Here is a 72,089-nt window from a genome sequence, read left to right on the forward strand (position 1 = left end):
ACAAGGAACAGAAGGAACAGCCTATTGGATCAAGGGCTCAAGCTACGGTTCACTTTAGATGAAAACAATGGACGAATAATGAGTTTCATGGTCTTCCTTAAACCAGCGATGTTCTTTGACCTTTGTTATTGCTGTAAGCGCTATTTCACAGTCTAATCAATACTGGTGTTCACCATAGTTGATCCCCCAAAACCTAGGGATCATATGGAGGCAGGCAGAAGCCATTGAAATCCACAAGCATGTGGACAACTTCAAAAGAAAGGAGGAAACCATGAAAATGAACAAAATCTGGCTACCAGTATTAAAAAACTAAAAAATCAAAACAGTAGATGGGAACCAACACTCTGAGGGCAGAGGAGCCCCAAGGACGGCTAATGACTGAACAAAGGATGCCCCTCAGGCAAGAGACAAAACCTTTTCAATGTTAATTAGGGTGATTAACTGAAACATTAATGCTGGCTTCCCAGTGACAAAGGACTCTTGCCACACCCTGGACTCTACACAGATATTTTTTTTTCCTTTCCTTGCCTAGTTTATCCATACCTCACAACCTCTGAGGATGCCTGCCATAGATGTGGGCGAAACGTCAGGAGAGAATACTTCTGGAACATGGCCACACAGCCCGAAAGACATACAACAACCCTGTGATCCCGGCCATGAAAGCCTTCGACAACACAATATTTGTTTTGTTAGCAATATTAAACTCTGTGAGGCAGAAGAGATATAAGCATGGATACTTACATTTGGGGACAAAAACAACATACATGCTGTCTGGGATTCTGAGAGCTGTAATTCCCCCCAAAATAACTTTTATAAGTTCTGGATAGAAGTACAGTATGACTCCTGCATCTGCAAGGGATATGTTTCAAGACCCTCCTTGGATACCTGAAAATACGTATCATAGTTAACCGATCAAGGGGAGGCTGTGTGGAAGAGTGACAAGATGCTGAGTGATGGAGGCAGCATGTAATGATTTAATTTTGAAGTACAGGTAACTGACTCCAGTGGCAACTGGTAACTGTGTTCTCAGTATGCAGTAAATACACTCTAAGTTGCAGTCTGAATTTTTCAAAGGGCTATCCAAAGTGCTGAACCTGAAACAGAGCAAGAAGACAAACAGACAGCAAACAATAACTTTGACCAAAGGATATACCAAGCCCCAACATTGCTTTCAGTCCAACCTACTCATGGCACTGTTTGAGACAAATAAAATTTATTTTAAATGTCAATATTTTATAGAACCTCAGAGTTGTGGAAACAATGTACATGAGCAAAATTTAAAGCATATGTGCTATTCCTTATCTGAGATCTGTGTGACTAGCACAGAAGATATCTTGTTGTTTGCTGTTTAGGATATTCTCAAAAGTCTGGGGCTGTATGTAGCCACAACCTCTAGCTGTTGCCCCTGGGCTCATAATATTGAAGTTACAGCATTTCTAGTGTAATGACAGAGCTCAGAAAACAATACAGGCCACGGGGAGATGTCAGCTTTGTCAAAATGGTGTTTGTCTGGTTCTCGGAAACAGATCAACATACAGCAGAATCTTTTATTCTTATTTTATAGCAATCGTACCACATGCATCTTAATTACAAGAGAGTTTTACATTTGGGCCTAGCTACAGAAAGGCTCTTTTCTGGTAGGTAGATCACCCAGAGAAGGGTCTCCAGTGATGGTCTTGGTTGCCAAGCAGTGCCAGCATAAGTCCTGGTTTCAGAGACAGCCATATTATTTTGCTGGTTGTGAAAAAAGAATTGTCATTTCCACTTCTCCAGAGAAGCAAACAGTGTTTGGCATCTGAATGGAAGACATGACCCCAAAACAGTCTCCATATCAAAAGGTACATAACTCACTGTTCTGAAAAGCCCTTCACTCATTCCTCATATTTCCATATTTACCTTCACAAACATACCTTTAATTCCTGCAGAATTTGGCTTATTTTTATCCTGAACGTGGGCAACTCTTAGATCTCAAGAGCTGCAGGTGAAACATCTGTGTACCATTTCAAGAGCGCCAGATGGGAATTTGCACCCAGGAGGTTTTTCTTTCAGAACGCCCATACACAAGGGAACCGACTCGATGCTTACTTATCTCATGGTTTATCTCTGACTACACTGATCTGCTTCAGAGCACAGCATGCTGACTGATGGAGACTTGAAACTTAGTTTTGTTTTTAAAAAATATTCCATCTTTAAGCACCAAGGCTAATCTACAGTGTTTTTAATTACTCTCTTTCACGCCTTCCAGCTGGCAGACTACTCTTGTATACCAGTGTTTGTGTTTAACTTGTGTTCCTGGAGACTTGTGGCAAATCTACATAAAGCTGCTTATCCCAGTGTCTCTGCAGGTCAGAAATCAGGTCTACTAATCATTATATGCGGCCCCCCTATTCCCACACCCACAACTTCCTACTGCTGCCAGCTATTAGTATTTATTTATTCCAGTGTTGCTTAGTATTATTCTGCCAAGTTCTACATTCCTTCTCTAACAGAGCTGGATTTTACAGGCACACAAACCTTGCTACCCTTTCTAAGTTTATATAAGAAATTGCCTCAATTCCTTCAGGGCACCAGATCCTGTCGGATCTTGGAAGCTTAACAGGGTCAACCCTGGTTGGGACTTGCATGGGAGAGAAGTGCAAGGTGGTGTAGACTATGTTTCAGAAGAAGGAACTGGCAGAATCACCTCTGAGGATTCCTCTCCTCCTTTTCCCCCATTTTCTCCTCAGAATTGGAACCCAAAACAGGTATGAAAACTATGAAAGGCACATACACAGAGGGATGTGGGCTACTGTGTATTGCTGGGTAAAAGGGGTAGGAAACCAAACACTTAACATGGTAGGAAGATTGATAGCAATAGCCAATATTTTCCCTAGTCACATGGGAGGAAGATGCTGTAACGCCCAGCACAGCCAACATTCATTATGATGTCTGAACAGAGGTTCTCTGTACACTTGTTATCTGAAACCCAGAGTCCCAAAAATCCAGAGCCTCGAAATCAGAAAATGAGGCTCGGAAAAATGACCTCTTGATATCTTGCTCAATCCCTGAGACTGGGCAGCAATACCTGACTTATCTTCTTGCCATCACCATGTAATAGACACAAGTTACCAGAAAATACAGTAATTGCCTTCTCAGCGAAGTCCTGGGCTCAATACGGAATGTAAATCAGCGAGTCTACAGACCATAGATTCTACCCAGAGGGGATCCAAGCCCATCATCACAGCCCTATTCCTCATTTTTCTTTCAAGGGAATCCCATTATCCCAGGACCACTCCTTTCAATAGTGATCATCGACCATTATCCCCAGCAACACCCAATTTCCCTCTCGAAAAGCCCCTGCCTGTGGAGTAGGAGGCAGACTTCAACACATATGGATAATAATAATAATAATAATAATAATAATAATAATAATAATAATAATAATAAACTCAGCCACTATCAGGACCTCAAGATTGAACTTCAAAGACTCTGGCAGAAATCAGTGCAGGTGGTCCCGGTGGAAATTGTAAATCGCCTAGAGCATCTTGGATGGAGGGCGATTAATAAGTAATTAAATGATGATGATGATGATGATGATGATCGGCACATTGGGTGCCGTGCCAAAAGATCTCAGCTGGCATTTGGAAACAATAGACATTGACAAAATCACGATCTGCCAATTGCAAAAGGCCAACCTACTGGGATCTGCCCGCATCATCCGAAAATGCATCACACAGTCCTAGACACTTGGGAAGTGTTCAACTTGTGATTTTGTGATACGAAATCCAGCATATCTATCTTGTTTGCTGTGTCATAATAAAATAATAATAATAATAATAATAATAATAATAATAATAATACTTTATTTATATTCCTCTCTATCTCCCCAGAGGGACTCAGGGTGGATTCCAAACATAAAAGGCAAACATTCAATGCCCGAACACAACAACAATACACCCATAATAATGAAAAATTGATAACCCAACATTGTTGTTTATTCGTTCAGTTGCTTCCGATTCTTTGTGACGTCATGGACCACCCACACCGGAGCTCCCTGTCAGCCTTCGCCACCACCAGCTCCTTCAAGGTCAGGCCAGTCACTTCAAGGATACCACCCATCCATCTTGTCCTTGGTCGGTTCCTTTTTCCTATTCCTTTTTCCAACATATAAAAACAAATTATGACTTAATAACCAAAATTAAATAAAAATCGCAACCTCTTATATCAGACATAAAACAAAACATCGAACAGAAGCATCAATTGGATTCAAGCTTCTTGCAATGAAAACTTTATTAAGTTTCCTGCCATACACTTTACTCCAAACATGGCCTGTAAACCATTACAGCAGTGAATGTACAGTAGAGTCTCACTTATCCAACACTCGCTTATCCAACGTTCTGGATTATCCAATGCATTTTTGTAGTCAATGTTTTCAATACATCGTGATATTTTGGTGCTAAATTCGTAAATAGAGTAATTACTACATAGCATTACTGTGTATTGAACTACTTTTTCTGTCCAATTTGTTGTATAACATAATGTTTTGGTGCTTAATTTGTAAAATCATGACCTAATTTGATATTTAATAGGCTTCTCCTTAATCTCTCCTTATTATCCAACATATTCGCTTATCCAACGTTCTGCCAGCTCATTTACGTTGGATAAGTGAGACTCTACTGTACTTTGAATCAATAAGATAGCAGATTGTAATTTGTACCAACCATAGCAATGTATATAAAATGCCAATGTCTTTAAGCAGAAAGCATGTCGGATCTGGGATTCGCCCCTGAAATCCTTCTTTGGTCAATGAAGTAATAAACCTCTGATTCTACCCTCATCTCTGCGCATCTTGATTAGAACTGATTGGAGCTGGCATGGTGGAAAAGGATCTCGGGGATTTTGGACAATACGTTCAATTTCTTTCTTCTACATGTAGGTCTCTCTTCAAGCCATTGTGAAACACACTTGGAGGCTGGAAGAAGCAGTTGCCCCCATTTCCCCTAGAACATGAGTTCTTACTCTTTTTTGTGCCCAGGGAAGCCTATGGACCTCTTTTGAAATAATGTTACTAAGCCCTGCCTCCAGAGGCTTGGGCCTGTGTGGGCTCAGCCATAGAGTGAAGGTTCCATCACCAGGGGCTTTGAGGAAAGAGCCAGCCTTTGTTTTCTTTGTTGCCTCTGACTCAGCTCCTGGAACTCACTCCTTGCAGAACTGAGGCCCTGGTCCTGTGACTCTGCGAAGCCAGGCCCAGCAAGAACACCTGCCTGCCTCCAGAGGCTGGGGCATAAGAGGACCACGCCTGTGGGGGTCTCAGCCTCCACCATCTTGCTCCCTGGGGGAGCAGGGAGGGTATATAAAGCGGGGTTGAAACTCTATGGAGAGGGAGATGGTGGTGGGGGAAGAGAAGGGATCTATGTTAATTGCTGTAATAACATGTTTCATCCATATGTCTATGTTTGATGTTTTTATAGTTTTAATCTACAGTTGTATGCAGAGGCGGTCCAACAACGAGGCGACGTAGGCACCCGCCGCTGGCGCACACCAACAGGGGGCGCTCTCAAGGCGCCCCCGTGTAAACACATCTTCCATCTTTTTTTGGCTGCACATTGCCCGGAAGGCGGGCCCAGGACAGCATGCATCGGCACACAGGGCATACGCTGGGCATATGCTGTCCTGGGCCCGCCCACCCTGCATGCCAATGCACGCTGTCCTGGGCCCGCCTTCCGGGCGACGTGCACGCTCTCACATCACTCAGAAGAGGGGCCCAGGAGAGCATGCGTCGGCACGCAGGGCGTATGCTCTCCTGGGCCCGCCTTCCGGGCACCGTGATAGCGTGCACCGGCACCATTGCCGCAGCAGCAGCCGCCGCTGCGGCAGCCTCTGGTTTATGTGTATGTGTGTGGGGAGGTTGGGCACCAAAATGGGGGGGGGGGGGCAAGTAGTAGGTTCACCTACTACTTGGAATTACCTCGGGCTGGTTCTGGTTGTATGTTTTTTGATTTAGATATGCGATATATTTTTATATACATGCGAGGCATTGAATTTTGCCATTTATTATGTTGTAAACCGCTTTGAGTCTCCCCAGGGGTGAGAAAAGCAGTATAGAATGGCCGTTAATAATAATAATAATGATAATCTCTGAATGATGCTAAATTTCAGCTGGGGAGGGAAGGGAAAAATAAAGCTGTACTTTTTTCGCATGAACATTCATGGACCCCCTGAGAATATCCACAGTTGTTATTTTATTTATTTATATCATTTATATACTGCCTTCCTTCCCTAGGGGACCCAAAGCAGTTTACAACATACTATACAAACAATGAACATAGTGTTAAAAATGGTCAAACCCATAGCATCTAAAATATCCCAAGTAAAAAACATATTGAAACATTGCAAGTAAAAACAGTTAAAATCACACAATCTGAAAGCGTTGATCCAAGGCCAGTCCAATGTGTTATGTGCCTTCAAGTTGTTTCCAACTTATGGCAATCCTGTTACAGGATTTTCTGGGGATGGGAGTATGCGAGCCATTCAAGGTTACCCACTGGGTTTCAATGGGTAAGTTGTCTTCAGAGTTGTAGACCAACATTGTAGATCAACATACAAACCACTATGTCATGCTAGCTTCAGGCCCCAGGTTAAAAACCCTGTAGAACAGTTGTTCTCAATCTGTGGATCCCCAGATGTTTTGGCCTTCAACTCCCAGAAATCCTAACCACTATTAAACATGCTGGGATTTCTGGGAGTTGTAGGTCAAAACACCAGGGTACCAACAGGTGAGAACCACTGCTGTAGAATATGTTCATGGAAAATGAAGCTAAAGAAGTATCATGATAAACCAATTTGCAAAGTTACTTTCCACTGGCTATCCTCAGATCCTGACTAAGACCCAAGGCAAGACAGAAATATTTTTCAGGTTGTGGAAACTCTGCACAAATCCAGGGTATAAACATCCAATTGAAAGAGAAAATAAAGCTTCTTTTGGAGAGACATGCAAAGACCCACCATGGTGTAGTACTTTGAGCATTGGATTACTAGATCAGGGATCAACCATGGAAACCACTGTGTGACATTGAGCAAGTCGAACACAACCTTTCAGGAATGCCGTTGCAACCCTCATCTGAACTAATCTTGCTAAAAAAAAACAAAAACATTTATAGCTGTACCTTAGGGTTGCCATAAATCAGAAACCATTTGAAGGTGCCCTACATCAAACCTGTAAGTTCTACTTTGGGGGTAACAGCAGTGTTTTCATTTGCAAAAATTATGACCGATGTGTTCAGTTCTTCTTTTTAAAAGGGGTTTTCTTGCCACATTTCAAGTTTTTTTTTCTTCCTCAAAGTCTAGGCTTTCAGCTTACACAGTTCTTTTACAATAAGAAAACCTTTTAAGAACCCACTGTTCTACCTTAAAAGTGTAAAGGAGAAATCCTATCAGTTGTTTAACTTTCAGCTATATCTCCTTGTAAAAAAGAAGGCTCAATCACAGAAGTGATGAAGAATGTAACAACAAGTTGGAAAAACCATTGTGTAAAGAAGTATTAGAAATCTTGGTATACAATATTGGGGATTGTAGTTAAACTTTACACAGCTCCTTAGTGAAACTAACATAAATCAGCAAGGAAGTCCAGCTATGAATGGCAACGCATGAGACTACTTGCAATTACATAATGAATTACTTGGAAAAAGTAGCTTGCTTCAAATCTTTGGCATTTCTTCTGTGAGTGTTGTATGCAGACAGCAAAAATGCATCTCTTGTGATAAATGAATTTATCAATCAAGTGTATACATCTTTCCTGTTGGTTCCTTCCTCCTACAGAGTTGTTTGCAGAAGTGTAATTCACAACTCAAGACCACATTATGGGTGTAAAATAGTTGACATCTGAAGAAACACTTTTGGCTTTTAGAATCCATATTTATAATCATTCGACAGCATGCAGAGAAACAGAAATGGAAAGCAAAACGAATGGTAGGCAGCATCTCAAATAATTCATAAGGAGGGGACTATACGGAAATTATTGGTTCCCATCTGTCCTCATGTGAAATATATGAGAAGAAAGGCTCTTCACTAAGATGGGCATATTGGCAGAGTCACTTTTAGACAGACACATTTTTGAAAGTGCTTTAGCTAATTTCAACGTACTCTAAGGGGAGAAAAAAATTGATTTTTTTGTGTGTGGAACTGAGGCATCCTCAGATTATTTATTTATTTATTTATTTATTTATTTATATACCACCTTTCTCACCCCAGGGGGACTCAAAACAGTTCACAGCATAATATATGGTAAAATTCAATGCCTCACATATGTAAACATCAAATATAAAACAACAATATATAACAATAGAATAAAAACCATTAAAACTATAAAACTGTGATAGCAACCAGAGATACAACATAAAACATTTAAGCTATTGCATTAGTACCGGATGTCTTTCCAGGCCCAATGCCTGCTTGAATAACCAGGTCTTGACATGTTTCCTAAATGCTTAGGAGGGAGGGAGCTGATCTGATCTCCTTGGGGAGGGAGTTCCACAGCCGAGAGGCCACCATTGAGAAGGCCCTGTCTCTCGTCCTCACTAGTTGCACCTGCGATGGCGGTGGGATCAAGAGTAGGACCTCCCCGGCTGATCTTAATGCTCTAACTGGCTCATAAAGGGAGATGCATTCGAATATATAAGCTGGACCTGAACTGTTTAGGGATTTATAGGCCAACTTTGAATTGTGTGTTCCCTGTATGCTGCTCCAATAAGAAACCTGGCTGCCGTCTGTTGGACTACTTGAAGCTTCTGAACAGTCTTCAAAGGCAACCCCACACAGAGTGTGTTGCAGTAGTCTATTCAAGATGTAACCAGAGCATGGATTACCATGGCCAAGTCTGACTTCCCAAAATATGGGCGCAAGTGGTGTGCAAGTTTTAATTGTGCGAAAGCTCCCCTGGCTGGCTCAGTGATGAGTCCAGGGGAACTTCCAAGCTGCTGACCTGTGTCTTCAAGGGGAGTGTAACCCCATCCAGCATAGGCTGTAACCCTATAACCTGTTCGGCCTTGCGATTGACCAGGAGTGCCTCTGGTCAGGTTCAATTTGTTTGCCCTCATCCAAACCGTCACAACCACCAAACACCAGTTCAGGACCTGAGGAGCCTCCTTAGCAGCAGGTGGAAAGGAGTAGTAGAGTTGAACGTCATCTGTGTACAGATGGCATCAAACTCCAAAACTCCAGATGATCTCTCCCAGAGGCTTCATATAGATGTTAAACAACATGGGGGATATTTAGGAGAGGACAATGGTAAACATTAGTGAAAAGAACTGTGTGCCATGCTCCTCAAGAGCTAGCTTTCAGCAATTGCTCAGTCTAGCAATGTTGAAATGTCCCTCCGGTCCTCAAATGTTAGGTGTCTAGGAATTTGAGTCATTGATAATCCTTCACATCTAGATCTTTTTCTGCTTTCTGTGTTTGTATTCCTTTGGTCATTTTCCATGCCTCCTTTTTTCTTTGGGTGTCTAGAATGTGTTTCTAATTATCAACTAATTATACACTGTAAAATTAATACAGTTGGACACCACATTCACTGCCATGGTTCAATACTATGGAGTATTGGGGCATCTGACAAATCTCGATGTGGGAAAGCTAGCAGGAAAAAAGGGATCATTTTGATCTTTGCCATTAAACTCGAAGACAGCTTTCATTGGCTTCTGTTCTTGGCTGGAAAATTGCCCTGTTGGCACATATTAGGCTGACAAAACAACAACAGCTATTGCCCAGCTGTCAGGTTGGTTCTGGATGAGTGGTCCATATTGAATTCGTTTGCCAGGCAGGTCATGCTTATACTGGATATGTATGAGCATATGAGTGTTGCATTGTTTACTTAATAACCAGCTCCCTTTAAAAAAGGGGAGGGTTCCCCTGCTAAATCTGTTTTTAACCAACAATTTCAACAGGAACCTTCCCGATGTTATTCTGCAACAAGGATCAAACAGGAGGAAGTCAGTGCCAATAATTGGATACTTGTGAGTTGATCTGAGTTCAAAGGGCCTTACTTCCAGGCAAGCACGGGCAGTCCCCAAGTTACATACATTCAACTTACAAATGACTCATAGATAAGAATGGGAGGGAGACCACAAGAAGGGAGAGAAATGTATTCCTTGGAAGGGAAATGCACTCCTGAAAGAGTTATCATGTTGAAAAGGAGTCTCCACCAAAGCTTTCTCATCAATCCTTGTTTCCACAGCAAGCCACATTTTTCAAAATCTAAAGATCACAGGGACAGGAAATTAGCTCAAATCTTCTGAACAGGGGCCCCAACAGCAAAACAAACATCATAGGTAGTGTTAACCTTTCCCTATGCTAGCCAAAGCTAATATATAAGCCTACTAGCTGTGCCCAGCCACGCATTGCTGTGGCATAGTCTGTTGGTTTTGAAAAAAAGGTAATGAGGAAGTGGTGGTATTTAATATATATTATATGCCTGTATATATGTACAGTATGCATAAGGTTGTGTATGAACTGCAACTCACATCATGCCTGATTAATGCCTACAAACTATCAGTACTTAAAGTCTGTATGTTGGGCAAGTTTGGTCTAGATGCAGCACTGTTGGGGTTCAGTGTGGTCTCTGGTTGTAGGGTACACTTGAACTCCCACTATGGTGAGTCAGTCATCTCAAACCCCTCTAGTAGTGTACTCCCCTGTTTTCAGAGTGTTGTTCTTTATTTACTGTCCTGGTTTTAGAGTTTTTTAATGTTGGGAGCCAGGTTTTGTTCATTTTCAATGGACGCAGCCAGGCAAGTGTGGTTTATATATCTGTGGAATAATTTCCAGTATGAGAGAAATAACTCTTTTCTGTTGGAGGCAAAATTGAATGCTTCAATTAGTCATCTTGATTAGCATTTAATGGCCTTGTAGTTTCAAAGCCTGACTGCTTCCTCCCTGGGGGAATCCTTTGTTGGGAGGTGTTAGCAGCCCCAATTGTTTCCTGTCTGGAAATCCCCTGTTTTCAGAGTGTTGTTCTTTAGTTACTGTCCTGATTTTAGAGATTACATTGTTCTGTATTATTATACTGCAGTAATTATTATATATTATATTTATAATCTTATATTATCTGCTTAGAACTGGATTATATGAGGCCCCTTCTACACAGCTGTATAAAATCTACACTGAACTGGATTATATGGCAGTGTGGACTCAAGATAATCCAGTTTAAAGCAGATACTGTGGATTATCTGCTTTGGAATTCTGGGTTATATAGCTGTGTGGAAGTGTCCTGAGTCTACACTGCCATATAATCCAGTTCAAATCAGATAATCTGTATTTTATAGGTAGTGTGGAAGAGGCCTAAGTAAACCCTGCCTATCCCCCGGGGGCCATTGTAGCTGAGGGGGTTGCTATGACACAAAGTGGGTAGAGCCTAAAGTGGGAGAGGCCTACCCTTCTGACTGGCAGCTGGGGGAAAATGGCTCTTCCTCATCCACCCCCCCCCCCCCCCCCACTTTCTAATTGGTGGTCTATGTGTTCCTGTGTGTGCAAGGAGGGAGAGAAGCCGCTCCAAGAAGAACAGCTCTCTCTACCTGCTCTTCTCCATGTGCTGGGTTCCCCCATTAGCTGTAAACAGAGTCGTCCCCCTCAGGGCAGGCATGGAGAGTAAAGGAAAAAGAGGGGAGTGTACCATTCAGGCTGAAAAGGGAGGGGGGAAGTGAAAAATAGATATAGGCCAATCTGCTTTGGGGGGTGGGTGTCAGTGAAGGACATACTTTGGATGTGTTGGTGCATTGTGGCCAAATTTGGGGGCATTTGGTCCAGTGGTTTTGTTGTTAACTCAGTCCTACAAGTATTTATATATATACAGATGAAACCTATCTTGATCTTAACTTGGGGACTGCCCGTAGGTAGGAACCACATCTTACAAATCATAATTTGTATTATGAGTTAATGTTTGGTGGACATCAGCCCACTTTATCAGATGTGTGAAATGTATTCAATATAACAAATGGATGAATATAATTTACTATTTACAAGATATATCACTATGCATTTATTATCTTATTTATTTTATCTTGGGTTTTTTTATCCCAGGCTATTAAATCATTTTTTTTGTTTCAATGTGATTATATGGTCTTCTGTATTTTTAGTGGCTCTGCCCTGCTTAGAATTAAATAAGCAGATCACTGACTTTGTATGTACAGTAAACCGACCTTCCAAATTTGGGGGCGGTATGGGTACAGAATCCCTGTGAAGATGGAAAAGCTGTGACTATAAATAAAGTCACAAATTCTATCTTTTTTTACTTGAATGAGCACTTCTATAGTCATTTGTAGGTCCTTCAAGACATTTTATGGTCAGTGTCCAAGACCCTACAAGTGCAGAGGCAGTAGTTAAATACAGGATTAAATCCATGAATGCTTTGCCTGCCAGTGTAGATTTTGGAGGAAGACTGGGATCAAAGTATATGAAGTAAATTTACAGATTTAGTGAGACAAATGATAAAAGCATCCTATCCCAAAATGTCTGGATTACACAAGCAATAAACACATAAAACTGGGTTTTTTTAATTTAAAAAAATGAACATCAGGCTTACTTATGACTAATCTAGGATCTAGTTTGACAGATGGAGCCCCGCATTACACTACACTCTTTTCCATTCTTAGAAACATAACAGCTGATAACTATCACTTCTTTTGGCAGAAGTACTCATTCAGTGCTATAAAACAAAGCCATTCTGAAGTGAGTAATTTCCACAAAAGTCTGTTTAAAACAACAAGAATGCTATAAACGAAATATTAGTCTGTCTGCATTTTAAAACATTAATTGAGATCTTGTGTCACAGTAATGCAGTCCAGAATCTGGAACTATACGACCATGCCTCCTCCCACATTTTAGCAGCTGGAGCCCACCAAGCCATGATTATTCATCTCTGGACTTCCTCCATAGGTTTGCACAGATGACAATATTATTATTCATCTGGCTACAGGGACACAGTTAAATTTCTCTCCATTGTCCCTTTTCTTCAAAAGCCAATCAATGATTGTGGAGGTTAAGCGGAGAAGAGATGATACAACTAAAGGGTGGGTTCTTGTTTTTAGTCAATAGATAATTCTGTAACTACCTTAAGTTACTATGGAAGTGTCAACCATTATTTTTAATACTTTGAAATGGCAGGTGTGCTTTTCATTATGTATGCATTGTATGCTTCCATTCAAAACTGGGCTTGTTGTCCCGGATTAGGGTCCATTCCCAGCATGCCGCCTCAATCAAAACATGCAGAGATGAGAACAGAATCAGAGATTGATTGTATTGCTTCATTGAACAAGAAAGAATGCCAGTGCAGGGAGAGAATCCTAGATCTGACATCCCTTCCATTTGCAGCCAGGCCCGTAGCCAGGATTTTGTTTCAGGAGGGGCTGGGATTTTGGTTCGGGGGGAGGGGGGGGGGGCTGAGTCTGAGCGGGAGAGAATCTACCGTAGCAAACCTTTTGTATTGTTATCCCAATACCCCCATGCATATGGGATATATTGAGCATGGTGATTATATAACGATATGAGTAAATATAACAGTTTAAATAAAAAATGTAAGGCCTTCTCGCGGACCACCCTAAGAATTTCGGGGGGGGGGGGGGCTGAAGCCCCTCAAGCCCCCCCCCCCCCCCGGCTATATGCCTGTTTGCAGTGATCAGTATTTTATGATCGTTCAAATAAAATGGATGGGCTCAAAGTTACAATCTGCTTTCTCATTGGTTTTGTGTACATTCCATCAGGATTTGTAAGTTACTCAACATTCATCATTCTTGTATTTTACAGCTGTGATTGGTGGGTTGTGTGTGGTGGGAGCATTAATAAAGCTTTATTGGATGGTAAAACATCAAACATCCAGGCGCCCCCTGGGCAACGTCCTTGCAGACGGCCAATTCTTTCACACTAGAAGCAACTTGCAGTTTATCAAGTTGCTCCTGACATGAAAAAATAACTGGAGAAAACCTGACTGTTGGTTTGCTAGTGTCCATTCCCCTCGTGAGGGCTTTCTGGGCGAGGAAATGTCTGTCGATCAATGACAATGGTGACAATGGCCCTTAGATAATGAGCTTTCCTTCCCCCCTCCCACACTGGGACAATGGGGAATTGGGCTATGGTGATGAGCTTTCAGATAATTTTAGATGAGATTTATTATGATCCTGAATAATAAATCAGGGTCAGCTGCTGGCTGACATTTCGATCAATTGTGCTCAGCCCGGATGGAGGAAGTGTTCATGTCTTACTGGTGACCTGTGCCAATTGTAGTGTTAGTGAAAGGGAGAAAAACCAGGTAAGACTTCCCAGCAGGGTGTTCCTATTTCTGATGTCAGGTGGGGGTATTGGGAGATCATCCATCTGAACCCCACTTTGAGAAACTCCGATGAGCTATAAGAGGCATGAATGGAGGGCGAAATGGAGAAACGTGCCAAGAGGAATGCACATCAAGCCAATCCTGACCAGGACTGCCTTCTACCTGGAAACCATTGCCATCACTGGAAGAACATGCGGGTCAAGAACAGAGCTCTACAGTCACCAACATATCCATCTCCAGGACACTACACTTGGAGGGCCATCATACTTGGGCAACTAGGGTTTGCCGAAAAGAAGAAGAGGAAGAGGAAGAGGAGGAGGAAGAGGAGGAGGAGGAGGAGGAGCTATAAAAATAGAGTGGGTCATAATGAAAAATGGAATCTTGCAGTTGCTTGTTATTGATGGTCGCATAGGAAGTGTGATTGTCTCTATTCTTGGTCAGCTAAACCATCACAAACTAGTGAGCAGAACTCGGAAAGTTTGCTCACAACTTTGTGATGTGCATGTTGAATCTGTCAAACTAGGGTTGTTTTTGGATTATTTGGATAGTATGTCCTTAAATTGTCAGGGAGACATCTCTGTCCACTAACAGCTCATTAAGTATCCATATGAACCTTCTCTGGAAATGAATCCCTTTGAATATAGAAGGATTTACTGCTGAGAAAACCTGGAAGGGACAAAGCTTCACACAATGCAAATAAAACTGCCTTTGAGGTATGAAATGTCTTGATATCATCCATGAGTGTTCTTTAGCCAAAAAACCCCACCCCTTTCCCTTACGTTCTTGCTTACAAACCTAGCAGGGAGTCTCCCTACAGCTTTTGAGGCACACAGATAATTATCGTGTGTCAGCCTAAGAAAGAACAGCCTGACGTGCAAAGCAACAGTAACTTAACATGTATCAGACTTTACCACACTTTGATCTCAGTTTAAAAGGTTTGAAAAATAAAGTTTTATGCATTTAAAGAACGGGTGTTGCCTTCTGACTGACTGAAAAGCACATAAAGGAGTTCATCAACCACTGCAACTCCTGAAAGATATTTTTAGGAATTCAAAACCTTGATTTAGGCCCTTATTGACCATAATCTTCTATGCACTATATAGCTAAGTAACCAGTGTAGGTCCACAGCAATCCTAAACTCACACTCCCAATTTCCACGTATTGGTCAGCAAACTCTGCTATTGGTGGATGCTGGTTCCCCTGTCACTCAGGAAGCATCTGGCTGATATTCCCATCTCTGATCAAGAATTATCTCTGTTTTGACAGACAGGGTCTCCTTAATGTGGAGATTGTTCACAAGAAGCTTTGTAAATGATACATATAACAAAGACATGGTCTCAAATAAGTAATGGCCAAAAAGACTTAAACATTCACAACTGCATTGTATTCATGATCTCTACACATTCTCTTATTTAAGAAATTCAGAGTGATCATGAACACCCTCTAATTCCCACTTACCAGCCAGCAGGTGCTGCAAACAGCAGAGCTCTATTTACCCATCAATTGAGAAGCAGCATTTCAATTGGTGGAAAAACAGAGCCTTTCTGGTTGCAACAACTTCTTTTCAGTTGATGAAAAAACAGAGCCCTGATTATCACAGCAGATGCTTGCTGATAAATGGGAATTAGAGGATGATCGTGATCTATATATATTTCCTAAATGCAAAATTCTGTAGCGATCATGAATACAAAGCAGTTATGAATATGTAACCTGTCAGAGGTGCGGCTTCAGCTGTGTCATCATACTCCAGTATCCATTCCATATACAAACCATCAGCTCTGCCTGTGGTGTCTCCTTGGGGATATGTTTGGATGTGGCTTCTGCTGACTCAGAGATTTTTCTCTATGGAAGCAGCTGCCATTATACTTCCAGTGGTTGCTAGGGAAAGACCTCTGGAAAGGCTATGAACTACTTGATGTTTTCCTCTTCTAGTTTCTTGTCTCTTTCTTTTTTGTATTGAAACTGTGAAATTCTGCAGTTTCTTCACACTAAGAGACCAGTATATTTCTAAAATCATGGCACAGCAGGAAAGGTGGGGCACTAATAGGCAGCTTGGTATAAAAAACTTCAAAACAGCAAAGCTGCGCTGCCGTGTCTGTATTTGTCTGAGCATATCGGCATCTGTTTCAAGCTTCACTGTGCACACAAAGGCAGAAAACCATCTACAGAATATAGCATTTCTCTTTCCTTCTTTCTTCATTTTGGTGAGCTGTTCTATATATGTTGCTCTTTGGAAAACTTGCTGAATGGTCTAGTGCTGTGCGTGTGTGTGTGCATGTGTGTGAGAGAGAGGGTGATGAGGAGTGACATCGGAAAGTATAGAACAGATTGAGAAGAGCAAACCCGGCTGCCATGTGATGAGTTGAATCACAGTATTTCTGAAAGGTATGGAGAGGACAGAAAACGGTTTGATAGGCTCACGCTTGCAACCCATATGCATTCAGGTGTCATAAACTATGGGTTTCATACAGAAGTACCATTTCACACTTTGTGTGTTATTAAGTCTCCTTTCAGCACCCTTAGAAACACCTAGATTATCTGAAACAAGGTCATATCTGCCTAGGCTGCTCTGTGCATATAAGTAGAGGAGAGCTTGACGACAACACCCAACAAACTTGTAAATATGGCTTGAGGATTATAGGATTATATGATGCTGTGTGCCTTAAAGTCATTTTTGACTTATCATGGTGTTTCTAATTCATCTATTACCTGAACATGCAAAAACACACTATACTTTGAAAAGCGACATAAATTCACAAGCTTTGTTACTCTAGGACTGCAACTTGTATAACAAAGCCACAAGACCTGAACCAATATCCTTTAGTCACTTATATCACATAATAATAATAATAACAATAACAACAACAACAACAACAACAATAATAATAATAATAATAATAATAATAATAATAATAATAAGTTTATTTGTATCCCGCCTCCATCTCCCCCGAAGGGGACTCGGGGCGGCTTACAGCAAAATCAAAATACAAACAATGATAAAATATAAAACATCAGGACAAAAACAAAAACCAATAAAAAATATACACAATAAGTTAAAAAACACAACGCAGAATTAAAACATCAGGTTAAAAACAATGAGGTTGCAATAGTGGATAAGCAAAGTGTACGGTGCACATTATGGGTAACAAATTCATAAATAGATAAAGTGCATTAGAATCATTTAAGGTCACATTAGGTACGGTAGGGAGGAGTCCTGAGTAATAAATTAACATTCTGTGGAAGTACAATTAGAAAAGAAGGGATTGGGGGGTATGTTTTACATCAATTTTCTTTCCTGGGTTTTAATATTCTAGAGGCTTATTGCCAGCTTTCCAGACTTGAAGGAAAAATCGTCAGCCGTTCACACATTTCAGCTGCTGTTGCTGATGCTGGTGCCAAAGGGAATCTAACACATTTTTTTTTAAAAAAAGAACGGGTTGAAAAACTGTTTGCTGGGATGCAGAATAGAAGTAAACACCCTCATGATTTCACTCTAGCTTCGCATCAAATGTGTTTCACTGCAGAATCATACATGGCAGCTCAAGTTTGAGAAATATATGCTGAAACCGGTATGTACATGCAAAGGAAAGTGGGGGGAAACACACTTATATTGTGTAACTTTGCTCACTAGATTGCATTGGATGGCACAGAATTCTCATTTAACATGCTTTTTCAGGATCTATCATTAGCCTGAGAGTCACTCATCTAAATCCTGAGATATTTCCACCCCACCATCTCCACCCCCAATCCCCAAATCCAAGCTCCTATACCTCCCATACTTCAGTGGTGTGCCCTCTAGTTGTCCCAAATTAGGAGGAATGGTCTTGATCAATCTTTTGTCACCCCATTTCAGCTACTTTCAAAATATCCTAAGCCATTATTTTGTGTCTGTATTTATTTCCTCAATATCAGCATTTTGATCAAAAACAAAACTCTGATCTGTGGATATCGAGAAAAGTCTGGCAAGCTCTGCAACAGAAAATGTTCCATGTCAGAAACCAGGCTCTTACCAGGATGAAGGCAAAAAACAGAAATTTCATTCAATCTGCAGAAGCGTCCCTTCTGCAGATTGAATTAAATTTCTGTTTTTTGCCTTCATCCTGGTAAGAGCCGGGAAACCAGCTTGAAAGCATATAATAAATAATAATAAAACTTTATTTATACCCCGCCACCATCTCCCCAATGGGGACTCGGGGCGGCTTACATGGGTCCATGCCCAAGACAATACAATAAACCATAACATAATACAATTAAATAATACATTACATAAAATAAACAGTACAACATAAGATCAAAACAGCAATATAACACGAGCGGGCCGCATGAATACTACATTTAAAAACTAGATTAAAAATTAAAACTCTGGGTGAGAAAGGGATCAGAATAAAACCTCGAGGGACGGGACATCAGATAGTGAACCAGTCTAGAGGATAAATATCGGGGGGGAGTAGCATAGAACATTTACTCTCCGAAAGCACACCAGAAGAGCCATGTTTTTAAATCTTTCCTGAAGGCTAAAAGGGTGGGGGCTTGCCTGATTATGGCTAAGAATCAAGGGAACTCAAAAAGATCTCGTTGTGGGTGTCTACTACAGACCTCAGAGTCAGGATGAAGGACTTGATGAAGCCTTCTGTCAACAGCTGACCAAACAGGCACAAAGAAGAGATATAGTAGTCATGGGCGATTTCAACTATCCCAATATCTGCTGGAAAACAAACTCAGCCAAGAGTACAAAGTCCAACAAATTCCTCACTTGCAGACAATTTTATGGTCCAGAAGGTAGAAGAGGCAACAAGGGGATCAGCTACTCTTGATCTAATCTTAACAAATGTGGAAGACCTGATCAATACAGTCGAAGTGGTCGGATCCTTAGGGGCAAGTGACCATGTGCTCCTGCAGTTTGCGATACAAAGGAAGGCTGAATCTAAGACAAGTCAAACACGCATTCTGGACTTTAAGAGAACATTTTCGCTTATCCAACGCTTTTATTTTTCAGTGATTGTTTTGGGGGGGCGGGTGCCAAAATTCTGTTCACCTACACTTGAAAAATACCTAGGCCCGGCTCTGTAAGGCACTGTACTCAGACAAAGCTTATCATTAATGTTATCCTTTTGGACTCCAAATCCTAGAATTCTGCAACTAATAGGGATAATGAAGACAGTTTTGAGAGCTGTAGCCCAAAATGCAGCCCTGAACCTGTCTTCTCCAGTGAATATTCCTACCAACCCTACTGTGCTACATTCATAGTTTTCTTTCCATCATTCCAACTCTTTATCTTTTTTATTGAATCTTTCTCATCCCTCTCTATCTGTACCGCCAATTCAATCTCTGTATCACTCACTGCCAAAAGATCCGCCCCCATCTCAGACCTTCTCCCATTTAACATAGAAGGAGAACCAATGTATGTCAACAAAAGGAGAATATCTACTTTGAATGTGACATTTCTGATATAAAATAAATGGTTGGAGATTTTCAGAACAGGATGATATAAATAAAACTACTCATTTGAGTCCACCCTTGCTGTTAAATAGATCCATGAGAGACCAATAAAACAAATGATATAATAAAGGTTAAATTGGATATTATTTAATCAGGTTCACATTTCTTAGCGAGGTAATTTGGGTTTCTTGTAAACATTGCTAATTAACCATCTGCAAGAACCTTGCTGGCATCATTTTGCTACCTCTCTCCTTCTGCTGCTGGATAAAACTAAATTAAGCAATCAGGCTATTCATGTTGATTGGAATGGCTATATTTATTACTGGAGGTATGGGAGCTTCAAATGATTTGAATAGTTTCCAAAGACAGGCTTGGAGAATCAATTGCTCTATAATTTTAAATGCAATTCATATTATTAGCTATACAGAGGACTTTTTTTTATATGTACAGAATCAACATTTTTGTGATGTCGAAGGCTTTCATGGCTGGAATCACAGGGTTGTTGTGATTTTTCCAGGCTGTATGGCCATGTTCCAAAAGCATTTTCTCCTGACATCTATGGCAGGCATCCCCAGAGGTTGTGAGGTATATTGGAAAAAACTAAGCAAGGAAGGTTTATATATCTGTGGAAGATCTGTCTACATTTTTGTTAGATAGGTGCTTGGAAAAGTTAATCCTGTAGTCCAACAATATTTAGATGACCACATCTTCAACATCTCCACCTTAAGGGAAATGGCCTGTGTGTAGTAGCTCTAGTTAGTTGTTAGTAATATTGTTTGAATAGATGCATGCTTTTCCTTTAGCCTTCTGTTTAAGTAATCCAAAACATTTCAAAGCTTTACATTTGGCTAACAGTGTCCAAAACAACAGGGTAAGCATCAAACGGGGCAGAGTATATTATGATGCTGGCAGTCTCACAGGGAAATGGCACAGAAGGAGGCAAGGCATTGAAATGAGCTTTCTTGGATAGAGATCTAAAATGACTTGATGTCATCCCTTTTATGGAATGTATTTGGTTCACTACTCGCCTCCTGAATGCCTGCGGCCAAGCCACTTAAGGTGAAACATTAAGCAGGATGCAGGGAGACTGAATAAAGAGAGTCACAAAGGAGCCTTACATGAGGCACTCCATAGGGGTAAATGTCAGCAAGTAACATGTCTCACAGTGATTTGCTAGCTGTAGTGGCTGAAAACATTAGATTTGAGCTCTTCAAAGTATATTTATATACTGCAACCACATGACCAAAATGAGTGAATTTGTAATTATGCCTATATTTTGAATTCTAAAAGTTTTAAAGTTAAAATATGTAGGTAAGGTAAAGGTTTTCCCCTGACATTAAGTCTAGTCATGTCCAACTCTGGGGGTTGATGCTCATCTCCATTTCTAAGCCAAAGAGCTGATGCTGTCTGTAGACACCTCCAAGGTCATGTGGCCGGCATGACTGCATGGAGTACTGTTACCTTCCCACCGGAGCAGAACCTATTGATCTACTCATGTTTGCATGTTTTCAAACTGCTAAGTTGACAGAAGCTGGTGCTTACAGCGGGAGCTCACCCCGTTCCCTGGATTCAAACCACCAACCTTTCAATCAGCAAGTTCAGCAGCTCAGCTATTTAACCCGCTGCAGTGTCTCCATACTCTTCTGAACAGAATGATGCAATTGTCTAATTCACCTAATTTTGTTCTTCAGAAGACACCACTCTTAACCTTGGTTGGTGGTTTCTCAACATACCATGAACTCAATCCAGAGAACTATGATAACATTTCATCTCCAGGATCAGTGTTAACCTGCCTCTGAATATCAGCCACCAGGAAACAACACTGAAAGAGGACTGTTGCCTCATGCATAACACCGTATTTCCCGCTGAGGACCCATACACACTGCTATATAAAATTCAGATTAAGCTACTTTGAATTGGATTGTATGGCAGTGTCAATTTATATCAGTGGTTCCCAACCTTCTTTTTGACCAGGGCCCACTTGACCAGGGCACACTTTGACCAGGGACCACTCCTCAACATTAGTACCAAAAGGGTTATGAATAGGTTTTTGGTCAATTTCAGATTCGGTCTGGTTATTGGGGGTGCTGATTCAGAAAATTGCATTAGAGAGACACCACATCAGCTCTAGTTTCTAATACAGAACATATAAACTATAAACTATATTTAATAATCTAAAGCTGATGTGGTCAATCCAATGCAATGGTCAGCTCTGCAGAAAGGAGCGGAAATAAAATAAATAAAATAAATAAATAAAGAGGAAGGAGGTTTGTAGACCGGGTTCCTGTTCTCGCAGCCAACTGGTTGAGAACCACTGATTTATATAATCCAGTTCAAAGCAGATAATCAGGGTGATATGTCGGTGCAGATCCAACCTGAGATAAAACAGAGTACTGGACTACACAGATCTTTTGCCCAGTGCAGAAAAGCTTCTTCTTATTTGTTTTAGCAAGCATAGTGGGTAGGGGTTACAAGGGCAGCCACACACAATATACTGATTGGCAGGGTACAGTAAATAATGTTTATTCTTTGAGTCGGTTGTGAGAAGATGCAGAGACAATGCTTACTTTCCTGCCTCCCTCTTTCCCATTTAGAAAGAAAAATGGTTCTTGCATCTGTTTTTTATACAGCCCATTTCATAGTTGGGCCTGCAGCCAACCAGAGCGCTGAAAGGTCCCTAACTTTGCAGTGAAGGAAAGAGAGTGGTTTGGGCACAACAAGCACCTAACATTTATAATTCATAGGAGTCGTCATTCATACCAAATAAAGTATTTAGAGCAGAGAAATGAGACACAGACCTAATAACAATTCATCTAAAAGACAACCTCCTCTCCTTCCATATGCTAACTCTCTTTTTCTTGCAAAGGCTATTTCACGGCAACTGTTTGGAGCAAAACATGTCATCCATGGCTTGAAAGGCAAGTGAAAACCTGAATTAGTATGTCAAAAACAACCTTGAAGAAACTGGCAGCTTTCCCAAATTATCTTAACAGAATTCTTTCTTCTTCTTTTTTTAAAATGAAAACAGAATCTCCTTGTCTTTGAACTCTAACATGCTAACTATTTATATTCTGACACTGGCAAAATCTGACTCCCTCGCTCCACTGAAGACTGGAAGTTGTTTTCCAGAGATTTGCATATTGTTTAAAAGCAGAAAGGCTGTTCTTGGTTGATATTTTCAACTTACCTTTGCTTCTGAACAAATAGGTTTGTATAGAAGATGTATTTTTTTTTTCATACATTTATATCCCGTCCTTCTCACTTCTGGGGTGACTCAGGGCGGCTTCACAACCAGCACCCATTAGATGCTAAACACAACAAATTATAAAATAATTACAGTTAAAACAAATAGTTAAAAACCTCAATTATAAAAACATCCATTTAAAATTACACAAGTTCAAAGTCATAATCCATTGTGACTGGCCCTTGTCAGTCACATCAGTCATTCTCATTGTTATCGTTGCATCTGCTGCTCGAATGCTTGGTCCCACAGCCATATATCTAAAGTTTTTTCCTAAAGGACAGGAGGGGGACACTGCCCTGATTTCATTAGGGAGGGAGTTCCACAGATTGGGGGCCACCACTGAGAAGGCCCTGTCTCTCATCCCCACCAATCCCACTTGTGAAGGTGGTGGGATCGAAAGTAGGGTCTCCCCTGACAATCTTAACCTCCAAGATGGATCATAGAGAGAGAATATGTTCGGACAAGTAATCTGGGCTGGAACCGTTTAGGGCGTTATAGGCTAAAGCCAGCACTTTGATTTGTGTACCAAACAAGACTTGTGTAGCTGGTGCTATTTGGAACACAATAGGGATGTTTTTTCCAGTCTCCTTCCATCAGTGAGTGAAATTATGACATTCAAAGCAGGGTCCCTTTCTCAATTCCTTGTCACAACATGTTTGTTGCTATGGGGAGCCATAAACACCATCCGCATTGAGCCCCAACAAACCTCAGCAACTCAACAAACCTCCTTCATCTTGAAAATAGCCAGGTGACTTCAATCTGAGGCACCATCTACATTGCCATATAAATTCAGTTTGGAACGGCATTATGTAGTCATTGTAGGTTCATATAATGCAGTTCAAGGCAGTTCTACTGCATTATATAGCAGTATAGATGGGGTCTGGTTCGGCTGATGATTGTTAAGGAGGGCTTAAGGGATTAGTTCAGGAGAATTACTTAATTATACATGCATGACTAAAAGTGCATCCACATTGCAGAATTACTGCAGTTTTACATTACTTGCACTGTTATGGGTCAATACTACAGAATTCTGGGAGTTTTACCTTTTGCCTTCTCTGGAAATGTCTGTTGGTGCCTCACCAAGCTACACATCCCAGTATTCCATAGCACTGAGCCATAGAGATTAAAGTGGTGTCAAACTGCAAGAATTCTACAGTCTAGATTCATTGTAAGTAGATGGTGAGTAGTCTTAAGAGTGTGTGCCCCTTAAGTTAAGAGTTATCTAGAGACATAGGAATGTATCTTGTACAAATTATTATTATCATTTTATCATTCAAGAACATTAGCAAAGAGATGATGGCACTCATTTGTTTACTATAATTAAAAAGCATGCCCTGGGTGACCCTGTTGTATTTTTATCTCATTAATTCAAACATATTGTCCAAGATCCCAACCGCTCCTTAAGGGAAAACATTCAATTAATTGAAATAATAGGGAAAGGGGAAGAGATTGAGAGACAGAGATGATGCTAGCCTGCATTAAAATCTATATGTAATGGCTCATAACAAAATGCTAAGCATCTTCTGTATTCCAAATTGACTATGGCAAATCTTTATCCTTTGTACCTTTTCCATTTAGTTTTGTTTCTTCAACTTTTAGATTGAATTAAATAGATGAACATGGTTTATAATCTAGGGATATTTGCAATTTAAGGTTTTGGTCCTTAAAGTAAATAGCTTATGGGCTAGGGAGATTTATTACCTGAATAAGCCAAGGGCCTAGGGAAAGAGAAGATTATTTAAAGAGGTGAGAAGGTCACACTGGAAAAGTAAAGGAACAACTCCAGTTCTGCCATATCCTAGGTTATTCAGTCACTAAATTAAAAAAATAATTTTGTCCCTTCAGTAAATGAGTTTTGTTCAGTGTGAAAAGCAAAACAGCTTGGTTTATTAGCATTGCAAATACCACAAAGCTACAATTCAAAGGCAGCCAGCCAGCCACAAAGCATAAATCATTAGAAATATTCAGATCATCATAAAAGGGTTTCATGGGGCTTTGCTTTTGGCCTGACCAGCACCTGAATTGAACTCTAGGATGTAAAACTTCGGGAGTTTTACAACTTTCCACAGCCACCATGTCTAATGGAGTTAGAATTGTAGCCCGATAAAGTAGGGCTGTTCTGTTGTTGTTGTTGCTGTTTTCATTTCAAGGAGTTGTGGGGCACAGCTCTGATTCTACAGTGGATATCAAGCACATCTGAAACAGTACAAAAGCCATAGGTAGCCACCACAACCTCAAGAAGTTTTAAATTGCTGGTGGGAAAATTAGTAATTGGTGCAGATATTAGTTTGTACAAAGGCAAGTCTCCAAATGCAAGTACTAGTTCACGTTTTAAGATTTTAGGCAGAAACTTTTTGTCATCAGAGACACATTTCCAATCCAAGTAACTCTGGAACTAGGGTTGCCAGGTCAGCAACATCCCACTCCCTGAAATTTCAAGGGAAAACTCTGAGATTGGGGTCACAGGGGAGGGTTGTGATGTCTTAAAGACAGACCAAAGGATTGGAACTACATATGGGTCAAATAATTGTGGAGATGGAGATAAGAATGCTTTAGATCAAAGTTTCTCAATCTGTGCTCCATGGGCACTTGGTGCTCTGTGAAACAATTCCAAATGTTCCACAAAAAGGTAAGATTTTTAAAAATTATTATTGTTGCTGTTATTGTTATTAAAAAATACATGGGGAGAAATCTCAATATAGTGATTTTTGCACCCATGAATGGTATGTTGAAAAGGATCGAGTAAAATAGAAAATATATTTAGCACCTTCCAGTGAAACACAAACTATAGACTCTATAGTTCGCTAGTTGGTTCCTGGGAACCAAGATATCGGAAGGATACACAATGCATAGAGACAATACATCCCACTGCCAGACAGACACGGAGGCTATACTCATTGTCTTCAATGAGTCCCTTTCTCAGTGAATGTCTCCGCTTTTCCACAAACCAGACACAATTAGAAGATTCAACAGCTTTCAATAATTGTTTGGAAAAGATTCTGGAAAAAGTTTCATTGCATATGAAACTGCTGTTTGTGGATATGCAATATTTACTCTGAATTCATTCTAAAATGTTTTGTCTAACAGTTTTGTCATGATTTTTCTTTTTTCTTTTTTTTTCTTTTGTGCATGTAGTTCAGTCTATAATGTGAAATTGGTGTAGAAAATAAAAATGCTGAATAATAAAGCTTAATGTCTTGCATGCTTAAATTCTGAAACTACCTTGCTTCATCAATATTATTGCCATTTTATTTATCAAATACAGTATGTATCTGCAAGATGAAATTTAGTGATACATCATAAACAACATTTCAAAGATGCTCTGTGACTGAAAAAGTTTGAGAACCCTTCTCTAGATAAATGGGTCTAGAATTTGGATAAAAATAGTAACCAGGTAATATGGCAACTCAAAGTCAATGGGGAAGGGAATCCGCAAAACCTATTTCAATGGCCAATCAAGGGATGAAGTAGACTCACATGCTGCTACAGCTGCTTGCTACCATTCCTACTAGGGCTTACAGAGCCCTATAGCATGCATTATTTTTCCTTGCCCTATATTGTTACTGGGACTCAGGAAAGATTCCCTCTTGGGCCACCTCCTAGCCCCAAGACCCATCACAACAAGAAGGTCCACACTGCACTGTAGAGCTCCATTCCTTGTCTTGTTCCAAATGGCACAATGTGTCAACTCTCATCTATCTTCAATTGTTTCTTGTTTTATGGTGTACTGACATTCCCAGAGGCGGTCCAACAATGAGGCGAATTAGGCAGTCGCCTGTGGCGCAAAACATACGGGGGCGCAGTTGAGACTGCTTAAATGTAATTTGATGTTTAATAGGGTTTCCCTTAATCCCTCCTTATTATCCAACATTTTCGCTTATCCAACGCTTTTATTTTTCAGTGATTGGTTTTGGGGGGGGGGGGGGCAAAATTCTGTTTGCTTACACTTGAAAAATACCTAGGGCTGGCTCTGGACATTCCACAAGTGCAACACACATAATAGGGAGACCTCTTTCCCACGGGGACTGGGTGTAAATGGGTACCCAGGCCTTAATGTTGCATTTCATATTCCATCGCCTCCCAATTTCCCTTCCTCTATCCTGCCACTTATCCTGAAAGTTAGTCCTTTCTCCTGAGACTGTAAGAGTATAGCACTCTCCCTGAGCCCCAAAGCAGCACTATCTGGAAATCTTTGCCAAAGAGGCTAGATTCAATCTGCCAGCAGGCAAAACAATTTTTATGAAATTAGGACTTTGAGATGTATTGCCAGTCTGTAGTTGATAAAAGTCCTTCTTACATTTTAAATTACATTAAGATGGTTGTCTGTTTTGTTCTGATGCAGATTTTTTCTAATTTTTATCTTTGTAAGTGGAAAGTTTAAGCATAAATACAAACAGAGAGAGACTCTGTGTGTATGTGTGCGTGAGTGTGCATCATAGATAGATAGATAGATAGAACAGATGTGACATCAATGCTTGGAAAAGTTTGTAGAGGAAGGACTATACTTGACTTTAATGACCTGCAAAAATTATCCCATGGCATTTGCATGATCAGGGATAGCATCAACTTACCGAGGTAGCAACCACTGCAGTGACACCTCCCTGTAGTTGTTCAACTGCAACAATTTGCTGATCCATCATCCCATGGCCATACTTCTGGTTGGAATTGTAATTCCACCATCCTGCAGTTCCACTACTTCATTTTCTTAAAAACTGAATTTTTGTAAAAGCAACTTTTCAATTCCAGTGAAATTTAGATTTTAAAAATTAAAATACTGAATTACTGTGGAAGGGAGTGGGGGGAGAGGGAGAGAGAGAGAGAGAACAATCCTGCCCCTTATGTCATTGCAATGTCTGCAGTGAGATATTGCTTATTGCATGAGGCTAGGAATAGGACTATTTGTGACCAGGTGCTAATGGCAGGTTTTTCTGTCAATAGCAGAGGGCACACTTATTGAAGGGAAGTGACATATTGGCAATGAATTATGTACAGTACCATGAGGCAGGAGCTATTATCAAAGGTAATGGTCCTGTTCCAGTGCTAGTTTTCTACCTTTGGATGTTTTGGATAAGTCAGAACATATTGAGGCATACACATAAAAAGAATAAAACATAACCATATATGCAATATTGATATAATCAAAGATGTTTTGGCCCATCATGCTACTGCCATGAATACTTTTTGAACTTTGAAAATGTTCTTTACTTCCTGTCGCACCTCAGGCTAAGTTCACCTTGCTAAGATACCCAGTCAACACACAATAGTCTTTTAAAGTCTTTATTAAAGCAAAGCAATATAGATGAAGCAAGCAGTCAATGATAAGTCCAAGTATAAAGGAAATGTCCAAAGGTAGCAGGAAATCAATAAAGCATAAATGTCCAATAGTTCAAGAGGCAAGGTCCATTGATTCAAAGGCAAAATAATAGCAATAATCCATGAGGCAGAGAGTTAGTCCAAGAAATCCAAAGCATAAGATCTTAATCCATAGAATCCAAAAAACATGAAGTTCAGAGCACAAAGTCTTAGTCCACAGGATCCAAAGTACAGGTTCCAAAGGCAAGAAGCAGGGTCCAAGAATGCAGGAAGTCCCAGGGCAAAGAGTAGTCCTCAGAAAACACAGCACAAGGATGAAGCGATGAAATTGCTCTGACAAAGATATAGTCCGAAACAGCTGCTTTTAAAAGCAACCTAAAAAGGTGTTCCTTTTGCCACAGCTTGAATCTTTCGGCAGTTGACTTTTGTGTGCCAAGCGCGCGCTTCTCCGGAGCTCAGAGCCCCGCCAAGACAAACGGTCTTGCCTAGACAGCTCAGGGTCATTGTTATCTCGCACCTGGTCTTCAGTTGCCCCGGCTCCGTCATTATTTGTTAGTTCTCCAGTTACCTCCTCTTTATCTCTCATAACTGCTGGATCCTCCTCAAAAACTCCCAAAGGAAAAGTGTCAGCTTGACCGGTATCTGACTCTTCTGGAGCCAACAGGTCATCTTGCTGAAAGTGAAACTGCATGTCTTTAACAGAAGGCTCAGACTGATGCAAAATCCCCAAACCAGAATCCTCTTCTGTTCCATCTTGGAAACCAAAATCCCCTTCAGTGTCATCATCTTGAACATGACCATGGCCAGCCTGTGGCTGGGATATAACACTTCCTTTTCAGTGTGACAGGCTGCTTTAGGCACATTCAGACAAAGAAGTAGACTCAGAGACCCAGCACTGGTTTTATAATAGCCATATCAATTATGCAGACATAGGGGAAACATTCACATTTACTCAGCATTCACTCCTCATGCATTCTTTCATCGAGCATACTCACCACCTTCTGCATTCAGGCCATCTTGGAAAGAGGTGGCAGATGCCAAGACTCTGTATTCCTCTGCAGATCTATCTACCACATTTTTCCAAGATGAAAGTGTCTCTATGTAGCAAATTTTCCTGTTGTTGTTGTTCTCTTGATTGATAACTTGTTGTTCAGCAAAAACTTACTGAAATTCCATCAGTTCCAGACAAATGTTGTTTTCTTCCTTAACATAACCATTGTTTTTGACTTCCTTTAAAGAATTATTATCTCTGGCCATGTAAACATGTCCTGTGTACCCCAGATGTTCCCACAAACTGCTGTTTAACAGTTTCCTCCATCAGCCCTATTCTTCACCCCCTTTGTTTCTCTATAATGCAGTTTTCCAGTTTCCAAATGCTCCTTGATGCTTCTTCTGTTGGCATTAATGATTTTAAAATAGTGTGGGTTCCATTGAGAGAAGTATTTTAAAAGTGTGCTGGTCTCCTTGAGAACAGGGATTCAAAGAAGATGGGCAGTTCCCATTGAGAAAAGTGTTTTAAAAGTGCTGGTCTCTTTGAAATGGGAGGAGACATCACCCACCTGTGTGATGGGAAATAAAGTGGATGATTCAGTAAAATAGAAGGAGGCGATCCTGTGTGATTGGTGTGAGTAAATTGCCACTCTCACTATATGATTATGTATATTTCAGCTTCACCCAAATAATCTAAGGAGCAGAATCTTTGCCCCTGTTAGAGAAGGCATCAGATGGAAATTCTTAGTTGACAGTACAGCCGCTGAATATTTACCATGGCCAAAAAATTCCTTTTTATTCAGAATGATAATTAATTTAGTTCTTGATATGTTGCCTTCATTAAATTCTCAGATGTATATCTATAATTTTTACTCTTTTAGGAGGAAACAATTGAGCCACTATTACTGATGGGTGGCTGATTTGAAGGAAAAACGAGTACCATAGCTGCAACTACCCAGAGGCCAAAACAAATGTCAGCACTGCAGAGATTTACATATTAGAGAATGCATGAAAATACACAGTTTGTTCCAAACTAGTTATTTTGGAGCCCAAACCAAGACTTGCTTTAAAGCCAAGACAATGTTCCAAAGTTCTCTGGAGGCGAGAGAAATTAGGCACTGAGGGCAAATCACTCCCTTTTGGAACCAACAAACAGGGCCGGCCAGAGATATTTTTTGATGTGAAGCGGGGGTGCTGAAAAGCGCCCCCGCCACCGGCGCCATGGCCCCGCCCAGCGTGCCCTGGCCCCGCCTCCCACGCTGCGTGGGAGGCGGGGCCAGGGCGAATAGTGAGGGGGCGGGGCCAGAGTTGGCCCCGCCCCCGCCCAGCGTGCCCTGGCCCCGCCTCCCACGCAGCGTGGGAGGCGGGGCCAAGGCACGCTGGGCGGGGGGGGAGCGGCGTCAGAGCTGGCCCCGCCTCCCACGCTACTCCCGCTCGCCCGTCTGGCCTTTTGTAGCAGGCCAGACTGCAGCGGAGGTCCCTGCAGGCCGCGATTGCGGCCTGCAGGGACCTCCGCTGCAGTCTGGCCAGCTAGGAAAGGCCAGACGGGCCAGGGCGCACTGGGCGGGAGGCGGGGCACCGTCAGGGCGGTGCCCCGCCTCCCGCCCAGCCTGACGGCGCCCCCCCGGGCCTGCGCCCGAGGCGGCGGCGTCAGGGGCCTCAATAGTGGGGCCGGCCCTGCCAACAAAATGTCCCTTCAAATTTTCTCAAATGACCACATTATCTTCCCAGTGGCACCAAGATTGGGTGGTTTCCCTACATTTATACAATTTTCCCTAGTGGCAGATAATTTAGTCCACTCTGCGGGGGTTTTCTGACACACACACAAATCCTTTAAAATCCATATTCTGCAATTCGCTTCTGGTGTGAGAGAATCAGGCATCTACAAAGATATTGCCCAGGGTACGCCTGGATGTGTCACAATCTCGTGGGGAGGAATGGATTGTGTAGAGCCAATCTTCAGAAATGGGGCTACAAAGTGGAGTCCACGACATGTGAGTGTGAGGAAGAGCAAACCACAGACAACTTACTTCAATGCGGTCTGAGCACTGCCACGTGCACAACGGAGGATCTTCTCACAGTGACTCCAAGTGGCCAGATTCTGGTCAAAGGACATTTAGTATAATGCCAAGTTTTAACTTTGTTTGTGTTTCTAAATACATTACAATTATATTTTATATATCCTGATACGATGAATAAATAGATAAATAAATAAATCCACATGCTCCTCACTCTGCCTAATCTTAGGACTATTCCTACCCACCCTCTACACACAGCTTCATAGAAAAGTGAATATTAAGAAAGGATTTGAAATAGAAACCAGTCACACGCCTTTCTTAGCAACATCACTTCATTCATACTATTAAGTGTTCCTTGCCAAAGCAATACCAAAGATAAATGTCTGCACATTTTAAATAATGCAGTCATGCTGTCAGTCTGTTTTCTCTTATACACTATCTTGTACATTATCTAATTTGATGACAGCTATTCATATAGCAGAGGATTTCTCAGGTGATATCAGCATATGGCAGAAGATAACATTGTCATAAAAAAGAGACTCGGCATAAATCTTGCCAGCTGCAGGAGAATGTCTGCAGTTTTATATTGTATGCCTATAAAACTGCAAGCATTCCTCCTGCAGCTGGCAAGATTTATGCTGAGTCTCTTTTTATTAGGATTTTATTAGGATATCTTTTCCACCCCTGTTAATACAAGTTTATCTAAACATTTGTTCTCATTTTCCCCCATCTGTACTGGAATACATTTTCCATCATCTCTTGTGATTATGTCAGCCAGCTTGTTATCGTGCCTTTATAGCTTTATAGCCTGATAAGAGTTGCAGTCCTACAGCATGTAGAGTGCCACATTTTTTCTATTCTTATTATAGTGATACACTCAGAGCTTGGAAGGGAGGCCTATAGGTAGCATGCTTTTTCCTTTTTTTTCCTTTTTTTTACCTTAAGCAGTTACTTTGGGGTCAGTGCATGAAAATCAAATATTTATGTGGTTTTTTAAAATCACAACGTCTGCTAGATTGTTGGTGTGGGATTATGCAACTAATAATTTCTGGTATTCAGTATTTCAGTTATATGGATTTATAACTTAGAATTACTGATTCATAAGAGATATGTGTGACGGCGCGAGTGGCGCCATCTATATGTTGAACTATAAGTTGCAAGATTTGAATTGTATCATGCCTGATTTTGCCCTTACCCTGTAAATGTAGTTGGATTGGTTATTTATATCTGTCAATCAATGTTGTTTGTACCTGTTATATTGCTCACTCAGCAAAACTGTTTGGCTCCACCTCTTCCTGGAGTAGGACTGTGTTTCCTCCTTTTCATTCCACCAGCAAGCTCTCTATCGGATGGACATGAGAGAGAGACTTGGCACTAAAAGCCCTTCAAAAGTTACCTCTCAGCACCAATTCTGAGGTTCTTACCCTTTGGACTCACACTTCATGTTCAGGGCCAACCTGAACAACATTGAGGAGTTTCAAGCGCCTTCACATCAGTCCTTTGGCAACAGAGGAAGACTCTTGTCTTCAGATATAGGTCATTGGACTGAGGCTGAGTTTGCTCCGGCATTCACAGCCAGAGAAAGAGGGATCTAGAAGGCTCCACGGACTTAAACAATCAAAGACTGTAATGTATATTTTCTTTTACCCCCTTTGTGAACAATAAACCCAGTTTTTGAGTTATCTACAGTGTTTTGGTCCTTGGGAGTTCCAGTTTCCCTAAAGGAGGGCAAGAAGCAATCCCCTGGGGAAAGATGTCACGTCCATGCCTCTTTCACTAAGAGTACAGCCCCAGGCGCGACGGCACAATATGTATGCAACCAGGACTTTATTGCATGAAGACGCTATCCTACAACAGTTGCCAATCACTAATACCAGCAATATACTGGGAGAAGCAGCTTTGCTATCATAACCGTGTTGTATCCATGTACCAATTTAGCAATCTGAGGCACCGTGGTGGCACAGAAGCCTAATGGGTTCACCAAATAAGGTAGTTGATGGGAGCATGGTGCAATTGGCTATTGACAGGTTCCCCATCAATAGCAGGAGGCAATTATAGGGAGCAGGCAGGCTAGTAATGGGAAACACACTGCATTCAATGCTGGTTTTCCTCCTTCATGTGATAAATGCCATCTTGTGCCATCATAAAAGCCAGTGGCTGGATTTCACAAAGAAGATCTGTTCAGCTTCCTGTCAAGAACATTAAAATGATGTTTCTGGCCTCCAAACAACAACAGATGAGGGTGTGAGAATCAGAAGCCGGAACCCTTTTACAAGTCTTTCAACAACTGTTGAACAATTTATGCTAGCTTTTTCCACTAGTTATAATTTCTTGGAGTGCAAGACTATATGCAGCTCTCTCCGTCAATTGCTCACTACTGTAACAGACCAGGGATGATGATCCTAACCTGTATATGCTAGTTGAAGAATGATGGATTGTTCGGCTTTTCCCCCAAACGAATAAAGCCTTTCTTTGCTTGTGGAAATCAGTAGACATTTATGCATCAAAAAGTTTGCTTTAGGCTCTTTGAAGTGCAGTACACAATTCTTACCCTTCTGTTGGTCTGTTTTGCTCAAGAAGAGCTGTCTAAACGGTAATTTACATTTCAGAAGATAAGATTGTCAGCTCTTTTGACTTGTAAATAGAAAACAGAAGGTTTCAAAAGAACGGGAGCTGGCATCCAACTTTATTAAAACTGTCTATGGGGGCTATTTTCCCTTCTCATGTGCTTTGGTTAGATAAGCCACATTTGAATATAAATCACCTCTACATCAAATAAATATTTGAAAGGTGTTTGCTTTGCCATGTCTACTTTTCTACATTATAGTGCAACCAATTAAACAATAATAAGCCCCACCAAAAGTGAAGGTTAGAACTTAGGCAAGGTGAATAAATGAATGAATGATTGTTGTTGTTATGTGTCATAAGCCATATCCAAATTTTGGGAGATGAAATGGATCAGGTCTATTTGGTGGTGAAGCAAATATGGTGTTGTGGTTTGAGCATTGAACTATGACTGGAGACCAGGGTTTGATTCCTCACTCAGCCATGGAAACCTCTGGGTGATCTTGGGCAAGCTGCACACTTTCAACCCCAGAACGTTAGGTGTAGCCCTAATTTGTCTCTCAAACCAGTCCCACTTTTCTAAAAAGAAAAGGATAACTGTCTTGAAAAGGTAATAAAAGCAGTACTAAAGTTTCCTGCAAGGATACACACTTTGTAAGAGCTTGGCATTCAAACATTTTGTGCATACAATTTCATTGGCCCACAATATCCCTGAGTTGCATCTTTCATGGTATATTAATAATTGGGTAATTATTCAAAACATTACATCACTCGTCTGGACACCAGTTCAATTGAGAAAATGACAGTTCTTGTCTTCCCAGACTCTCCTCCTTTATCTTTCCAGGTGTCGGTCACTAATTTGTGTCCATTCCCACAAAATATGCCATTGTCTACTCTAATTCTCATCTATTAGCTTAGAATGGAAAGTGCACAATACGCTGGATCAGTTTATAGCAATACACTGTGGGCCAAAGATACATATCACAATCAAACTATACAGACCCAAATTACACATTTCATTCTATGGCAAGTCCTATACAAGGATCTTGATACAGAAAACCCATGTTATAATCATAATGATTTGAAGGTACACAACAAGCTTCATTAGGTGGGGAGTATATTGGAACTAATTCTCCCACCTTTCGGTGCCAAAGGATCAAGTTTTATTTGTCCAGTCCTACTAGATATCCGTTTCGCAACCTCTGTTCTGGTTCTATCTTGTTTTAAATTTGTTTATGATGGCAACAAAATATCTTCCATTAGTCAGGTCTTTTAAGAAATTTCATTGACTTGTCTTAATGAGAAAAAGTATCATTTTTTTTAGTTTGCATAATCTTCGTAGCTCAAACCAATTATTGCCCTGGCATTCTCATTTTGTCTTAAAGGTATATCTCTATGTCATCATTTTCACATAAATAGAAAGAAACAGCACTAAAATAGCTTTTCTTAAATGTTTTATCAGGCATCTGGTCTTGCCAGCCAACACCTGTTTTCAAAATCCTGATGACACATCTCTCTCTCTCTCTCTCTCTCTCTCTCTCTCTCTCTCTCTCTCTCTCTCTCTCTCTCTCTGTTTTTTTTCTTTTTCTTTTTGCTCTATGCCTTTCTCTGTAGTCCTTAAGAAAATAAACCTAAAGGATTGAAAAGAGAAAAAACCAAAGTGTCAGGAAAGCCCAATGTGTGGATCTCTGGACTCGTGCATGCACCATGCGGGGTTTCAGGTGTCAATACCAGCACCAGTGATCAACATGGTGAGGCCCTGACAACAGCAGAGGCCCACTGACAGGGTTGCTTGCACTCTACAGTTTCTCTTTTCTCTTTCAAATTGCTCATTCGCCTATCTCTCTTCCTGACCCACAGAACAGTAGAGGTGGGTTAGAGGAGCAATTGATGTCACCACCTGCTTTCTTGTTTTTTTTAAAACAAACAAAAGACATACCTTCTGGAATTTTTCTACACAGAGAGAAGAGGAGCAGGGCATCATTCCTAACATTTTCCACAAAGATCCACTCATCCACCGATTTTTAGGATTACATTTTTTTTTCATCTCCTACTGGGAGGAGGATGGGGGACAGAGCTTGCGGGGGGGGGGGGGGGGGGAACAGATGCAGCTGTCATTTTCAGCCAGTGCAGAAAGTCCAAACTATAACTGACCGAGAAAGAGCATGTGGTGCAGCTCCCATGCCTTACTCTTTTATCCCACAAAGTCTCATTTTACTTTGAAAAAGTCAATGAAATATTAACGAAATTTGACATTTTTTTCTGGAATCCCAAGGGGACTGTTTTGTTATGTTTCAATTCAGAGGGGCTCAAATTTGAATTGTAAGTAGTCAGTAAGTTTTGCACACCCCTAATAGTTACGCTCCTACATTGCACCTTAATATTTAGTTTGAATGAGTAGCAGGCAGTAGCTAAAATACTCCTGGACTATTTCTTAATGCTTTCTAGTCTCCCTGTTCTCCTTGATATTTATGTGAACATATGTTTATTATTAATGTAGAAAGGAATGAGGAGTTAATACAGGGGTAACTCAAATGAAAGAGATAATCAGATACAAATGCATATAACAGAGTATTTTCATCAGTTTGTAAAATCAAAACATGTTTCAAAGGTGGGTAATAGGTTTCAGAGACAGTGTTGCTAGTGTATTCACATTACAAGTGCCAGATTAAATACACTCTGCATTTGCCAATGGTGAATTCTGCTAGCCCAGAGAAAATATTAATGGCTATATTATATTATTTCAGCTTCTGCAAAAACTGCGGGTTCAGCGATGTCTACCTTCCCAGAAGACCAAATGAGACACAGACAGGTTGAAAGCAAAGTTAGAGGTTTATTTCTCAGTGGCCAGAGAGGATACCAGTGAAGACAGCACTTCAGAGACCTGAAATCCCACAACTGCAAATACAGAACCTATATATTATATTTTGACAGCTATTCAAGACACCCACGTTTGCTTCTGATTGGTTTAGAATCCAACTAGGATCCGCTTTGTGGTTAGTCCCAGATTCCCTCTGATATCATTGCTGGTTGATCTCCACAAGAACCATAAATAATTTTTATTGTATCATTTTGAAATTTGTGTCTATTTATTGATCTGGCCGTGAGCAGGATATGCGCAGGGAAGAATGCAATGGGGCAAGTGATAATGGGCTGAAATGGGTCTTAATATTCCAGCTCTTATAAATACAATAATGTCAGTCCAAATAAACAAAAGGTGCCTGGGAGGAGAGAAGAGTCCTGTGTAGACATTGTCCAGGATCCCACATTTGCAAAAACATTATAGTTCTCCATAATGATTTTTTTTTTTTTTGCTGAAGATTGTTTCACCTTTCACTGAAATATTGCTTCCCATCCACATCCCAAAATAGCAAAAAAATTACTTTTGCATGTGACTTGAAGTGACCTAAATATATCTGTTATTTCCTGGAAAATGGAAAAGAAATTAGTGAATCCACAAGTAAGTTAATTCTGTGTCACCTATTTAACTATGTAGCTACATTGGTTACATAGCTCCCAAACTCATTCCTTTCCCCATTGTTGCTCTACTTGGCATCAGCCAGGAGTCTGTCCCCCTCGCAACCAGCAGCTGAGTTTTCCACTCCTTCCCATTAGCCATTTCTAAGGCAGAAGACCAGGTCCTTGTGGCATTCCCATTCATGGCAGAGATCACTTGCATGTGGGAGGTGGATGGGAACATCAGTCATCTGCTTCACAATTAACAGAGTAACAGATCCCTGTTGCTTGCAGCAGCTGCTTCTTGGTAAGTAAAGTTTGGAGAACTTTCACAGTCGCTACATATGCCTTAAAGATCATGAATACAAATCAGTCATGAATACATAACTTTAGGATACCAATTTGTAACTGCCTTACTAAATTCCAGCTCAGTACTTTGTATTCTCTCTCTCTTTAACAACTATACAGGTGCCATTAGAAAATGTGTTTTGTTCAATTCTGAACAATGCCAGCATGCTCTTAGGTATATTTAAATTGTCAGAAGTTGCCCTCCTACCTACTGCATACCTTTTAAGTCCACTGTGGAGCAAGCCTGCACAGCAGTAAGAAACAAAATCATTTGACTTATTTTTGGCATCCATTGTTGTCTTCTGTAACATATTTATGATTTTATTTTCTTTTGTTCTGCTTTGTGGGTGCACCAAGACATGGATGAGATTATAACTAATTAATCTTCCAACATGCCTTTAGAAACTGGGATAGAAAATGTTACACAAGCTTTTTATTAGTATTTGGCACAACCTCCAGGGTAGTTATTTCAGGCTCATTAATTTGTGGTCTAATCTGAAATTTCTATGGACAATTTGAAAGAGTATCGAAGTAACTACAAGCCCTTTGTCATTACCCTCTGTTTTTTGGAAACAAAGAAGCAAGGACAAAGCAAGACGATTAAAACATTAGCACTGCAGTGTTGAAGAAAACCCAAATGTGGAACAGATAACATTGCTTTTGACAAAAGTAATTTGAATCAAAAAGAGATAAAGGGCGAGCATTAAATAGTTTTACATGAAATCTAATGGCATTCAAACAATTCTACTGATTCAAGGCACTGGTGCATTAGTTCAATTATTCATAATTTCTCAAATATAACTTCAGCAGCATGATTACAAACAGAATAGAAAAGGTATTCCTTCAGAGAGTTAAAGGTGATACAACTAATTTGTTGTTTTCCATGTTCTGAATACTAATCCTGAATATGTGTGTATAGCCCAAATCAGACCAATATTGGATAGTACACATTGAAATTCACAGGCAAAAGAAAAAATAGATCTTCCATGCTTGTTGATGGTTGCATTTTATTATTTAAAGAGGTTTTTGGTTATCCTTTTTCATAAAAAGGCCAACACAGTTCAGTCTTTATATTGTATACTGACTTTCTTCAGAGTTTACACATTCAATCTAACAACAGTAGACATTTCCTCTTTATAAAAAGGTCATATATATGGAAGGAACCTGATGATTTTCAGGGGGTAAACTCTTTCAAATGTTGGTCATCCAAACTGAATCTGAGAAACCTCAGTTTCTGCCTGTGCTGATGGATCCTATTGTGACGGCACGAGTGGCGCCATCTATATGTCAAACTGTAAGTTGCAAGATTTGAATTGTTGTATCATGCCTGATTTTGCCCTTACCCTGTAAATGTAGTTGGATTGGTTATTTATATCTGTCAATCAATGTTGTTTGTACCTGTTATATTGCTCACCCAGCTCAACTGTTTGGCTCCACCTCTTCCTGGAGTAGAACTGTGTTTCCTCCTTTTCATTCCACCAGCAAGCTCTCTACCATGGAGGTGAGAAAGAGATTTGGCTCTGAAAGCCCTTGAAAAGTTACCTCTCAGCACCAATTCTGAGATTCTTACCCTTGGGACTCACACTTCATGTTCAGGGCCAACCTGAATAACGTTGAGGAGTCTCAAGCGCCTTCACATCAGTCCTTTGGCAACAGAGGAAGACTGTGTCTTCAGACATAGGTCATTGGACTGAGGCTGAGTTTACTTCGGCATTCACAGCCAGAGAAAGAGGAATCTGGAAAAGCTCCACGGACTTAAAACAATCAAAGACTGTAATGTATATTTTCTTTTTCCCCCTTTATGGACAATAAACCCAGTTTTTGAGTTATCTACAGTGTTTTGGTCCTTGGGAGTTCCAGTTTCCCTAAAGGAGGGCAAGAAGCAATCCCCTGGGGAAAGATGTCACGTCCACACCTATCACAACCCACCATGGTCTGCTGCATCAGTCATACTACATTATATTGAAATAGAAGAGATGGGGGGATTTTGATAGAACAGAAAAAATAAGTTGGCATTTGGACATTTTATCACGGGAGACTGACAGTCCTTCTGACTCACAAGGAGAAATTGTTTGAACATTAGGTCTGTGACAGACACCATGGCTCAGTCAAGTGACAAGGAGATAAGTTGAAAGCTTCTGTTAAAAGAGAAGCTATTGCTGCTGTCAGAGCAAAGCAGGGCACTAAGCTCATTCAATTGATAATCCATGTCAACATTCTCTTAAGGTTGAGTGCACAGATTTGGTACACAAGGATTACATCCAGTTCTGACTGGAGTGCTGCAGGTAATATATGTATGCCAATGTATACACGAGTGCAATGCACACATATACTTATCATATATTGTTTTCACTGACTTGTTTGTTTGTTTGCTTATCTCAGTGGTTCTCAACCTGTGGGTCCCCAGGTGTTTTGGCCTATAACTCCCAGAAATCCCAGCCAGTGTACCAGCTGTTAGGATTTCTGGGAGTTGAAGGCCAAAATATCTAGGGACCCACAGGTTGAGAACCACTGGTTTATCTGCAGTCTTTGAAGCAAGCTGGGGAGTTGGGGAAAATGGCAAGTCTTCTGTTCTTAGGGACTGCATAGGTAGCTATTGAAGGCAGAATGATCCAAGAAAGTATATCCTTAGCTTAAGACTGCACACCATGTTATATTGGGATAGTTCTCACAATTACTCTCTGTTTACATGCATGTATAGCTGTCGTGAGTAAGCAACCTACTCAAGACTAGTGTCCTATCATGCAAAAAGTTGTCTTGTGATAAAAGCAGAACTGGAAGCTGGTGCACTGTGTAGCTTAGCCGATCATAGCTCTTGGAACATTGACCAGAATAGTTGCTGGAGAAGGGCCAGGCTGTGGCACAGCTGGTTAGTAGCCAGCAGCAATAAATCACCACTGACCGTGAGGTCATTAGTTCAAAGCCTGGGTTGTGGTTAAAGCTCCTGACCATTAATAGCCTAGCTTGCTGCCAACTTAAGCAGCTCGAAAACAGATGTGTCTGTAAGTAGAGAATTCTAGAGACCTCTTAATGCGGGGAGGCTAATATAACTTAACTTATGACACCATAAAAATGCCGTTGGTGTGGAAGAACATGAGGAAGTATTACCATCAAAAAGGACTCGGCATCACAGTGGATGATGAATCGGCAGCTCCTCCTGTGGCCAGAATCGAGCATACTCTCATGAAGCCGGAAGCTGAGGAAATGTTAAATAGCCTCTATTGTCTGTCTGTATGTGTGGTATGTCTGATAATGGCATTGAATGTTTGCCATCTATATGTGCATTGTAATCCACCCTGAGTCCCTTTCAGGGTGAGAAGGGCTAAATATAAATACTGTAAATAAATAAATAAAAACAAGAGTGGACAGTTTAACATTTAGAAGCTGTTCTGAAATTTGAACTGGAAATGTTATGTCTGGAAGAGAGGGGAGAGGAAAGGAGGGGGGGTAAAATTCAAGGAGACCTAGAAATTAATGCAAGGTATTTTTAAAAAATATAAAAATGCAAGCACTGACCAAAAGTAGTCTGTTACTTGTAACTAAGGAAATTGAAAACCTTAACAGTGCCTGATGGCATATTCTTTTCACATGATGCACACATAACATGAAATGATCAGTAGCCTTTTTGTGTCATTGTCAATATCTTTTCCTTTATGAATATAGCAAAAATTCAGATTTATTTCAACTGCAGTTGCTTCTTTAGAGAAGGGTAGTTTATTGGAACTGTGAAATACTTTGGCCACATCATGAGAAGACAGGGAAGCTTGGAGAAGATCATGATGCTGGGGGAAATGGAAGGAAAAAGGAAGAGGGGCTGACTAAGGGCAAGATGGATGGATGTTATCCTTGAAGTGACTGGCTTGACTTTGAAGGAACTGGGGGTTGCCACAGCCGAACAAGAGCTCTGGCGTGGGCTGCTCCATGATGTCACGAGGAGTCAGAAGCAACTGAACAAATAAACAACAAACAATGAACATGGACTACTATGATCCCTTCTGATACGGGTGATGTTCTAGCCTTATTTCTGGCAAAGTACAAAGTGTTGGTTGTTACCTGTAAAACCCTAGATGATTTGGGTTCAGGTTACATCCAACATCTCATTCTCCCATATAATCCACCTGGACACTTAGATTCTCTGGGCGGCATCTACCTCAGTCAGCCAAAACTAGGTTGGCTGTTTCCCAGAGGTAATAATAGCCAGTGCCCTGTCTCCTCTCATTCACTGAACACACATTTTCTGGAGGACTGCCACTTGACTCCAGGAGATCTATGTGCCTGCAGCCCTCCACATTGAGAAGCAACAGCAGTATTACCTTCCCATTATTCCCACCCAGGGCCGGCCCCACCATGGAAGCCACGTGAGGCCGCCGCCTCGGGCGCAGGTCCGAGGGGGGCGCCATCAGGCTGGGCGGGAGGCGGGGCACGGCCCTGACGGTGCCCCGCCTCCCGCCCAGTGCGCCCTGGCCTGGCTGGCCTTGCCCGGCCGGCTGCCAGCTGGGTAAGGCCAGCAAGGCCACAAGGCTTGCCCGGCCAGCTGCCACAAGGCCAGGGCGCACGGGGCGCGAGGCGGGGCACCGTCAGGGCGGTCCCCCGCCCCCCGCCCAGCGTGCCCTGGCCCCGCCTCCCACACTGCGTGGGAGGCGGGGCCAGGGCACGCTGGGCAGGAGGCGGGGCCAGGGCGCGGGAGGCGGCGCCGGTGGGGGGGCGCTTTTCAGCACCCCCGCTTAACATTAAAATTTATCTCTGGCCGGCCGTGTTCCCACCAATTTGTATGTAAGTTAGTACAGGTACATTTTAAGTGCAACTCCAGGTGCGCGCACACACACACATAAACTTTGGATAGCATAGGGAAGAGTTAATACTCCAGTGGTGTTTATTTTTCTTTCTGTGCCCTTGTTCAGAAGATTTCACCTCACTTTCTGTCCCTGTGAGAATGGATTTTGAAAAAATTTGGCTTCTTGTGGAAACAAGAGTTGGCAACAAAGCTTCAGTAAAGACACCTTTTCCCCATGATAACTCTTTCTGGACTGAATTTCCCTTCTAAGGGGTAGATTTCTCTCACTTCCTGGTGTTTCACCCCCCATTCTTAACTATGGGTCATTTTTAAGTTGAATGTTTGAAATTTGGGAATTGCCTGTATAGGAGAATATAGAGGGACAACACATCACCTGCACTGATACTTCCTCTCTGCACAACCTGAGGATTTAGAGCAGGATCTAGACCTTTCTAATGCCACGACCCCTGAATACATTTCCTCATATAGTGGTGACCCTAAACATAACACCATTTTTGTTGCTACTTTATAACTGTAATTTTGCTCCTGTTATGAATTTTAATGTAAATATCTGATATGCAAGATGTATTTTCATTCACTGGACCAAATTTAGCACAAATTCCCGATACGCCCAAATTTGAATACTGGTGGGTTTCGGGGATTGATTTTGTCATTTGGGAGTTGCTGGGATTTATAGTTCACCTACAATCATAGAGCATTCGAAACGCCACCAATGATGGAATTGAACCAAACTTGGCACACAAAACTCCCATGACCAACAAAAAATACTGGAAGGGTTTGTTGGGCATTGACCTTTAGTTTGGAGTTCACCTACATACAGACAGCACTGTGGACTCAAACAATTATGGATTTGGACCAAACATGGCACAAATACTCAATATGCTCAAATGTGAACACTGGTGGAGTTTGGGGAAAATAGACCTTGACATTTGGGAGTTGTAGTGCTGGGATTTATAGTTCACCTATGATCAAAAAGCCCCTTGAACCTCACAACGATAGAATTGGGCCAAACTTCACACACACAACCCCCATTACCAACAGAAAATACTGAAGGGGTTTTGGAGGAATTGACAGTGATTTAGGGGAGATGTAGTTCTCCTACCTCCAGAGAGCACTGTGAATTAATATGTATTTTCTGATGGTCTTTGGTGACCCCTCTGATACCCCCTCACAACCCCCCCCCCCCCCCAGGCGTCCCAATCCCCAGGTTGAGAAACGCTGATCTACAGTAACTCTTATCCCATCCCTATAGTTGTGTATTGGCAACAGGTAATGCATGATGTGCTGTGGAGAAGGAGCAGGCAGAGCTCCATCATGCCTAAGCCCAGAAGCAGATGAAAAGCTCTCCCTCCATCTCAACTATTAACTGCCATGGCCTCAGAAAGCAAAATAATCTATATCTGCTGGACTTATTTCCCTGCTACACTGCCATCTCCCTTTCCTTTTTTGCCATGTATTAATTAGATTGTAAGCCTGAGGGCAAGGACCAGTGATGGCGAGTCACACACACACAAACAAGTAAACAAATATCTTAAAATAATAATAATCTCATCACAAAGGGGAAGGTTGTGACCAGATGACTTGTATTTTAAGCGTGCTATTCAAGTATTAACCAGGGATGTCTACTTGCTCATTCTTCTCCTATGATGTGTTATCTGTAGTCTGAACTTGACAAGACAGCATTTCATATAGAAAATATCCTTAAACAGGACTGTCCTCTATACAGAAAAATTCACATCGCCCTGTTCATGGTCAGCCACCCACATGAGCCTGCATCTCTCACCAGCCATGGTGTAGCATTTCACTGAGTTGCTTGTAAAGAGCATTGCAAGCAAGATATTTTTGGAATTCATGAGGTCTCTGCTCTATTGTTGCAGGAAAGATAAAGACTTTCAGATCTCTTTGTGTTTAATTTATGCTGCCTACATTTAGAATCTGTAAAATGTAATTAGTTGGGAAATTCTTGCTTGTTTTTCTATTCTAGCCTGTAATGACTGCAAAACAAAATACAGAATGTACCTTGTACCCATTAGCATAATATATTGTAATCCAGTTAAGATGTTCCTCTGATTTCAGCAGGAGCAAGTGAACACACATGCATGTTTAACTGAAGTAATTCCCCTTACAGGCTTTACACATACTTAGGGCTGAATTTTATTACTAGTCCCAACTAAAGTAAACACATTTCTGCAGATCTCATATTTTCTAGTTGGGATATGCAGCCCAAAAGGTTGTAGTATCTCCCCCACCTGCTATAAACATAGCTGGATCATGTATTTGAGCTGTATTGATCTTTCTTCTTTCTACCTATGCAAGAATCATGCCATCAACCTGAATGAATGGAAAAAGATGTGCTACGATTCTCTGAAAAAAACAACACCAATGCTGCAGTCATAAGCATGGAGGACTCATGGGGACAGAAGGGAAGAGGCATGTAAAATCAAATCTTTGCATATTGTGATGTGAACAGAGTGGATTAATACATAGACTAGGATGCAGGGATTTTCATATTCTCATGTTTTCAGATTTTGTGCTTCATTATTGGGTCCAACAAAATAATGACTATACATTTTAATACATTATTCAATATATTTAGACATGTGGAACCTGCTGAGAAAGCCCATTCCAAAATAAAGCTCTGCTTGAAAATATATACAGTGTTCCCTCACTTATCGCGGAGGTTACGTTTCAGGACCACCCGTAATAAGTGAAAATCCACGATGTAGGGGCGCTATATTTATTTTAATATTTATACATTATTTTAGTAGTTATATACTATTCTAAGTCTTTATCAACCAATTGTGTGTTGATAAATTGCCTCCTTCTCTTCCCATTGCCGCTTTCTCTCGCTTCGGCTTCTCCTCCCTCCCTTCCTTAGGCTGTTTATAATATTTTTTTTAGAGATTATTGAAAAACTGTGAAACAGTGAATCCGTGAAAAGTGAACCCAAAGTAGTGAGGGAATACTGTATACAGTAAAGTTCTGGTTATCCGACTTCGTGTTATCCGAGGTACTATATTATCCGACATGCCAGGCCAGGCCGCGTGATCCTGGGTGCTTGCTGAAGGGACGAGACGTGGCTAGCGCAGACTTTCCCTCACGGCAAGCACCCAGCACTGGGGAGAGGCCTGCTATGCTTTGCTCAGCAGCAACACGAAGCGGACTTCTCTAAAGTGTCGAGTGCTTGCCCGGAAGGAAAAGTCTTGCCCCTTTGGCAAGCACCGAGCACTTTGGAGAATCCCGGTGCGTGTTGCTAGGCAGCAAGCATGCACCAAGCTTCTCTAAACCGGGTGCTGGCCGGAGGGACAGGACTCTTACCTTTGGCAAGCACCCTGCATTTTGGAGAAGCAGCAACACGACATAAACTTTCAGTGAGAAGTGTGGGTCTGCTTTTGCTTGATGAGATAAGTCAAATCAATTAGGATTGTTGTTGTTGTTGTGTGCCTTCAAGTCATTTCAGACTCAGGGCAACCCTAAGTCTAAAGTTTAGGGCAAGGGGTAGGTAAATGACTTTGGAGGGCTGCATCGGCCCATGGGCCTTAGCTTGGGGATCCCCCTTGTTATGGGAGTCTTATTGTATTTAAAGAAAACATTTACAGATCAATGAAGAAATGGGATGGGATAGAACAAACTTACAAATGAAGACACACAAAAATGGTAAAGACTAATCTAACCATTTCCAGCCCCACATTCCCCTGCCAAAACCAAACCCAAGGAAGTGCAGAAGAAAAAAAGCATGTTTTGTTGATATGTGTATGATCTATTTCCTGCAAGATGCAGTGATTTTTTTGTTTCCTGAATGAAGCATTCCTTTAACCTTTGAGAAACAGAAACATAACTCGTATCATACTGTTTCCCAGAAAGCACAATACTTTGCTATTTTTGACATTTGACCAGGTGCAGTATAGCTAGGAAATTATAATAAAGCAGTGGATGTAATTTTTAATAAGAATAATGGGCACATACCATCAATAACTTATATATATTTAAACCTTCTGTAACACTGAGACCCATCTGACTTCACCGATCAACATCCATTACTGAAAAGGAACATCAGGTTCCACAGTGACCTTGAGTCATTGCTCCAGGCTTTATACTGCTGAAACAAAGCAGAATTGGACACAGGGTCCAAGACTAGAGAAGATAAATGCCAGAAAGGAGAGAGAGGAGGGAGTGCAACCTTCCCTGCCTCTTCCTTTTTTTTCCAGTTCCTGAATTCACTGATACAATCAGCATAGACATTAATTGGGGCTTCTGCCGTTCAGCACCATGCCAGCTGAAATGGAAAGGTTTTTAGTTCAGAATCTCAGACTTCTCAAAGGTGCCCAAGGGTGCATCTACACCAGGCATGGGCAAACTTTTTGGCTTTGGGGCTGCATTGCGAGTCTGGCCAGAAGGCTGGGAGAGAGGATGGCCAGGCACACACTGGATGGAGCAGGCTTGGGTGGGGGAAAGGGAAGGGCCAGGAGTGGGCAGAGCAGGGCCTGGGTCATCCTCAGGTTGTCCTCCCGGCATAAGGATGGGCTACTCACCACATCCTTATGCCAGGAGGAAGGCGGGACACATGGAGACTGCCCCGATCCTCCTCCCCTGATCCTCGGGCTGTCCTCTTGGCATTATGCTGGGAGGAGGGCGAGACAGGCAGTGGCTGAGAGTGCTCTAGAGCGCTCTCAGCCACTGCATGCCTTCCTCGAACTGTCCTCCTGGCATAAGGACAGGGCGCTCACTCCATCTTTTTGCCGGGAGGAGGGCAAAACATGCAGTAGCTGAGAGTGCTCCAGAGGGCTCTCAGCTGCTGTGTGCCTTCCTCCCCCGTCTTTTTTGGCATTCGGATGTGGTAGGCTGCTACCCTGTTTCCCTGAAAATAAGACATCCTCGGAAAATAAGACCTAGTAGAGGTTTTGCTGAATTGCTAAATATAAGACCTCCCCCAAAAGTAAGACCTAGCAAAGTTTTTGTTTGGAAGCATGCCCACTGAACAGAACACCAGAGCATGCAGGATTGGTAAATGTACATACCAGTTGTACATGGAAATAATGGCAGTAACAAGAAATTATTTATAGGATTCACAGTGTGTCTGGTTATGTTGGTTTGTGATGACAACTACTGTACACTACAGTATATAATAAATGTTCATTTTTTTGTTCAACAATAAATGTGAATTCTTTTTCATGTAAAAATAAGACATCCCCTGAAAATAAGACCTAGCACATCTTTGGGAGCAAAAATTAATATAAGACACTGTCTTATTTTCGGGGAAACATGGTATGTCCTTATGCCAAGAGGACAGGGAAAATGAGGAGGGCCTGAGGTAAGTGCCCAGTGGGCCGATGCCTGATCTACACTTCCCATGCCTGATCTACACTGTAGAGTTGTAGTTCTGTAAGGCACCAGCGCTCTTTGATAGAGAAGGCTAAACATATTGTAAAACTGCAATTTCCACAATTTCATAGCATTGAGTCATGGCAGTTAAATTAGTATCAATGTTTACTTGTTCTATAGTGCAGATGCTCCCTTAGTCTCTATCCACATTACAGGAGTATAACTGTTTGACATCACATTAACTGCCATGGCTCAATGCTGTGATATTCTGAGATTTGTAGTTTTGTGAGATATAGGACACAGGAGACCATGAATGCATCTACACTCTAGAATTGATGCAGCTTGACATCACTTTAACTGCCATAGCTCAATGCTGTAGACCAGTGGTTCTCAACCTATGGGTCCCCAGGTGTTTTGGCCTATAACTCTCATAAATCCCAGCCAGTTTATCACTGCTGTAGAATCATAGGCATTGTGATTTTGTGAGGCACCAGTGCTGTCAAACTATATTCATCCTTGGAGATGATCCACATTACAGAATTATAATATTTTCATCGCATCCTATGGAATCTTGGGATTTGTAGTTTGTTGTAGACCCAGAGCTCTCTGACAAAGAATGGTAAATACAGACTAAGACTTCATCTACACTATGGAATGAATGCAGTTTGATATCACTTTGGCTGCCATGGTGCAATACTTTGGAATCCTGGAATTTGTAGTTTTACAAGGTTCGTGGTCTTCTCTGTCAAAGAGTGCTGGCTGAGGCCACCAAATTACAACTCCTCTGATTCCACAGCATTGAGCAGTGGCCACTGAAGTGGTTTCGAGCTGCATTCATTCTACAGTGTAGATGCATTCATGGTCTCCTAGATTTGTTTGGCACAGACAGATTAATAGTAGGAGGGATATAAAAGTCTGTGTAGATTTGTAGGCATTCCTCAGACTGATCAGCATCCTTACATGAATTGCACACATCTTCCAGGAGTGCAATATCTTGAGATATTGCTAGACTTTTCCCCAAATCAGCACCAGCCACCATAGTCTATGATCAAGGATGATGGGAATTGTAAGTCCACAATATTCAAAGGGACACAAGTGTCACACTTCTGCCCTAGAGAAAGCAAGCAAAACAAGGAAATGTGGAAATTTCTGGATGCAGAAATTTGTCTTTGCAAGAGCTTTTGTGATCTCCATTAACCTGGAATAGCCACTCACTCAGTCGGTCACTTTTATTCTAAGCCTCTATTCCATAAATGAATCAATCAAAATAAAGAATAGCTGCAAGAAACTCCAAATAAATTTTAACATTTCAAATAATCACAAAGAGCCACACTGCTGTGAAGCACATAAGTACCTTTGGCACAAGAAAGGAACAGAAATGCTTCAAAAGTCAATAAAAAAGATGTTGGAAGCCTATATGGCACTCAAAGAAAATTACTTACAGCACTAAGTTCACATTTTTAAAAATAAATAAATAAGGGGAATAATTACTATCTAAACACTTGACTCCACAGAAGGAGAAAAACAGACATGAGTCAATTCACAGTATAGCTATTCAAGAAGAATTAGTCCCTTTTTCATTCAGGATCATTAGGAAGCTATGAAATCAATAGCTCATGGGGGGAAAGCATTTATTTGAAGTTGCCAAGACTTTGTGTCAAATAGAACTTACCACAGAAGGATGGTTGTCGTAGGGAAATGTTATGTGATTTCAACTCTGCTAAATCATGGGTTTGGGGCCCGCATATCTAGCTATCCAAAGGATTGAATGAAACACCCCTAGACCTTCCGCAGATATATAAACCTCTCTTGCTTAGATTCCAATATAACTCACAACCTGGAAGGATGCCTGCCATAGATGTGGGCAAAATGTCAGGAGAGCATGCTTCTAGAACATGACCATGCAGCTCAGAAAACTCACAGCAACCCAGAAACACAGATGGGTTGAAGGCAACATCAGAGGCATTTATTCACCTTGACGTCAGCAGAGTCTGTGCTCCAAAGACTGACATCCCCAATAACATGAACACATGGATTTATTTATAGTACTGTGAACTTGCAGACCGAAAGGTCCCAGGTTCAAGCCCCGGGAGCAGCGTGAGCGGCCGCTGTTAGCTCCAGCTTCTGCCAACCTAGCAGTTCGAAAACATGGCAATGTGAGTAGATCAATAGATAATAATAATAGTAATAATAATAATAATAACCCCTCCGGTACCCCTCTGGCGGGAAGGTAACGGCGCTCCATGCAGTCATGCTGGCCACATGACCTTGGAGGTATCTACGGACAACGCCGGCTCTTCGGCTTAGAAATGGAGATGAGCACCAACCCCCAGAGTCAGACATGACTGGACTTAACGTCAGGGGAAACCTTTACCTTTTACCTACTTTAACAGCAGTACAAAACAATACAACTTTGCCACACTGGTCTTCTATTAGTTCCAGTGGGTGCTGCCTACGATCCACCATCTCATTGGCGGAGATGCACGTCTGTTGCTACTGCTGATTGGCTTCCAGGAGATGCGGGAAATTTGATGAACTTCCAATTGGTTTATTTGAAAGTGTGCATCAGTTTATTGATCTGCCTAAGGAAATGATGTGTGCAGAAAGGAAAGCAGGTGGCCAAGAGTTAATGGGCCCTGATGTCTTAGTGCCAGGCTAAACAATGGGTGCCAGTCAGATGGACAAAAGAGTGTTTGGGGTGCTGGTGAATTTAATGGAGGGAGTCTGATTCAGTAAGATAGATGAGGAAACATTCCCAGGGGGAAAAATAGATAATATAAGGAAAAGAACTGTGTGGCTTTTCCCAAATCCCATTATGTGTTCCATATGTCCTCTTGAGGGATTGTGAAGGGATTGTGCTAACGAATGTGTAGTCATCCCCTGATGTCTGAGGTGTGTGTAGTGCTTGGGCCACGTTCTAAGGGAGTCCATTGAAGGGTGGCTTGAAATTGGGGAAAGGGTCCATGCGGGCTCCCTCCCTATTAGTCTCCGCAGACTCTGGGGTTCATTCTTTTGGGGTTTGGTTTTCGATAACAGAAGGGAAGTGGTGTAGCGCAATTTTAGATACTGTTAGAAATTCCATTTCTAATCGTAAAACAGGGTTCTAACATCATGGCAGCACCATAAAAATATTATTTCAAGGCTGGAAAAAGTCAATGGTACAAGAACTCCAATGGTTTTTGTTTGGAAAAGATGTGTAAGAAATCAGTTAATGTGTGTGCATCAACTGCAAAATGTGATGCATGAAGCTGATTGGTTGAGCCATCTCTGGAGAGCTGTTAAGACTTGGAGTTTTTGGTACTGTTGCAATTTTGTTCAGGCTTGAGCTAACCAGGTGCAGAATCAGTTTGAAGAAAGAAGTAGAGAGAGAGAGACACAGAGTTTGAAATGTGCTCTTGCTTTTTCGGTTGCTGGAAGGAATGTATCCAGTCCACATGGACAAAGGAAAGACTATTTTAAATTTCTCATAGAAGGACATTATGTGAGTTGGTGCAAATGAGCACATTGTACATATGTTGTTTAGGGTTTAAGAAGAATAAAACCATTTGTTCTTTATTATTCACCTGCATAGCACATATCTTCTTTATCTGGCAAGGCAGTGCGTGGGCAACACATTTTGATTTTTCATTCTGTCACATAATTCACACATTTGCTTAAGTGTTCATGTATCATAAATAGCCAGTGTGGTGTAGTTCTTTGGGTAGTACACTAATAATCTGGGGATCAGGTTATGAATCCCCACTTCGTCATGGAAAGCCATTAAGTGATCTTGGGCAATTCACACTGTCTCAGCCTCAGGGGAGGGCAATGGCAACTCCTCTGAACAAATCTTGCCACAAAAACCCCATGATTAATTCACCGTAGGGTCACTTTATGTTAGAAACAAACTGAAGACATACCACCACAACAACCATGTGCAAATATAGAGGGTGAATGGGACATGTCGTTACTTTACGCGTATGTTGTGGCTGATAGGAGAGATAACACCAAGAGCGATCCTTTGTTGAGGCCGAAAAGTACGGTTGAGGTCAAAAAGTACGGTTTTATTTTCAGCTGAGACACTGGCGTGGAATTTCCTCCTAAAGCAAACCAGAATGAGGATAAAGGCATTGACTTTCCTTTTTATACATCTTCAAATACAGGCAAACAAATAAACATGCTATTACATACGTATCATCATCAGTACGTCACTTTACATGTCTACATACATGAGCATATATATACATGTCTCAGCATTTTCCTATCAAAGCACTCTAAAAGCAGCTTGTAGCCAGTTACAGATAACTAGGGTTCAGCTATAGACATCAATCAGGGGCCTATTTTGACCTGTCAGGCGAGAGAAGTCCACTCTCCCTCCATTAGCCGTACCAGGGACCATCTTGCACTGGAACAGGCTGCCCTGCTCTTCCCTGTCCTGCCAGCTTGTGCATTCCTAAGAATCTAACACAGAGAGAGGCTGATTTTTCTACATTTCAGTACTCCTAATGTACATACATTATATGTCTGAAAATTATATATTCCAGTTCCTCATCAAGTACAGCTTCCTAACTTGGTATACACTTGGGATGCATCTACACAGCAATATGAATGCAGTTTGACACTACTTTAACTGCCATGGCTCAATGCTGTGGAATAATGAGAGATATAGCACTGAGCCACAGCAATTCAAGTATCAAACTGCATTCATTCTAGAGTAGTGGTTCTCAATTTGTGGGTCCCCAGATGTTTTGGCTTTCAACTCCCAGAAATATTAACATCTGGTAAACTGGTTGGGATTTCTGGGAGTTGTAGGACAAAACACTTCTGGACCCACAGGTTGAGAACCACTGTTCTAGAGTGTAGCTCACGCATGGGCAAACTTGGGCCCTCCAGGTGTTTTGGACTTCAACTCCCACAATTCCTAACAGCCTACCGGCTGTTTGGAATTGTGGGAGTTGAAGTCCAAAACACCTGGAGGGCCCAAGTTTGCCCATGCCTAGTGTAGATGCACCCTTAGTAGGCAACCGAAGTTTGCATCTGCACATGTTGTTCAATAATTCTTCCTTTTACTGGTTGCAATGAGAGCTCCAGGCACATAATTTTGTTACTATTTCAGAGGTGATTTCATAAGACACCAAGAAAATGGATGTGGGCATTTTAAGGGCTTAATTTGAATATCGCTTTCCTTTCATTCTTCACAAGGGTGGCATTTTGAAGGACAGCTTGGCAAACACCAATTAGGCAGCTTAGCATTTGTGAGTACATGATAAGATTCAGAAATCGCCATTCTTTACTAACTTATTGTAATGTTGTGTGCATTTCCTCTTAGACAGTGACAGGCTAACAGTAGTTTCTCCCTGCCTCTTGCAAATAAATAGATCCTCTTATCTTAAAAAGGGCAATAAATTCTCAAGCCTGGAAGGCGTGCAGAGAGAAATATTAGATTTTTGAAACTCTTCGTGCTCTTAGTCAGTGGGGTGGAATAAGCTGCAATGTATTTACTGAAGAAGAAAATACTTGCTTCCAACACCTGACCCAAAGGCTTTAGGGTAACCAATGTTGGGATGATCTGGAGAGGGGCCAATTTGGAGAAAAGGCAGTTCTGGATACAAACTTGCTATTGCTATGGTGGTCCAAAGTTTTTACATGATATAAAACAAAACAATGCAACAGGCATCTTGGACATTTCTTTGCTTAGATGAAAATGGTTCCACTTTTAAAAATATTCTGTTATTAATCTTTCTTAAATCTCCTTCGAATCCAAAACATCTACGCGCCCTTCCAGATCTCTATATTCTAGGATCTGATCCCAGGTTTTCTGTTTATCCCAGATTATCTGGCAGTGCGGACTCATATAACCCAGTTAAAGCAGAAAACCTGGGATCAGATGCTGGGATATAGGGCCTGTCTAGAAGGGCCCTACATGAGCTGCTGCTCCCCATATACTATATTTTCTGTCCTCTTAACTCTGCAGTCTGAGGACCCTTCCACATAGCTGTATGAAATCCACATTGAACTGGAATATATGGCAGTTTAAAGCAGATATTGCGGATTATCTGCCTTGATATTCTGGGTTATATTGCTGTGTGGAAGGGCCCTGAGGGTGCATCTACACTGTAGAATTATGAACCGCACTGGCACAATGGGCTAAACCCTTGTGCCGTCTGAACTGCTGACCTGAAGGTTACCAATTTGAATCTGCAAGATGAAGTGAGCTCCTGTCTGTCAGATCTCGCTTGCGGGGACATGAAAGAAGCCTCCCAGTAAGATGGTAACACATCCGGGCGTCCCCTGGGCAATGTCTATGTAGACAGCTAGTTCTCTCACACCAGAAGCGACTTGAAGTATGTTCTCAAGCTGATACAGATTGAAACCAAGATAATTGTTATGGTATTATGGGGGTTGTAATTTTACAAAGTCTTTAGTCTTCTTTGCCAAAGAGCACTGGTGCTTCACTAAACTACAAGTCCCCTAATCACATTGAACCATGGCAATTAAAGTGGTGTCAAACTGCAGTGTAGATGTGCAGTGAGAATCTTTTGGATAAACTTTTGTTTTATTTCTCTCTTGCCACATAGTTCTTTGTAACTTGAAACTCACCATTTTTAACTTCTTAGATGTGTCAGTGTATCCCTTCAGGGCTTCCTTAACCTTGCACTCTCAAAGTGTCTTCTTAAACTACTGCTTGAAAAATTCAGTAGAAGCTGCTCTGCATAGCAAAAGCATAATGTGTTTTGTTTTCACGCTCCAGAATGTCTGCATTGTGCAACATAAGTGGAAACAATGGGCTGCCCAGATGGGAAGAGTGTGATTTTGATGGTTATGTCGTCAAACATCAAATTATCATAGGATATAAGAGCTACAAGGGAAAACCTGGACCAGGGTTAGTTAGTTACTTATTCAGGATTGATTGATATTTCTTGTTGTCACATACATGGGGTAGAAGGCCAGGGATTAATTCACACCTCACAATTATAGCACAATGATCTCACTTTAACAGTCATGGCAAGATCCCATGGGAGGGGCATTTAGGATTCTCAGGCAGAGAATTGCTCTAGTGACTCGGATGCCAAAATCTAACCAAATGACAAACCCCAGGATTCCATAGGATGCAACCATGGCAATTATAGTGGAATCATTGCACTATATTTGTCTAGTGTGAATGGGTCCCTGAAATTGGTGCTCTTCCCCAGGTGCTGTAGGCTATATTTCAGAGGAAGTGCGAAATTCTGCTCAGTTTAAAGTTGTGGATTTTACTTACTTAGGCAATCTCTCGTAGTTCGAGGATGATTGTCTTCCATTTCTGTTGTCTTGGAGGTGGGTTCTTAGGTGGCTGAAGAGACCTATTCTTGACCCGCATGTTCTCCTGCAGTGAGGACATCAGTTTCCAGGTGGAAAGTGGTCCTGGTCAGGGTTGGCTTGACGCTCCTTCCTCTTGGCACATTTCTCCCTTAAGCCCTCCATTCGTGCCTCTTCAAACTCCGCAGCATTGCTGGTCACAGCTGACCTCCAGCTAGAGGGCTCAAGGGCCAGGGCTTCCCAGTTCTCAGTGTCTATGCCACAGTTTTTAAGGTTGGCTTTAAGCCCATCTTTAAATCTCTTTTCCTGCCCACCAACATTACGTTTCCCATTCTTGAGTTCGGAGTAGAGTAGCTGCTTTGGGAGATGGTGATCGGGCATTCGGACAACGTGGCCAGTCCAGCGGAGTTGATGGCATAGGAGCATCGCTTCAATGCTGGTGGTCTTTGCTTCCTCAAGCACGCTGACATTTGTCCGCCTGTCTTCCCAAGAGATTTACAGGATTTTTCTGAGGCAACGCTGATGGAAAAGCTCCAGGAGTTGAATGTGATGTCTGTAGACTGTCCACGTTTCTCAGGCGTAGAGTGGGGTTGGGAGGACAATGACTTTATAAGCGAGCCTCTTGGTATCTCTACGGATGTCCCGATTTTAATTTGCAGTAATTCAGTGAATTTTAACTTGTATTTTAATTCTGTGTTGCTTGTTGTACAGTATGTCTTTTAATAGTCTTTTATATCTTGTTTTAATGATGTTGTATCCTGCCTCGAGCCACAGGGAGATGATGATGATGATGATGATGATTATTATTTGATCCTTAGATAATGTGGCAGAAGGGAATTTTGAAGTGCTACGTATCCTTTCCTCTTTTTAAATTTACTTTAAGTGTGATTTAAACTGTTCTTAACCACATACTTTTTAAATAGAATTGTTTATTTTTTTAAAAAGCTCTTGCACAAGAAGATTTTGCCTGAAATTTGTTTTGCATTATTTTAAACTATTTTGGGTCCCGTGCTTGGAGAAAAGCAGAAGGAAAGCAAGAAAGAAATGAAGAAGACAGTCCCAAGTACACAAGACTGAATATATGATTTTATATGTGTGTAAGCATTATGGAGCCTACAGTGGTGAAGCGTGTTAAAGCATTGAACTGCTGAACTGCTGAAAGGTCACAGGTTCAAATCCGGGGATTGGAGTGAGCACCCGCTGTTAGCCCCAGCTTCTGCCAACCTAGCGGTTTGCTAACATGCAAATGTGAGTAGATCAATAGGTACCGCTCCAGCAGGAACGTAACAGCACTCCATGCAGCCATGCCGCCACATGACCTTGGAGGTGTCTACGGACAACACCGGCTCTTCAACTTAGAAATGGAGATGAGCACCAGCCCCCAGAGTTGGACACGACTGGACTTAATGTCAGGTGAAAACTTTTAGCTTTACCTAAACATTATGCTTTCTTCTGCCTTCTTTGGCTGCTGAAAACAAAAGGGAACTGCATCCAAGTTAGCAATTTTAAACACTTTGTTGTCAATATGCTTAAATGGAGGATGGTGTTAGTATTACATTTTTGGTTAAGACCTTGCAGTGTTAAGGTCTTAAGTCTGAGATCTGGAAATTCTTCATTAAATCCCAAATACTTGAAAGACATGGCATACTCAGTTTCAGCACAGATACGCCAGAGCAGCTACAGTGTTTTGAGTGAAGTTGTTGCTCAAGTTTTCTGGTCAGAATTGCAAACTTGTGATTCCTGAAACCTGTGTACAGTTTGGTGACTCCTTGTACCTTGTACCAAAATTGGAATCCTGCATTCAATCACCTAAATAAGACTGTAGGATTAGTAAGTGATGTTTTCTTGAATATAGTAGAATCTGCCAACTCCTGTGCTTGTCCAAGATACATACCATGCTCCTAAAATTACTTTCCTAAGATACAGCCACACACACTGATTCTATTCATGTCTGTGTGAATCCACAAATATTACTTTTGTTAACCTAGCATCAATCTCTTGTTCTGGTGGCTTGATAGCAGGCTGACAGTGGTCATTTATGACTAACCCACAAATGAATATCTATATCTATATATATAAAAGGGTGATGGAATCGCGGCATTGAGCAAAGCAACAAAAGTAAAGGCCCCCCAACCTCGAAATTTCACAACACAACCCATCATCCACGCCTCTAGGTTGATACAAGAAAAAATCCCGTCAAGAACCTCCATGGGGCCTTAAAAACCCAGCCGTCAGCCTGGCTGGAAGGCCCCATGGTGGTTGGAGGAGGGGCCTCCACGCAGTGGGGCCTGTAACACCCCAAGGTTTTTTTTTCCTGCGTTCAGGCCTGCAGAGCCAAAGCTGTGTGTGTGTGTGTGGGGGGGGGGGGGCTTCCAGAAAGACGGGCCCGCCACCCCCCCCCCCCCGCGGCCTCCTCCATGCCTCACAGGCCGGAGAGAGGCCGCCCCCTCCCCCCCCCCCAAAAAGCGGCCTCAGCCTCCTGCCAGCCGGAGGGAGGCCACGAGGCCCCAAAGGTGTTTTTTTTTTTGGGGGGGGGGGGGCTTCAGCCCTGCAAAGCCGAAGGTCGGGGGGGCCTTCCACAAAGTCGAGCCCGGCCCCCCCCCTTCCCCCGCGAAGACCCACCGCGGCCTCCCGCTAGCCGGACGCAGGCTGCCAGGCCCCAAGGTTTGGGTTTTGGGTTTTTTTTTTTTTTGGTTTGAGATGGAGGCCTGCAGAGGCGGAGGCAGGGGTGGCTGCAAGGCCGGGAAGAGCCCCCCCCCCCGTGCCGTGTCCTGAAGGCCCTAAACAGCCGGCGAGGGCCCAGGCCTGCCACATGGGCCGGGCCTGGAGAGGCACACGGCGGCCTAAGGCCATGAAGGCCTAGGCAGGGCCACCGGGGAGCCGGGCCTTGGCTCCTTGCACCTCCCTCCCTCCCCTTTCCCCTTCTTCAGAGGAGGGCACTACCTTCCCAGCCTCAGCTGCCTGGGCCTCTCTCTCTCTCTCCCCCAGGGATTGGAAAGAGGGGCCGCCTGCCTGTACTCTCAGGCAACAAATATAACACCTAACATTACTGTGGTGTAATAATACAGAACAATATAATCTCTAAAATCAGGACATTAAATCAAGAACAACACTCTGAAAATGGGAATACCAGACAGGAAACAACCAGGGACAGCTAACACCTTCCAATAAAGGATTCCCCTAGGCAGAAAGCAACAATATAATATCTAAAATCAGGACATTAAATCAAGAACAACAGTCTGAAAATGGGAATTCCAGAAAGGAAAAAACCAGCGCCAGCTAACACCTCCCAACAAAGGATTCCCCCAGGCAGGAAGCAACAATATAATATCTAAAATCAGGACATTAAATCAAGAACAACAATCTGAAAATGGGAATTCCAGAAAGGAAAAAACCAGGGCCAGCTAACACTTCCCAACAAAGGATTCCCCCAGGCAGGAAGCAACCAGGCTTCCAAACAGAAAGGCTATTCAGTGCTGTTCAACCTAACCAAGCAAGATTTCCCCTTCATAGTACACCCTCAGGGTTTCAAGCCATAAGGCTACTCTGTCTCATTCAGTCTGCCCAAGAAAGGATGCCCCTATGTAGAAAGCAGTCAGTCTTTGAAACAGCGAGGCTATTCAGTGCAATTCAAATTGGCTAAAAAACAATTTCCCTACAACACAAGTACCCAGCCTTCCAAGCAGAAAACCTATTCCATTGTATTCCAGCTCACCAAACAAGGATTCACGTAAGCAGAAAACACCCAGACTTTAAGGCTACAAGGCTATTCACTGCTATTCCACCTGGTCAACAAATGATTTCCCTTCAGCCACAGCAACGCATGGCCGGGCACAGCTAGTACTTTATATACTTGAATATAAGCCTAGTTTTTCAGCCTTTTTTTAAGACTGAAAAAGCCCCCCTCGGCTTATACTCGGGTGAGGGTCCTGGTTGGCTTATATTTGGGTCAGCTTATACTTGAGAATATATGGTACATTTATTATTTTTCTCTATTATTATTGGTATTATTACATTTATTATTTTCCTCTATTATTGTTGCTACTGTTACATTTATTTTTCTCTATTTTTTATTATTATTAATACATTTATTATTTCACTCTGATCTTATTATAATTATTGCATTTGTTATTTTACACTATTTATTATTACATGTATTATTTTCCTGTATTTATTATTATTATTATTATTATTATTATTATTATTATTACATGTATTATTTTACTCTATTATTATTAAAAGGATACATAATCACATTTACATTGAAGAAGATGAGAATAATGATTTGATCAGAGTTGGACAGTCTTATCTTAAATTTGAGCTTTATGTAAATATTCAAAAACATTTAACCTACTGATGCCTCAATTAATGTAATATTATTGGCATCTATTTTTATTTCTCAAATTTACCACCCTTGACTTATACTGGAGTCAATGTTTTCCCAGGTTTTTTGTGGTAAAATTAGGTGCCTCGGCTTATATTTGGGTCAGCTTATACTCAAGTATACACGGTAAGTCAGAATACACCAGACTTAAGAAAAAATTGTTTTCCCTCATTTGCCTAAGCTTTTCTCCTTTCCTTTCTCTACAGTTGATTCCACTCCTAGCATGTATTGCAAGCTAAACTCCATCTGAATCCAAAACTATAAAGATGTGTTATCTATGTGTGGGTGTGTAACAGAGCATATTGCCTTCAGTCAGAGATGCAATTATTGTTCAAATCCTGTGGGTTATGGGCATGATATAATTCTAGCATGGTGTTCCACTTTAACTTTTATAGCAACACCCAATGCAGTTATAAGGTTGGCGATTGGGCCACAGGCTTTGGTGCTCTCTGGAGAATTAAATATCCATCCCTACACTCCATATCCCATGACTCAGTAGGACTAAACTATGGCAGTTAAAGTGGAATCGTAACAGTATAATTGCACTGTTTGAGCCCTCTTATCTCAGCGGTGCAATTATAGTGTTGGGGGGGGGGGGGGGGGTTGAGATAAGAGACATGCAATGGAAAGGGTTCATCCCCAATGCCCAGACAAAGACAATGAAGTTACTTGAGAGATTTATTGTATTTCCAATTGGGAGGTACAAGGCAGTCATCAAACAATATGACTCAACTTTTTCTCCCCTGATAGTTACAACTACCTATTTTCTGTAGCTCTCTTTTCTCCTTTTCAGAAGGAACTCGCATAGGTAGCATATAGGGGATGTAGCTGGATGAGGAGAAATGGAGAAAAAAAATGATTTCCCTACTAAGAATAGAAAAACAATGGCCCTTGCATTTGTGCTCCGCTCAGCCTTTCCTTTAGATAACGGAGATAGGGTTTATGAATAATTGAAAACTTGATTAAATAATGAGATCCTAAGGCTAATCAAATGCATTTATATTCTGTATGGGGCACAGCTACTGATTCCTTAGTGATGTATGCGTGCTGATGACTATACTCACTGCTAAACTAATGCAATGCATTAGATTATTATGACTCATTTCAATATCAGTGGTTATCATTTTTATCTTGGCATTATTGAAAAAAGTCAAGAGTACCAGTGTCATCAGTAGGTCAAACAAAACCATAAGAACAAATTACCTATAGTACAAAATTTCACAGACACAGACTGGTACTCATTAGTTGCATGAGCTACTAATAAGCCACGGTGGCACAATGGGTTAAACCCTTGTGCTGGCTGGACTGCTGACCTAGAGGTTGGGTTGCTGACCTAAAGGTTGCCAGTTCAAATACGCAAGACAGGGTGAGCTCTTGTCTGTCAGCTCTGGCTTTGGGGGAGGGGACATGAGAGAAGCCTCCCAGCAGGATGGTAACACATACAGGCAACCCGTTGGGTAATGTCTCTGTAGATGCTCAATTCTCTCACACCAGAAGCGACTTGCTGTTTGTTCTCAAGTTGCTTTTGACATGAGAAAAAAGTTGCATAAGAATTCTCCCCCTTTGTTGGGATATGCCTCAATAAACTCTGCTTCTAGACCTTGCATAAATATTACATTTATTTTATTTTATTTGATGTATATCTTGCTTTTTTGCCCAATATGGGAGATGAATGGAATCCAATGGTGAGCATTTCCAGTGCCACATACTCATATTTAAGATTCCCATTTCAGAAAGGCCCCTCTTGTTATTGTAAGGCATATCTAAAGAAACAGCATCATGAATACAAAGGATAAAATGCTGGAGAAACTCATTGGGTGACCTTGGGCAAATCACACTCTCTCACCCTAAGAGGAAGGCAAGGGCAAACCCCATATGAACAAATGTTGCCAAGAAAAACATTTGATAGGTTGCCTTAGGGTCATCATAAGTCAGAAACAACATCAAGGCACATAAGAATAATGAAGCCCATCCTTTGAAGAAATTACACTTTTGGCTCCCAGCTGGCCCTCCTTGCTGGGGAATTCTGGGAGTTAAAAGAATAACTTTTCTAATTTCTACTCATTCTCCTTTCCTACAGTTGTAATTGTGTGAGGCTCTGAGTGCTTATATAATGTCTTTTTCTCAGACTGATGATGTCCTGCTTGGAAAGTGCCCCCAGAGAATATCCCTGTCTGGCGCCAAAGAGCACATCCCTATCTCCTCCCAACCTCAAGACAATCCGCTTGCTCTCTTGGAAGTGATAGCTTGGCTCCCATTGCTTTGAAACGGCAGAGCATTGGCTTCTAGCAAAAGGTGATCACTGACTTCCGAGATGGGTTCTTAAAATGCTCACAGTGAAAGCCATTTTAACTACATACTGCCAAATTTAAAAACTCAACGGAGCAAAGCATGATTCCCGTTAAGTCGTTTTAATCAAATAAGATGCACCATCCTGCTTTTTATTGCCACTTCACTATGAGAGGGAAGCAGGATACACTCATCTTAATAGGTAGTGTGTGGGTGAAAAGGTAAATTGGCTTTTGAGATAATTGCTTTGCTATCCTGCTAAAATGAATTTCATGTCTATTGCTTCACCTTAGGTTCTTGCTTTGTAATTCAGCTGCAATGTGCAGTATTTTTCCTGTTAGTGCCACACCAACTCCAGTTGTATGGATAGACAGACACACATTCAAGCCCAAATTCAAATTACAGTAGAGTCTCACTTATCCAAGCTAAACGGGCCAGCAGAAGCTTGGATAAGCGAATATCTTGGATAATAAGGAGGGATTAAGGAAAAACCTATTAAACATCTAATTAGGTTATGATTTTAAAAATTAAGCACCAAAACATCATGTTATACAACAAATTTGACAGAAAAAGTAGTTCAATATGCAGTAATGTTATGTTGTAATTACTGTATTTATGCATTTAGCACCAAAATATCATGATATATTGAAAACATTGACTACAAAAATGGCTTGGATTATCCAGAGGCTTGGATAAGCGAGGCTTGGATAAGTGAGACTCTACTGTATTACAAAAGACCTGTGCCTTTTTATTATCCCCAGTATGCATAAATTGGTTTTACAAGGTCTTTAGCCCCTATTTCCAAAGAGTGTTGGTGCCTCACCAAGCTACTTCTCTTATTTGTTTTATCACATCAGAGGCAAATTGAGAATATGCTGCAAGTTGCTTCTGGTGTGAGAGAATCAGCTATCTACAGAGGCGTTGCCCAGGGGACGCCCAAATGTGTTACCATCCTGTGGGAGGCTTCTCTCTTGTCCCCTCATGGAAGCTGGGGCTGAAGAAGGGAGCTCATTCTGTCCTGCAGATTTGAATCGCTGACCTACAGGTCAGCAGTCCAGCCGGCAAGGGTTTAACCCATTGTTCCGCCGCAGCTCCACTTCTCTCATGACTCCATATCATTGAGCTAAGTTAGTTAGTGGTATCAAAAATATTAATTCTGCAGTGTAAATGGACCCTTGGTTCTAGGTGGGAATTAATTCTCTTATCTTATTCCTGCAAGGCAAAGAATTTTGAAGGCTGAATAAAAGAAGTATTAGGCATAGGAGGAATGTTATTAGTTACCAAATCTCTAGGCCCTTGATTCCCAATGTGGGGCAAATTGAGAATGAGTTATTAAGAGTGAAGATTTTGCCTTTCTTATAGGTCTAGGGACCTCATATATGGTACATAAATATATATTATGACATATATATTTTAAAAATTAAAATCAGAAAGTACGTGGCGGTCAGCTGGTGACAATGGATCAAGGGAAAGTCTGCTAATAGAGAGACATGGTGAAAATATTGGCCCCTGATTTGAAATAAAGATTTTCCAATTTTAAAAAAAATGATTTTTAATATGGGTGATACCACCAGTACTACTGCATCTGTCTCATGTTTCAATGCAGTACCAAGATGTACTCTCGGAAATGCAAAATGAGTCAGTTAAAACTTTAATCAATATAAAAGGACCGATGGCATGGCTTTGTGATGAGACAAAAATGAGGGGACTTGAGACCAGGGCCGGCCGGAGATATTTTTTAATGGGAAGCGGGGGTGCTGAAAAGCGCCCCCGCCACCCGCGCCCTGGCCCCGCCCAGCGTGCCCTGGCCCCGCCTCCCACGCTGCGTGGGAGGCGGGGCCAGGGCGATTAGTGAGGGGGGCGGGGCCACAGTTGGCCCCGCCCCCGCCCAGCGTGGCCATTTTGCCCTTAGTAACAAACTAAGGGCAAAAATGGCTTCTCTGGCTGTGCGCATGCGCACAGCCAGATAAGCCATTTTTGCCCTTAGTTTGTTACTAAGGGCAAAATGGCCTAGGTGTGCTGTGCGCACGCGCACAGCACACCTAGGCCATTCGGGCCTGACTTCCTGGTCGCGGCCGGCGACCGCCCGGGCGATCGCCGGCCGCGACCAGGAAGTCAGGCCCGAATGGGCTATCTGCGCTGTGCGCACGGGCACAGCGCAGATAGCCCATTCGGGCCTGACTTCCTGGTCGCGGCCGGCGATCGCCCGGGCGGTCGCCGGCCGCGACCAGGAAGTCAGGCCCGAATGGCCTAGGTGTGCTGTGCGCGTGCGCACAGCACAGCTAGGCCATTTTGCCCTTAGTAACAAACTAAGGGCAAAAATGGCTTCTCTGGCTGTGCGCATGCGCACAGCCAGAGAAGCCATTTTTGCCCTTAGTTTGTTACTAAGGGCAAAATGGCCTAGCTGTGCTGTGCGCACGCGCACAGCACAGCTAGGCCATTCGGGCCTGACTTCCTGGTCGCGGCCGGCGACCGCCCGGGCGATCGCCGGCCGCGACCAGGAAGTCAGGCCCGAATGGGCTATCTGCGCTGTGCCCGTGCGCACAGCGCAGATAGCCCATTCGGGCCTGACTTCCTGGTCGCGGCCGGCGACCGCCCGGGCGATCGCCGGCCGCGACCAGGAACTTCCTTAGTTTGTTACTAAGGGCAAAATGGCCTAGCTGTGCTGTGCGCACGCGCACAGCACACCTAGGCCATTCGGGCCTGACTTCCTGGTCGCGGCCGGCGACCGCCCGGGCGATCGCCGGCCGCGACCAGGAAGTCAGGCCCGAATGGGCTATCTGCGCTGTGTTTTTTAATGGGAAGCGGGGGTGCTGAAAAGCGCCCCCGCCACCCGCGCCCTGGCCCCGCCCAGCGTGCCCTGGCCCCGCCTCCCACGCTGCGTGGGAGGCGGGGCCAGGGCGATTAGTGAGGGGGGCGGGGCCACAGTTGGCCCCGCCCCCGCCCAGCGTGGCCATTTTGCCCTTAGTAACAAACTAAGGGCAAAAATGGCTTCTCTGGCTGTGCGCATGCGCACAGCCAGATAAGCCATTTTTGCCCTTAGTTTGTTACTAAGGGCAAAATGGCCTAGGTGTGCTGTGCGCACGCGCACAGCACACCTAGGCCATTCGGGCCTGACTTCCTGGTCGCGGCCGGCGACCGCCCGGGCGATCGCCGGCCGCGACCAGGAAGTCAGGCCCGAATGGGCTATCTGCGCTGTGCGCACGGGCACAGCGCAGATAGCCCATTCGGGCCTGACTTCCTGGTCGCGGCCGGCGATCGCCCGGGCGGTCGCCGGCCGCGACCAGGAAGTCAGGCCCGAATGGCCTAGGTGTGCTGTGCGCGTGCGCACAGCACAGCTAGGCCATTTTGCCCTTAGTAACAAACTAAGGGCAAAAATGGCTTCTCTGGCTGTGCGCATGCGCACAGCCAGAGAAGCCATTTTTGCCCTTAGTTTGTTACTAAGGGCAAAATGGCCTAGCTGTGCTGTGCGCACGCGCACAGCACAGCTAGGCCATTCGGGCCTGACTTCCTGGTCGCGGCCGGCGACCGCCCGGGCGATCGCCGGCCGCGACCAGGAACTTCCTTAGTTTGTTACTAAGGGCAAAATGGCCTAGCTGTGCTGTGCGCACGCGCACAGCACACCTAGGCCATTCGGGCCTGACTTCCTGGTCGCGGCCGGCGACCGCCCGGGCGATCGCCGGCCGCGACCAGGAAGTCAGGCCCGAATGGGCTATCTGCGCTGTGCGCACGGGCACAGCGCAGATAGCCCATTCGGGCCTGACTTCCTGGTCGCGGCCGGCGATCGCCCGGGCGGTCGCCGGCCGCGACCAGGAAGTCAGGCCCGAATGGCCTAGGTGTGCTGTGCGCGTGCGCACAGCACACCTAGGCCATTTTGCCCTTAGTAACAAACTAAGGGCAAAAATGGCTTCTCTGGCTGTGCGCATGCGCACAGCCAGAGAAGCCATTTTTGCCCTTAGTTTGTTACTAAGGGCAAAATGGCCTAGCTGTGCTGTGCGCACGCGCACAGCACAGCTAGGCCATTCGGGCCTGACTTCCTGGTCGCGGCCGGCGACCGCCCGGGCGATCGCCGGCCGCGACCAGGAACTTCCTTAGTTTGTTACTAAGGGCAAAATGGCCTAGCTGTGCTGTGCGCACGCGCACAGCACAGCTAGGCCATTCGGGCCTGACTTCCTGGTCGCGGCCGGCGACCGCCCGGGCGATCGCCGGCCGCGACCAGGAAGTCAGGCCCGAATGGCGCCCCTAGCAGCCAGCGCCCGAGGCGGCCGCGTCCGCGGCCGCCTAGTAACAACCGGCCCTGCTTGAGACTGAAACTGACTAAAATGGCGCCTAGCATAAAATCTCTCTGCAGCAGGTATGAAGGTGAACTCAAATAGTATTTTGAATTTGTTAAGTACCTTTATTTTATTTTATGGTAATTTAAATGATCAAAGTATTACAGAAAAAAACTTACATTAAAATTATTTTATATTTATGCATTTCAGTTCTCTATTATGTTTTGAAGCTTTATTTGCTATTTTTTCATATCAGTTATTATTATTTTAACAATTTCTTAGTGATTTCTTCCTCAGTAAAATGCCTAGTTGAATACAAATTGGAAGTCAGCCATTCATATGCAGTTCACCACGAGAACAACTTTGCTATTACTACATTTTGCCATCTAAAATTCCGATGATTTATTTTAAATAGCACCAATACATGGGTTTCAATTATACACGCACTTTTCTAAAATACTTCAAATGCATTCAAGTGACAGCTTTATTTATGAAACCTATACATTACTTGTAGAAAACATTTCATGGAGGCTGCTTGATTTCAGAATGGGTAAATTGAAATTACCACAAAGAGAGGGGGAAAGAAAACATTACATAATACAAACCTTCCCCTTATGTAGCAAGTATCCTGACCTGGACATAATGACGAACGCAAACAATGCTCAGCTCACCTCATTTCAACACTAACAAAGTAGACATACATTGGTGTAGGTGTATTTTTAGCTATGGGCACACAACTCTCAGATTAATTCTACTGTGATTAATCTGAGAGTTGGAATCACAATTATTGAATGCAGTCCTAGTTTTGACTGTAAGCTCAGTCTGGCCTCAGGACCAGTGTGCTAGGATTGAACTAATTAAAATAAATTTAATACTCTGTTAGAAATTGTCTCATGGAAAGCGGCAAATTAATCAAGTTTTTTTTAATTTAATTGATTGATTTATGGTGCTTTTTTAGCATTAACATAACTGTAGGATTTCACTATTAGTTAAGTAATTAAATGAATAAGAAAACAACACATTTCCCAGTTGATTCCCTATAGAAATCTTAGGAGCCCCTGGTGGCACAGTGAGTTAAACCGCTGAGCTGCTGAACTTGCTGACCAAAAGGTTGGCGGTTCGAATCCGGGGAGCGGGGTGAACTCCCACTGTTAGCCCCATCTTCTGCCAACCTAGCAGTTCGTAAACATGCAAATGTGAGTAGATCAGTATATACCACTCTGGTGGGGAGGTAATGGCGTTCCATGCAGTCATGCTGTGGCCGGGCTGTGGCGCAGCTGGCTAGTAACCAGCTGCTATAAATCACTACTGACCGAGAGGTCATGAGTTCGAAGCCCGGGTCGGGTTAAGCCTCCGACCATTAAAAAAAAATAGCCCCGGCTTGCTATTGACCTAGCAGCCCCGAAAGACAGTTGCATCTGTCAAGTAGGGAAAATTTAGGTACGCTTTATGCGGGAGGCTAATTTAACTAATCTACAACACCATAAAACTGCTCACGAGGAAAAAAGAGGAAGAACAGCCACCAATGGACGGTGAAGCAACAGCTCCCCTGTGGCCGGAACCATGAAGCTGGAAAGATGTTAAAAATGCCTCTGTGTCTGTCTAAAACTGAATGTTGTTTGTCTGTTGGCATTGAATGTTTGCCATATATGTGTTCATTGTAATCCGCCCTGAATCCCCTTCGGGGTGAGAGGGGCGGAATATAAATACTGTAAATAAATAAATAAATAAATGCCAGCCACATGACCTTGGAGGTGTCTACGGACAACGCTGGGTCTTCAGCTTAGAAATGGAGATGAGCACCAACCCCCAGAGTCGGATACAACTAGACTTAATGTCAGGGGAAACCTTTACCTCTTATAGAAATCTGTGTGGGGTTTTCTCCAAGGATAAGAATTTTATGGTAAATTCCAAGTAGTAGTCTCTTTTTTGCTTTCAGATGGTCCTCTATGCAACACCAAGCATTGTCCAGAATTCTATTGCTCAATTATGAATGCATAATCTCCACTGTTATGTAGCAATGCAATGAATTCTGGTCTACCTTCCCTTCCCATCCCCACTTACCAGGAAGCAGCTGCTGTGATCAGTGATGATCTGTTCCCCTATTACTTGGAAAGCAAGTGACTGACTTTTCCATCTCATCCTGTGAGTGATCTTTGTTGTGACAAGTAGAAGCAGGGTCTCTGTCATGACACCCACTTCATGCCGGAGATTACTCATGTGAGAAGAGTGGGAACATCTGCTGAATAGTTTTTGAGCAACAGGGCAACAGATCCCATCAATTGCACTGGCTGCTTCCTGGTAACTGGGAATTGAGTGACTCCCAAAGCCCCTGAGTGACCCTAAACTAGGGTGAAGTGAGAGCCACTGTGGTGTAATGGTTTGAATGTTGGATCATAGCGCTGGAGATTAAGGATCAACTCCCCACTCAGTTATGAGAACCTGCTGGATTTTTTTTCATGTCAGGAGCGACTTAAGAAACTGCAAGTCACATCTGGTGTGAGAGAATTGGCCGTCTGCAAGGATGTTGTCCAGGGGACGCCTGGATGTTTGGATGTTTTCCCATCCTTGTGGGAGGCTTCTCTCATGTCCCTGCATGGAGAGCTGGAGCTGACAGAGGGAGCTCATCCGTGCTCCTTGGATTCGAACCGGCAACCTTCAGGTCAGCAACACAATCTTCAAGTCAGCAGTCCTGCTGGCACAACGGTTTAATCCATTGCGCCGCCTACTGGGTGACCTTTAGCAAGTCACACACACTCAGCCTCAGGAAAACCCATTACAGGGTCTCCATAAGTTGGACATTATGTAAAGCAGGGGTCCCCAAACTAAGGCCCGGGGGCCGGATGCGGCCCATCGAAGCTATTTATCCGGCCCCCACGGCACAAGGGCAGAAGCAGGTTGGGCTAAATGACCCAAGGGGTCTCTTCTTCTCTTAAAACCCTCATTATTATTATTATTATTATTATTATTATTATTATTATTATTATTATTAACATTGAGGCTGGGTGGCCACCTGTCAGGGGTGCTTTGCTTGTGCTTTCGGTGCACAAAGGCAGAAGGGGATTGAACTCAATGGCCCAAGAGGTCTCTTCCAACCCTCTTTATTATTACTATTAACATTGAGGCTGGGTGGCCATCTGTCAGGGATGCTTTGCTTGTGCTTTTGGTGCACAAAGGCAGAAGGGGATTGGACTCAATGGCCCAAGGGGTCTCTTCCAACCCTCATTATTATTATTATTATTATTATTATTATTATTATTATTATTATTATTATTATTAACAACATTGAGGCTGGTTGGCCATCTGTCAGGGATGCTTTGCTTGTGCTTTCGGTGCACAGAGGCAGAAGGGGATTGGACTCAATGGCCCAAAGGGTCTTTTCCAACCCTCTTTGTTATTGTTGTTGTTGTTGTTATTAATTATTATTGCTTGGTGGCCAACTATAGTCCGGCCCTCCAACGGTCTGAAGGATCGTGAACTGGCCCCCTGTTTTAAAGGTTTGGGGACCCCTGATGTAAAGGCACACATCATCATCATCGAGAACTGAGACCATGGATATCACACATTTATCACTTCCCAACTGGATTCCAGCTAGAATTTTCTCATCTGTCCTGGGAACCTTAATTTTGAAGTGCTTAACTATGGCAATTTCACTGAACACCAATTAGAAACTGGTAAATCTAAAAATGGAGAGGAAAAAGAGACAAGATTATAGAGAAATGTGAGGAGAGAAAGAGCAAGGAAAGGGTCTTTGGTGCATTGGGTTGAAAATGGTATTAAAAACTGTTACTTTTTTCCCAAAGCTCAAAAGAGGGATGGAAAAATAAATTATGGATTGCATTTTGGAGTTTCATTTTGGTAAAAGTTTTAATGCAACCATCTAACTTAAATTTAAGCATAAATCTGTAATTGCCTTAATAATTCCATATGCACATTAATGTCAATGTGTTCATATTATATTTTTTAGCTTTTAAACCAGACAGCAAACATGCTGTACCAACTTGAGTATTGGAGAAGGACACTAAGGAACCAGGGTTTGAATCTACAATTGGTCATGGAAACCCACTGCAGGATCTCAGGCAAATAACACTCACTCAGCCTCATAGGCTAGCAAAGGAAAAACCCCTGAACTAATTCTTCCAAGAAAACCTTGCGATCCAGTTGCTTTAGGGCACCAAAAGTCAGAAAAGACTCTTAGGCACACAACAAACCCCTTTGTACCGATGCTCTTATGACTGTCCAGGATTGACCATAGTCCAGTCAACTGTCCCCCATGACTCCCTCCTGCCTCCACAGCGGTTGGGGAGATGGTTATGGGAAGTGGGAAAAATCCTGGGGGCAATTCGGTACTAGACAAGGAGTCAGTGTAGATCTGCCCACTGTCTTGGTTTCCTTTCATTTGTTTCATATAAGTGTATAAGGCAGGCATGGGCAAACTTCGGCCCTCCAGGTGTTTTGGATTTCAACTCCCACAATTCCTAACAGCTGGTAGGCTGCAACTCCTACAATTCCTAACAGCCGGTAGGCTGTTAGTAATGGTAGGAGTTGAAGTCCAAAAAACCTGGAGGGCCGAAGTTTGCCCATGCCTGATCTAAGGAATCTAAAAGTCTGGAAAGGTATTTTAGTAGATTCTCAGGCAGAGAAGACATATGGAGGCATGTGTGTATATACTGTTTTGATGAGCTGGTGCTGAAAATACTAAACACTGTTTGTTATTTTGCCCTGTGCTTATGATAAGAAATGAAATATTCACAGATTTTGCATAGCACGGTGCTGGAGAACAAAATATCATTGCATGATTTATTTTTTCCTTGTGTGACAAATAATGTTTTCTTTTTGTTTTTGTTTTAGTCTGGCAGAAATTAAAGTTGCCTCTGAAGTAATTACTAACAGAAATGTAATTATCAAAAGCAAATGAATTGTGAAATGTCTCCTCAAATTTAAAAAAATCCAACTGGTGTATAAAGCCAGGTCTGATTGTTAATTCGAACTATGCTAACATGCCTGGAATAATCATAATGAATGTTTAATTGATGTAAGTATGCTGGATTCTTCCTCCCATTAATTTAGAGTTGCTATAAATCAAACACCACATTTCCCATAATGGAACAACCGTTCGAGTAGATATTTGTAGATGTGTGAAACCGTGGCATTAGATGGAATCAATAATTAATTGCCTTTTAAACTGATATTACTGTGGCTGGGAACTGTAATAAGCTTCCCTGGTCTTTGCCCAAGAGGACAGGAGCTAAGACGTGGTAGTAAGTAGCAGTGAGGGAGTCAGATGCCTGCAAGAATGACTCAGCTAGTCACACTAACGATGAAGCAGAGTCCATTGAAAGGGCAAACAAGATACTTTTAGCCTCAAGCTCGGAAGAGGAGGAGGAGGAGGAGGAGGAGTTTTGAACTACACCTCAAGATAGTAGCTATAACTAACAGTGGCTTCAACACAGTGGCTTTCCAGATATTTTAGATCTCTGTTCCCAGAAATCCTACCTGTTGGCAAAGGTAGCTCTGGAAGACAGAAGTTTGGGAATCATTGAACCAAAAGGTGATGATATCTGCTCCCCTTAAGTGAGATGGGGAGGTTGCATAACAGCCTTGTAATCCATTATAAAACTCATGGCTGGTTTTTCCTCCTTTTACCATATCGGCATTAGTAGCAACAAGGAAGAAGAGGAATTGTATTTCAATTCCAGGTAATGAATTGAATTTATGAGAGATACGAACCTTGATGGTGCCCTTAACTGTTATCAAACAACATATATTTTCCATGGACTGATCAGACTATACAGAATGGGTTAAGTGAGGCTTACCTCAGAACTTTGGCTCAGCCGACTGTAGAGGAACATCTTTCTGTTAAAAGGCAGCAATAACCCATATCACAGAAATACTAGATTTTGGGATTCGCCATGCTGAAAAAGAAGTGGCGCAGGCTGGTTAGCAGCCAGCTGCAACAAATCACTCTGACCAAGAGGTCATGAGTTCGAGGCCAGCCCGTGCCTACGTCTGTCTCTGTCTCTTTTCTATGTTATGGCATTGAATATTTGCCTTATATGTGTGCAATGTGATCCGCCCTGA

General features: G+C 42.3%; 1 long non-coding RNA gene across 1 annotated transcript; it reads left to right on the forward strand.

The window, feature by feature from the left end:
• Positions 1–30,804: 30,804 nt before the first annotated feature.
• On the forward strand, positions 30,805–32,981 carry LOC134299836 (uncharacterized). The gene is made up of 2 exons (XR_010007074.1): positions 30,805–32,713; positions 32,773–32,981. It is a non-coding gene; the product is annotated as an uncharacterized LOC134299836 (long non-coding RNA).
• Positions 32,982–72,089: the final 39,108 nt, after the last annotated feature.

Source organism: Anolis carolinensis, chromosome 1, assembly GCF_035594765.1.
Source record: "Anolis carolinensis isolate JA03-04 chromosome 1, rAnoCar3.1.pri, whole genome shotgun sequence".
NCBI classification, from domain to species: Eukaryota; Metazoa; Chordata; class Lepidosauria; order Squamata; family Dactyloidae; genus Anolis; species Anolis carolinensis.